General features: G+C 43.4%; 1 pseudogene; it reads right to left on the bottom strand.

Moving 5' to 3' along the window:
• Positions 1-18,564: 18,564 nt before the first annotated feature.
• Positions 18,565-57,786, bottom strand: LOC146822978 (high mobility group protein B2 pseudogene; annotated as a pseudogene).
• Positions 57,787-72,089: the final 14,303 nt, after the last annotated feature.

Genomic DNA, 72,089 nt, shown 5'->3' with positions numbered 1-72,089 from the left:
CCTTTGAGCAACTCTGGGTTCAAGTGGTGCAGGTCCAGTCCAGGCAAGGCGGGCAGCAGGCATATCAGCACAGCAGAAAATCAATTCTTCCAGAGCAGCAGTCCAGCAGAACGGCAGTCCTTCAGCAGCACCGCAGTGCATCTTACTGGCAGAGTATCCATAGGTCCAGAAGTGTACTGAGTTGGTAGGGTCAGAAATCCAATTTTTATGCCCAGTGGTGCCTCTGAAGTGGGGGAGACTACAAAGAGGGGCTTTGAAGTTCACAGAGATCCTCCCTTCCTGCCCAGGCTCCAGACTCACTACAGGGAGTTAAGTAGTCGTTTGTGTGTGAGCAGGCCACAGCCCATTCATGTGTAATTGCCAGCTTCTTCCTCACATCCTGCCCAGGATGACCATCAGAATGTGAATGGCCGATCAGTTATACCTAAGCTTCCTTTGTGTGTGACTGTCTAGAGCAATGCCCAAGGGCCAGCTGCCACCCACCCCAAAAGTGTATTGGAGACAGGCAGCAGGCGCACAGAGCTTAAGAGCAGAAAAATGCCATCTTTCAAAAGGTGGCAATTTTAAAGTTGCAATTATAAATTCAACGTTACCATTAAAGAGAGCTTATTATTACATGTCCATATGAACAAAACTTGACCGTTCTGCTCCTTCTAAACAGAAATGACCCTTTTCAAATATAATAAGGTATTCCAACTGTTCACCTACGAGAGGTGTAGGCCTCAGAGTAGTGAAAACGAATTTGGGAATTTTTCACTACTAGGACATGTAAAACTAAAAAGTGTGGACCCGATTCACAAAGGTAAACTTACACTTTAGTGTAAGTTTACAAGGTTTCGGTACTCACAAAGATAAACTTGGACCAAAAGTCTAACTGTACCCCTTTTTGGTATTCACAAAGGTAAACTTAGACCAAAAGTCTAACTTACCATTGTGAATACCGAAAAGTAATAACGTTAAACCTTTGGTCTCAATTTGATGTAAATCTTTTTCCATAGTTTTTTTGATGATCAGCCAATGATTGCTTAAATTGTGTCGATGTTTGCTAATTTTCAGGATAAGTACACAATTTGGTACCCGGGAATTGAATTGTTGATACTGTTGTTGTAGTTTCAGGAAAGTTTTGCAGCGTGTGCGCTTTATGCATGGAAATGTCATTAAACTATCTGCATCATCACTGAAAAGCTACATACATATTATATGAAATGCTAAAAATGCACGCTGCAGTGCCATCATTGAATTCAATGTCATCGGCTCGGATGCACTCCTGTCAAGAAAGAGTCATTGGCCTGACTCTCATTTGCAGTGTTGGAGCTGGGGCAAGTTTTTATCGAACTCTCCTTCCTATACATGGATATGTGTGTATCACAGTACTGGGCAGGCTGGGACTTAATATGCCAAAGGAGTTGGCAGGGCTGTTTGGTTCTCTCATTACTCCTGAGGTTACGCTGTGGGTTGGCTGGTCCAGTCTCATACTCCCCTGAATGAGAAACAACTCAGAGGCCACTACTGCCCAGTGGGGAATGTTAGCTCTTCCCAGCTACCACGACATGCCACACTGATCCCTCCCTGACACCCACCAGTGGCACAGCAAGGCCTGTACTCTGATTTCACACAACTGGCATATAAATAAAGCATGACTGGGATTGGACGGGCCTATTGGGCTATCCGACATGTTAGTATGTGGCCAGTTTTTATGGTATGGCTTAACAGGGCAGCTGTTATCGGACAAGTATATAAGCATCACTGGAAAGGGGCTTAGGCTCCGCCCACATGTTGGAAGCCAGGAGTACATGTTTAGGGGTTGGAGGAATAGTTAATTCCACCGGCAGAATTGGAGGAATTTAGTAATTCTACATTACTCTGGTAACACGGAATTACTAATACATTCCGCTGCTCCGCTCTACCCGCAGAAACAATCAGCACAAGCGCTTTTCCACACAGTGTATCCATATCGCAATACTGCTGTGTCATGACGCTGCCAAACCTGCACTTCCAGACATGCCCGTTGCTGCCATGAACTGCTGGTAGTTCCAGCGAGAAATTGTCTCTGGGTTTGAGAAAATCATGCATAGTGCACAGCACTACTGTATATCGCCTCAATGTACAGAAGCAAAGTCTACAGACCTGCAGTACTCAACACCATGTGGCACATCACCACAAAGTGTAGTACCACAAATTGCAGAGCAGTATTATAAAACACATAGCTGCACTGAATAATACAGCCATTTAGCACCACAAACATCACCAACTCTTGACATAAAGCCATCTTGTATAGCGCCTCGATGTACAGCAGCAAAACGTGCAGCGCCATGCTATTTAATGGTAAACGCCACATCATCAAATACAAAGTGAAGCGCCACATCGCATAGCGTCTCTGTGTACGGAGAACAAATTGTGGCTCAGCAGTGTTCAGCACCTTAATGCGCATCAACAATCGTTGCAGAGCGATAAAGTGCAGCTGTGTATTGTACAGCACTACTGTACATCACTGCACTGCACAGTGACAAGCTATATCATTGCCACACTGCACAGTCACCTCCTGTGCAACACCACAAAACACCACATTTAGCAGAAGCACAGCACGGTGTGCAACAAAACACTTCAGTGCTGTACAATGGAGCACTGAGCACCAATCAATCAATCAATCAATCAATCATTGCACTTATAAAGCGCGCTACTTACCCGTGAGGGTTTCAAGGCGCTAAGGGGGGGGGGCGCCACTGCTCGAAGAGCCCGGTCTTGAGGAGTCTTCTGAAGGTGAGCAGGTCTTGGGTCTGTCGTAGGTGGGTAGGGAGGGTGTTCCAAGTCTTGGCGGCGAGGAAGGAGAAGGATCTGCCGCCGGAGTTCGTTGGTTGGATGCGGGGGACGGCAGCGAGGGCGAGGCTGGCGGAGCGGAGCTGGCGGGTGGGGGGATGTAGAAGCTGAGTCTGCTGTTGAGGTAGGCTGGTCCGGTGTTGTGGAGTGCTTTGTGAGCGTGGGTGAGCATCTTGAAGGTGATCCTCTTGTCGACGGGGAGACAGTGAAGGTCTCTCAGGTGGGGGATGATATGGCTGCGGCGGGGGACGTTGAGGATCAGTCGGGCAGAGGTGTTTTGGATGCGTTGCAGTCATCGCAGGTGTTTGGCCGGGATTCCTGCGTAGAGTGCGTTGCCGTAGTCCAACCTGCTGCTGACAAGGACCTGTGTCACCGTTCTTCTTATCTCGTGGGGATCCACTTGTAGATCCTGCGGAGCATGCTGAGGGTGTTGTAGCAGGAGGAGGAGACGGCGTTGACCTGTTTCGACATGAAGAGGGAGGAGTCGAGGATGATTCCTAGGTTGCGTGCGTGGTCGGTGGGTGTTGGTGCTGTTCCCAGCGTGGTCAGCCACCAGGAGTCGTCCCAGGCTGAGGGGGTGGATCCGAGGATGAGGACCTCCGTCTTGTCCGAGTTCAGCTTAAGTCGGCTGCCTCTCATCCATTCGGCGACGGCCTTCATTCCCTCGTGGAGGTTGGTTTCGGCGGCGTGCGGGTCCTTGGTGATGGAGAGGATGAGCTGGGTGTCGTCGGCGTAGGAGATGATGTTGAGGTTGTGCTGGCGGGCGATGTGAGTGAGGGGGGCCATGTAGACGTTGAACAGCGTGGGGCTGAGGGATGAGCCCTGGGGTACGCCGCAGATGATGTCGGTCGCTTCGGAGCGGAAGGGGGGGAGGTGGACGCTCTGGGTTCTGCCGGAGAGGAAGAATGTGGTCCAGTCCAGGGCCTTCTTTTGGATTCCGGCTTCTTGGAGGCGTGTCTTTAGTGTATGGTGGCAGACCGTGTCGAAGGCGGCTGACAGGTCCAGGAGGATGAGGGCTGATGTTTCGCCGTTGTCTAGTTGGATCCTGGTGTCGTCTGTGGCGGTGATGAGGGCTGTCTCGGTGCTGTGGTTTTTTCGGAATCCGGACTGGGATGGAATCCGCACCACGCAATCCCTTCCAAAAGAAGCGCATTGTGTAGCACCTCAGTGCACGCCCATCACCGCACAAGTGGGGCATGAATACTGCAGCACTGCACAGCAGGGACCAGCTGGCGCGCACGGCCACTGACACAGGCCTTCCGGCAGCAACCATCGGCAAGCACAAACGTGGAAACATAGCTCAAAAGGCTGGATTTCTGTAATCTTTATGTAACTGCATGAAAAAACATGACAAGAAAAAAATTAGAGCGGACAACGGGGTAATAGAGGATAAGAAGGAAAGGACAGGCCAGAGTAAGCCCAAAGTGTTGCATCATGAAAATGTGCCAAAAAACATCAGATTTCCAGTGAGTTGGGTAACATTATCACTTGTAACAGTGCCTCGGAGCCTCGGGCTATACAATAAAGCACTACATAGATTAAATTATACGCTTGACCGCTAATGAATGGACTGAGGAGAGACTGGGAGGTGCGTCCTGTCCTCGGACAAACATAAATCAAATTATGAGGTGCCAAAAAGCAACTCTTCCATTCTAGAAGATCCACACAAATTACAAGCAATGACACTTAAATTCGTCATTGAATCGTCATAGAATGATTTAGAGCGATTGTTAGCAACTGGGCCTCTAGTTGGTAGAGGTATGCACTCTGTCCAAGTAGGGACCACAATCAGGTAAGTTAGATACACACTAAAAGATAACCTGTGCTCACCCTCTGGTAGCTTGGCATACAGCAGTCAGGCTTATCTAAAGAGGCAATGTGTTAAGTAATTGTGAATCACACACACACAGTAACAATGAATAGACCACAAAAAGACTAAACACAGGTTTCGAAAAATAGAGAATAATTATGAGAGTAAAACAAGACCAAAACTAAAAAAATCCAATAAGTAGAATTGAAGTTATGGATTTTTAAAGAATAAACCAAAAATGGTGCTTAGAAGTCAATAGCGCTAAAAGGTTACTCGAGGTCGCGCTAGACCAGGGGTAGATCCAAAGTTCAGCCCGACAACGATGGAGGGTAGGCTGGCTACAAGGCTCAAAAAGGTCCCGCGGACAAACTTCCTTAGCTGGAGCAAAATGTCGTTGTTGAGAGTATGATGCGCCAGTTCCCATTCACGACGAGTCAGTTTGATGCATCGAAGTCAAGCCTCGCAGTCAGGAGCTCTAATCGGCGCTGCATCATCGTTGAGCCTCGTAGTTGGGTCCCGCATCATCATTGAGCTGCATAGGTATGTCTTTGGATCGGCACTGCATCGGCGTCAAAGGGTACTGCATCAGTTCCAATCAGAGCAGTGGTGACGATGCGTCGATTTTGTAGCAAAACACCTGCAGAACCACTTTGGAGGCCCAGGACTGGAGTGGACACCTCAGGCAAGGGTAGGACTCACAGATGGCAGAGTGTAGCAGTACTAGCTGAGTTGTAAAAAGTCTTTTATGACCCTGAGATTTCGGAAAACAGGAGGCAAGCCGCCAAGCCCTTGGAGTCACTCTGGATTCAAGTGATATGGGTCCAGTTCTTGTCCTCAGCAGGGTTGAGATCATCAGGCAGCAGGGCAGCACAGCAGTGAAGCAGTTCCTTAGAACAATAAGTCAAGCAGAGTTATATTCCTTGTAGCACAGCAGTCCTTACTCCTGACAGAATTCTTCATAGGTTCAGTTGTGTACTGTCTTGGTAGGGTCAGAGCCCCAGTACTTACACCCAAATGTGCCTTTGAAGTGGTGGTGACTTCAAAGCAGTTCCTTGAAGTGCACAGGACCCTTATTGTCCCAGCTTGGTCTGCCAGGCTATCTATGGGGGATAATCAGTCCTTTGTGTGCGAACAGGACACAGCTTATTCAGATGTACGTGTCCGCTCCCTCTCCTCCTCAGAATGCAGATGAGTCCTCTTCACACCCACCCTTTCTGTGTTTGTGACTGTCTAGTGGGAATGCACAAAGTGTATTTGTCACCCTCCCCAGTCTTGTATTGGAGACAGACTGCAGGCGAACAGAGCTAAGTTAAGAGCACAGAAATGTCCACTTTATAAAAGTGCCATTTCTAAAATAGTAATGTTAAATCCAACTTTACCACTAGAGGATTTATCATTACCATTCCACAGATATGAAAAATGTTTTAACTACTCCTTTCTAATCAGAAATTACAGTTTAAAAGTGTTTTAGGGCATTCCCAATGCTAGCCTATGAAAGGAGTAGGCCTCACAGTAGTGAAAAACAAAGTTAGCATTTTGACAATACCAGGACATGTAGAACTTAAAAGTACATGTCCTGTCTTTTACTTATACAGCACCTTGGCCCTAAGGCTATCTTGGGCCTACTTTAGGGGTGACTTATGCGTAATAAAAGGGGAGTTTAAGGCTTGGTAAGTGATTTTAAATGCCAAGTTGAAGTTGCAGAAAACTGTGCACACAGGCCTTGCAATGGCAGGCCTGAGACAGGTTTGAAAGGCTACTTGTGTGGGTGGCACAATCAGTGCTTCAGGCCCACTAATAGCATATAGATTACATCCCTGCATTTATGGTATAGCAATTTACAATGGACTTATAAATAAACTAAATATGCCAATCAAGTATATACCAATGTCACCATGTTTAAGGGAGACGCACATACACCTAAGCACTGGTTAGCAGTGGTACAGTTCTCCGAGTCCTGAGGCCAACAAAAAGATGCAGCAAAAAGTTAGGGGAAGAGTAACCTCAGGATAACAGGTGTATCAGCGATGTTATGTCCATTGGCCCTAATACACCACCCTACACAGCTGGATGCACCAGTGCTGCTTGCCACCTCAGCAGGGAGACAGCTTTCCCTCCTTCCAAACACGGCACACAGTCTTCTTCTGTGTGATCTGCAGCAAGGGCTCCAGGCTCATATGTCAGGTATGAAACCCACAGTTCAGTCCTTGTTGCGAGGGTTTCTTTTCACGACGCTGTGCACACTGTTTTTAGCTTTTAGACAGTAGAACTGCATCTGTTCGTTTATTGAGAAGTGGAGTTCGAATCTCATCCCTACCACGCTCTGTGTCCCTTACAATACACATCAATTCCAACGCTACTCCCAATTAGCAACCTACAAACCAACAATGAGTAGTGGGTCAAATTGTTGTATAAATCTATGCAAATGATGTACCCCGGCAAACCACGTGAGCGCTTATGTGATGTGTACAGTTCATGCCGAAACAAGTGGCCAGATTGATTACAATTTGTGACCACACAGACAGCTGTTTTGTGTTCATGACAAAGTAAGAAGTGACAAAGTGGGTGCTTAACAAACAGAGTTATTGTGACAGGCTTTTAGGGAAGGTTTAATCAATGCCTTTCTTTACTGAACTGCCTGTGACACGAAAACATGTTGTGTAACAATGCAGATGAGTAATCACTAGCTGGATGAGTCTTTTCAGAAATTCAAGGTCCGCCACTCTGTGTGATCCTGTGCACACCCTTTCAGCATCCTGTCGATAATATGCCCAAACTGGATTAAAAGAGAAGCCGATTGTATCAGCTAGTTTACACCACAGAGTAGTTTGATCGGTTTAGGTTTAGTAAAGCTACTAAATTCACCACTGCTCTCTTGTGCAAGTGTGCAAGGTTTTGGCAAGCTCTGCAAACTTAGCCATGTTTCAAAAGTCCACACAAACCATGCTTGATTAGTCCACAAAAAAAGGAATGCATTTCCACTTCCCAGAAAAGCACTTATGGTATAGCATGTTGTTTTTTGGAAAGTACATAGTGTTGAGGGCATCCAAGTGCTACTTTCTGGTTTTTCTTGGCAGAGGTGAGGGGCAGGGTGCAGCAACCTATGAGAAGTGGCTCGAGCACCCGGGGTTAACCTCTCACTGTGCAAGAGCTCAATGTGAGATGTGCAGAGAGCTGGGCCTCACTAACCCTCACACTGAATTGTCACGATACTGTGTGAAAACAAAACAGCACCCAAAGAGCCAGTGGTCCAGTAATGACTGAACCCGACTATTAAACAAAGAAGTGGCATGGCCATCCTTGGGGCAAGAGACTCGTGTACCCAAACAGGCATCCTGCCATCACACCTGCTACCGGCCTGTCAGACAGCAACGGGCCACTACACTGCGAACAAGAAAGCAATGCTGAGTCACTGGCCACATCCAGAGGTGTAAAAAAGCCCCTGCAGGCCCCATGTTGCAGGGGGCACATGCACCTGGGAACCCCGTCCGGCACTGTGCACGGGTGGTGACTGAGAGCTCCTCACTGAGTCCGGAGGGTGGGGGGCCCTCCAATTACTTTGCAGAGGGACCCCCTCCAGTTTTGTTACGCCATTGGCCACATCTAACACCTTGATGCTACAGGCCTGGCCAGAACAGAATCCGCAATATGCATTACATTTAAAGTGTGTTTCATCTTTCATGCTCGCCGAATCATAATTTTTAGAGATGGTTGGAACTCTGCGGAATCTTGTGGAGTTTTTATTAGGTGTGGGCGGAATTTGCGAAATTCACTTTCGCAAACTATCTCGAAAATGTTAAAAATCTCCGCAAACATGCAGAAATATCGCGAGGACGCAGAAGTTTTTTTCCTGCCCGTTCGCGGTATTTTCTGCGTGATCGCGGCTCGCCAACTTACCCATGCTGTTGCTCATGGGCGCGAGATCTCAATCATCTCATACTCTCGTGGTGCATGATCGCGAGAAGAAAGATGTGATCGCGCGACGAATGACGTGATTGCGTGACAAATGACGTTAATGCGGGCGCGAACTGTCGCGAGACAGCGCAAATGGCTACCAACAATCCAACATCTCGTGGAGAACGCAACCGGATCGGGAAAACTTGTCGGCGGACGCGAGGATTCAGGTAAGGCGATCGCGCGCGCGCGATCATGGATTTTTTTACAGTGCAAGCAAGAAAAAAATTTCCGGTAGGATGTGGATTGCGGAAATTTTGACATTTTCGCGCTGTCCGCGGAACGCAAAAATGTCAAATTATCGCAATTTCCGCGAGCGGAACGGAATTTTAGCCCAGGCCTAGTTTTTATGTAACTCCACGGAATTCCATGGAATAAAACTCTGCGAGTTCCACCCACACCTATCCATGTTTTTGTTGGGCAGAAGTTGTGTGCTTCCACAAAATAAGTGCTTGTCCTCCATGCAGATGTGATCATTTTGTTTATTTATCCAGCTTCCTTAGCTTGAACTTCCAGGAGCACACACACATGACACTGGAATGCTAATGAAGTATATTAGATAACTAGATAATGTATGTTCTTTTTCTCCGGTAGCAGCACAGATAGGAGGAGGGCAGTCATTAAACTACATGGAATTTTATGTCTGGCTTGGCAGTGCAACTGTCACCTGACCTTTCAAATGTACGCCAATATTAATCTAATGTTCTTTGCTTCTGCACAAATACATATTAATTCCTGTGCTATTTACAACATTGCTTTCAAGTCAGACCTATTGGCATTGTCAAAGCTTGTTTGGCTGTTTGTGGGCCTGTTTTATAGACTGCTGGGCTGGTTTTTACTGCTCATTTCCCTGATATTACCACAAATGTTGCCTGCAGTAAACACAAATGTAGTAGTCTCCCAGACCATGGAAAACACCTATACAACTGTCTTTACAAGTTCAAAACTGCTCTGAACTCCAAATGTGGACCACTTTTAGCTATCTGATTTGTTTATTGGAGTGGAGGGACGCTTTTAATTTGGTGCTCGGGCATCTTTATGTCTCAATACGACCCTGATCATGGTCAGCATGGAGGTAGAGGAAGTTCGGGAGTTGAGGGACAGGACAAACTTAGAATCCTGCAACTTCCTTTGCAGTTTTCGATGATGGATTTGCAGGTCAATATGTTTTTAATATGTGCAGCCATTCATTAAATTAGTAGGGATTCTGAATTCTCCCATTAAGAATAATTTGACTCTGTTGGCACGAAGGTTTGTTAAATTGTCAAGTAATAGGAAATTAGCAGATATGCCTACAGTTTGGCAGGTGGCCTTCCAAGGATGGTAAACCAGAAAATGCCAATGTGTGTGGGTGTGGGTGTGCTACAGCCAACACGAAAACATACTGTGTTATACGTGGGCGGCTGAATTTGTACTCAGCCCAGTAAAACCAGTTACAAAATAACATATTTTGTATCCTAGGTATGTTGGTCTGTGTTTAGAGCATGCACAAATCGTTCTGTTAGACCAAACACTTTTCTTAAAAACTCAGTCATATTTCATTACAGTTGAATGTAGTGCTTTCTAAATAACATTGATGGACACATCTCAATAAACAATGGATTTTTTTATGACTATATTCTTCTTTTTTCTTCTTTACTCTTATGTTCTTTTTAATTTAAATGTTCTTTCTCCTCAATTCGAGAACTATCCGTTGATCACTCATTAGTGTACAGTGCTTTTTATCACCTCGTACCTTGTACTCCACACTTTTTATATACTGTTTGTGACAATACCACCTACTTATCATATTGTTGAAGTTGTTACATATCTATCCAGCTGATGTATCCCATCAATGTTTTTCTCTGTACACTGTTTGCCGTTTCTTTGTGTTTTTCTTTTGGAAATGACTAATAAAATCCTTTGAAATTAAAAAATGTTGAGATGTACATTTCCTAACAAGTTACTCCCAATAGTAAGAGGATTGCGCCCTAAGTAGTTAGCTGCATGGGAGGTGGCGGGCCGATGGAGCGGAGAGGGCCAAAGCAAGGGACTGAAAGAGGGCAAACGCCGCTGAGCCCTGGGGATCTGGTCACTAGTAAAGCAGTCAAGCAGCTGTCAGGGACAGCACTAGGTCTCAAGCCGTTGGCGATTGGCCTGTCAACAGCAGCCTCCTAAACAAGCACTGGCTAAGCCAATTGGTTTGACTGTCATGTGCCAATGCTTTAATCGCAGGCAATTAGGTTTAAATGTGTTACATGCGCAAATGCTATTTGTCACGTTAAAGCCTGCCTTATTGGCTTTGCCAACACTGGGAAAAAGTACCAAAAAAGCTTTGCTTCCTGTTTGGAATCCATATAGGAGGTAAAGAATTGAAAGGAACAAACACTGTGATGACTGAGTGTGCTTCTCAGATCGTCAACAGCCCTCGCATCTTCCAATGGGAGTATTTCCCGGAAGGTGGAATGTTAGTACACCAAACAGCCAATTGCAGGAGGTGAGAGAGTCATACTCCTCCAGGTGTAATGTAAATGTCATTATTTCGCTCTATGTGCTATCTAGGACATATTGGGTCGCTACTTCAACTAATAGAGAGCTGTATCATATCACCTTTTCCATGGTTCCTTTGACCTTTTTGGAGAAATCAGATAAAGAAGGTGAAGTGCACCCAGTTTGCCAGCAGCTGAGTCAATGGTGCAAATAGACCCTGGAAAGGCGCGTGTGACCAGCTCTGCTGCAGTGCGCTGCACCTGCGGCGTGAATGTGAGAGATTAGCGATGCTTATCTCCATGAGGGACCTGTACCTCTGATAAAGGGGCTGGCTGATAATGGCTGAAGAACTAGTAAGAAAAGAATGGACAATGCACATCCAGATATGGAAGTACTGTTAACACAAATAAGTTCTTGAGCCCTTTCAGGCCTGGCTCTGCGGCATGGATAGAGTCATTCAACGAGATTGTTTACATTGGAGCGATGAAAGCATAAACACAACTGCGACAAGTTGTTGTTCCGCCATGTGGCAAACAAACCTTATCGGGCCACTCACCTGATGAAGATATTTAACCAAGGTGTGTTTACACCATCTGGGCATTTTTTGATTGTATGAATGACAAAGGAGCAAAATGTACAAACCAAAGGAGTCAAAACAATGCATTGTGGATTAGTTGCATTTGGGTTGGTCCCTCTCCCACTTCTGCTCACAGAGAAAAATGCCTTCTACTTTTATAAACTGTGTATAACATCAAACTCACTTTGATCCATTCTTCTACACATAGTGACCGGGCGTGGCTCTGACAAAACAAGTCCATGCAATGATAATATTTATGCTAGGTTGTGGCTCACCAGAGCAAACCACACAAAAGGGCTTGCCTGTTAATGGACTTACTTTTCAGTACCTGCATTTCAGGATGTCTTTGAGTCATTCTCTCATAGGTTGCTTCGAATTCTTGCTTACAATAATCATCTTTCTTGCACAGCAGGTTAATATCACTGCCTTTGATCTTCTTTTGTGATGTTATTTTTAGGAGAAGAGAAGTCCTATGATTAAAGAAAGTGCATTGACTGAAGACTTAACAAAGCATGGAACTCAACATCTGATGTTTCCTATGTACACAGGGGGTTTCTAGGAAAAGGCTTTCCTTCAATCTGGGATTATCTGGATCAATATTTAGAAAGTTTTGCATTGGTGCCGGATAGTGTTTAACTACTTTTCGGTAACTTTGCATTAGTTAAGTGTAAATTTGCATTTTTATTTCCACCAACCGATCAGATAAAATAAATAGTTAGCACCAAATGACCCATGAGAAGTGACATTTTCAGCAAATGCCCAGCACGAAAACAGCATTTTTCACTGGTCTGTCGCTGCAGTCATTGCATAATTTCCAGGCACTGGTGCAAAGGTTCCTGGCATTACTGCAAAATTTAACTGGCACGCTGCAGTTTACATATTTGGCAACAACGTATTCCTTTGTAGAAATGATATCGTGTAGGTTCTTGTTCAGAATTGAATGTACATAAATTTCCTTTTACAGAACAACATACTTGTAAATTCTCGAAGTGAATCAAGATTTATTTTTGAGACAGCTTTTATATGTAATTATATTCATCTAAAATAACATTAGACATTCTAAAAAAGTAGATTGTAATCAATCAAACTAGGTTTACTGTAGGGGTGGGCGGAATTTGCGAAATTAACTTTCGCAAATTATCGCGAAAATGTTTAAAATTATCGCAAACAAGCGGAAATATCGCGAAGATGTGGAAGTTTTTTTCCCGCATGTTCGCGAGATTTTCTGCATGTTCGCTTGCGGGCGTGGCCATCTTGTTTTGAGTTGTCTCGCGGTGCATGATCGCGAGGAGAAAGACGTGATCGCGCGACGCATGACGTCACTGCGGGCGCGAACTATCGCGAGACAGCGCAAATGGCTAAAAACAATACAACATCTCATGGAGAACGCGACCGGATCAAGAAAACTTGTTGGCGAACGCAGGGATTCAGGTAAGGCGATCGCGCGCGCTCGAGAATGTATTATTTTACAGCGCGAGCAAGAAACAAATTATCGCCAAGCTGCGGAAACCGGAAATGTTGACATTTTCGCGCTCTCTGCGGAACGCGAAAATGTCAAATTATCGTAATTTCCGCGAACTGAACGAAATTTTCGCCCAGGCCTAGTTTACTGGCATGGAAATCGATTCACCAAAATGTCGTCGTAAGGGAATTTAGATCACATGCCCTTTCAGCCCAAAGACATCAGAGGAAGTAGCATCATATAACCTTTGACCTGGTCTTGTGTCAGGAAGTTATGTCATTTGACTGTTAAATTGCATGCTCATGTGCTTAAAACATTAGTTTCTTCCCATGCCGTCATTTTACAGCCTGAAACGAGCAGTCTGTATCCTGCAATGTCCAGGAGTACCCCAGAGCCAGTCTTGTATCAGTTGAAAATTAGGCATGGACAAATAAAGCATCAAAGCCACATCACAAAATAAATCTCGTTTAGGTTCATAACTAAGGGCCTCATTACGATGGTAGTCGGACGAGCATCTGAGCGCCATCACAGCAGTCTAGAGACCGGCCAACAAGTAGTCGGAAGCACCACCTGCCATATTATGATGTGACCGTTGTGTAGGCGGAAAGGAAACATGCCTTTTACTATTGCGGGTTGTTCTGCGGTCCGGATAAGGGCTGCAGCACAAGCCGTAGTAGTAAAAGGCATGTTTATAAACATCCATGCACCCTGTGCCAGGCACCATGTAGTGCCTGGCACACGGTGCATGGATGTTTGGGGGGCCACCACATGGGCCTCCTGGCCACATAGTGGAGGCCCATAGGATACATCATAATCCTTGGGGAGGTGCCTGTGCAGGCATCACCTTCATTGTAGGGATTGCTGTTTGACCGCCGCCACAATGGGCTCTTTGAGCCTGTCGGAGGGGGAGGCTTTTCCCCCCGCCCGCTGAGCTCCAACCGCCGGTATCTTAATCCGGCGGTCGAACCATTTCTCTGGATGTTGGGCGGACCGCCACCAACGGCCTGTCGGTGGGAGTCTGCCCAACATCTTAATGACGCCCTAAATGTTGCCCATTATTGAAGAAAAAAGTAAGCTTAGTCCAACCCAGGAAGTAACATTATTTAGCCTGGATTAGAACCCTGACTTACTTGTTCTACTATCTAAAAGTATACCATCACTTGAAAACACCCATTCCACAAACATTAAAAATCGTCAACTTCCATTTCCAGAACCTGGCCTGACCTAGAAACAGTGCCCAGGGACTTCCGCCCTCTGGTCACCATAAACGTCATAAAATGAATACTTAAGGCCTGCAATTTACTGAATACTGTGCACAGCCCCCTTCCTGCTGTGCTTGCCCACCTGACTGGACCACCTGCCAAGTCCAGGTGTGTAAAGCATGGCCAAACCATAACCAAATCACGTGATTGACTTAAAGTTTGTCTGAAATAGTCACAATATTACAGATAAGTAAAGTGGGCAGAGGCCAATAGATAAAGCAATTTTGGCCCAATTAGGTTGAATGAGGAAGCAATGGCAGGAAGTGTATATCTCAGGGCCTGATTTATAGTTTGGCGGAGAGGTTCGTCTCACGTGCAATGGACACCCCAACAGCTGTATTACAAGTGCCATTGGACATAATGCATAAACTTAGCCAGTTCAATTACCAACACCATGGTTTTCCAATTTTGTGCTTGTGTACAAAACCCATGCAACCAAATAAAGATGGAAAATCATTTGACATACGCATGCTCAAAGGAGCCATAAAGCAGGAGAACCACCCTGAACCTATCCAAGAACATATCATGATTTTGATTTTGGAAATAGTGTTTCTTGAAGGCTGATCTCAAGTGGAGCTATTGAAGGTACACTCCAAGCTGATACCAGTTTTTACATATTTTCTACACATTGTGTTAAATTACTGTGAATGGTAATGTTTAGAGCTGTGCTTGGCTGGGTGGTGTTTCAAAACACCATAACGAGATCCATTTGGATCCACAGGACATGATACACCTGGGTGATGACATTTTAGTGTATAAGTTTGCTATCCAGGGGCACAATACTAGTGTGAGGACTATTTTCTAAAAACTGAGACAACAGTTTGATCTTCAACATGTAAAAAATAAATAATATGAGAACTATCTCTGAAAATGTTTTGATTTTATTTTGAAGATTGGGAGTCATCATTGCAAACCTATCAAAAATTGATTACATTAAAGGTACAGATATCTGTCACTTAACTACACTGTTGTATTATGATAGCAAGGTTCTGTGGCCACCTCAGCCCCAATCTTTCCATATTGATTTAACCACTTCAAGAATTTCTGAAGATATTATCTGATTAGTTATGAGGGCACAGGAACAAAGCACAGTGTAAAATGAGCTGAAGTCTGCCAATATTTTCACATAGTTCTATCTCACTTAGGACACTACTCTGATTGTGGATGCTGATGCAGTGGGCATCAGAGCTCACAGTGTATGGAAATACACTTCCGTATATGCCAGTCAGGCTTTCACACCCACCAAGAACTGATATTCACAAACGTTGTGAAATGCGATGCCACTGGTGGAGGGTGCGGGCATTTCCATCTCTACTTGAATGGTTATCTATTTACTTTTATCTTGAAATGCGACCCTCTTCCGGTTCCAGTTTTTAATCTCATTCCCCACTCTTTTTGCAAAATGGATATTCCAACTGAAGACTTGGATTTCCAAGTAACCTATCAAACTGCCCTTGAAAATATGGCTGATGTTGTCAGAAACACTGGCTGAAATTAGAGAAGCTAATCTTGGAGAGCTACACCCACTAGTTTGTTGCTGACCAAATACATTCAAGGATGTGACAGTGGCAGAGCTGTTTGAGATCTCCAACACTGATAACTATAACTGCTACAAGTGTAGTGTGCTGTGGAGCAATAGACTTTAGGCCTCTAAGGCAGCTGCTACTCTTTGCACTTGCCAGTGCTGCAGAGTGGTCCAGATGAGATGAAGAGTTTGTATCAATCAGTGCCAAAATTGTCATCTCTCACTCGCTGACTTGTACTATAGTGAAGCTGGTACAGGAAGTAGAATACTAATTATAAGTAGTGGTGTAATGCAGGGCTCTGCAGCTCCTGCGGTGCAGGGGAGGGGGTCCAACCCTTCAGGGGCCCCCAGCTCAACTGGCCTGTGGGGGGGGGTGCAGTGCGAGTGAGAAGCACCGCTCCTGCCGCACCCTTGCTGCTTTTGTTACAGGGGGCCGATATTGCATCATTGCCGCAAAACCGGCTCCCACAGGTCCAAAACCGGCCTCCACTCTTCCAGCCCACAGAGAAAAAGTCTGGTGCCTGCTATGGCCAGTCCGGCCCTGGCCCCTGGCCCTTCAGGGGGGTCCCATTTAGTCCATGGCCAATGAGCATTGGTGAGATATGGGGAACTCTGTGGCCCTCATCACATTTTGCAGGGAGGCGCTATCATTTAGCGTTATGCCACTGCTAACAAATAGAGTTGCCAAAGGTATGTCTTTGCAGAATGATGTGGTTCCCCAGAACAGATAATATGCTTGGGCAATGGAGGCATCATGCGTTGAGTGCCAGGCGGCTGGCTCAGTAGAAAGACAGAACCCTTTTTGCTTGCCTGATTATGTGTTCAAACCATTGGTGCTGGAAGTAGGTGTGCGGGGGGTGCTGCAGTACCCCCATAACAACTATGCTGGAGTTCCAAAGGTGAATGTGCAATAAACATGAATGTAAATATTGTTGTTATCTTGTCAGGTTTCCTCTGCGTTCAAAGACAGAAGTCTAATGTCACACGTCTAACAAACTGATGCTTATTCTTTTAACATGGACATTATTTTTTACTTTTATTTCTCTGACTGAACTACATTAGTCTTGCTGGTGTGGATGTAAAGGCTGCAGTATGTCGTTTTTAAAATCACAACATTTAAATACCTATACGTGAACTGTACAAATATTTCAAAATATATCAGCAGTTAGAAAAGCGCAAATTAAGTGCTTTTTCGCAATCCTGAAGTGTAATGAAAACAAACATTTTAATAGGATCAAAACAAATCAAGACACTTTACTTGATAATGTGGAAATGACAAATACTCACTATGACCCGATTTCCACACATTATCGTTTGTGTGATATTTAGTTTTACCAATAAAACTCTATGCCTTCGCAAATTTAGGGCCCGATTTATATGTTGGTGGGAAGGGAACTCCATTGTGGCGGCAACAGTTTCCTCCCTACCAACACAGTGGCCCGCTCACCCAAACAATATGAGGGTAGACCTTCAATTTGGCACAGCATCTCTGCCATGGCCAAACTTCTCCCACGGCCCTGGGGAGTAAGGGCCGTTGGAGAAATAGCTACATGTTTGTCCGCCCAGTTTAAATGGGCGGACGTGTAGCCATATTTTGCAGTCCATCAGACCTGGCAAACCCTGGTGGCGAAATGTAAATAATGCTCCCCTTTCCATGCGAGATGACTCCCATGGCGAAGGAAGCATTATTTATTTTTTTAATTTTGAAAAAAAAAAATCCATTATGGTATTTTCTTTTTTAAAACAAAAAAATAAAACTGTTTGGTGCAGAGTTGCATCACGTTAACACAACCCTGCACCAAATATCGATATGTATTGACATGAACAGCTGTTATGGCGATTCCAACCAATGGTTTATAAATGAATGCTAGCTTGGTGGTCATTTATAAATTTAGTGGTCGGGACTGCCACCAGAAAGATGGCGGTACTTACTCAGCCACCCTGTTGAGACAATGACCCGAATGCAAAATATTAATCAAGCCCTTATTGGCCATTTCAATTGAGAATGTGCTGTCTGTAAATGTCAGTGAGCTACCATCCCATGCTTTAGTAATATATTTGCAACAGTGTGATCCAAAATATGTCACCAGCTACATACTACACTCTCACTACTGTCTTGGAGAATTGGCGTGGCTTATTTGTTACATTTGTTCTTAGCTTGGATTTTTCACAACAACCATGAATTTAGTTATTTAACATTGATGGCGGCACCTCAGCTCTAAAAATTGTTCAAGCACCAGTGGTTCAAACTGTGACACAAAGTATGTGCGAGCTTCTGTTAGCTTTCCAATGATCAGGACAGTGCTGAAATGCACATTCCTGCATGTCATTCCCCCAAATCTGGTGTTTCATCTTCTTGGAGCTACCTGTTCCCCCAATGTTGCTAACTCTGTGAGGGATATTGCGACAGGTCCTGGGCCATTTAGTGTCTGATTGTAATGAGCAATAAGAGTCAACCATGTAGTGATTGGTAATTGATCATTTTCAAGAAGATCCTTCTCAGACAATATCGCCTCGGAGTCTTCAGTTCTTTTACAGCTCTCCTTCTGGAGCCATTAATTGCCAGGGGGTCTGCCCCCTCCAGGACCGGCTCATGGTATCTCCCAAGATGCCCACCCTTAGGAGATAGCAGTTTCTGTCACTTGGCGGGAGTTGTGACAGCTCCTGCCAAGCGAGAGCAAACATTATTTACTCCTGCTTGCTGGGAGAAGAGTCTTCATCTGTTTCCCTGCCCGCTGTCATGTGTCCAGATGAAAGATTGCTTTGGCACTCAGGGAGCTGAATATTTAGCAGCTCTCTGCATGCAGGAGCAATGCCGGCTCCTGCAAGAGACAGGGAGCCAGCTGGGAAGCAGGTGCATTAAGACTCCCCCGCGGTCCCCAACAAAGCACACTGGGTGCCCTGGGTGGGGCCAGGGCACCCAGATAGATGTGACCGGGTACTGGGGGATTGGGTCCCTGGGGCCGAAATCGACCCTCCTCCCCCATTACAGAAAAGGGAAAACAGAGGGCAGAAAAATGAGTAGAAAAGGCAAAACAGAGGGCAGAAAAACAAGCAGAAAATGCTAAATGGGGGGCAGAAAAGGCAAAATAGAGGACAGAAAAACAAGCAAAACAGGCAAAACAGAGCAGAAGAGGGCAAAACAGAGGGCAGAAAAGCAAGCAGTGAAGGCAAAACAAAGGGCATAAAACAAGCAGAAAAGGCAAAACAGAGCATTGGAGGGCAGAACAACGAGCAGAGGAAGCAAAACGTAGGGCAGAAAAAAGAGTTGGAAAGGGAAAACAGAGCAAGAAATTAGCAGAGGAGACACAAACAGATGGCAGCAGGAAAACAGGCAAAAGAGGGTAGCCGTTGCGGGCAAGCTGGACAGCAGAACTGCACAGAAGGAGCTGGCATGACAGCCGGCTTAATTTTTACAGAAGTTAAACCTCAATTAAAGCCCCCAATCGAGGCTCCACTTCTGTAAAGGACAAATGATCCTGACCTCCTGGGCTTGACACAGCAAAGCAGGTGTGTTATTTTGGCAATTCTTTATTGAAAGACGATCTGAAATGCTTTGTGGGAGTGAATGCATCTTTGATCTATTGGAGCATAATGTGTAGTGACTGTGATGAGTGGGTTCTTTCTTGTCCTGACCTGATGGGAGTAAAGTTCATGGTTCTCTCTTTAAATGACTACGAGTATGCAAATGTGCAAAATCACCTGAAGCTCTGCCCATTTTGCCATGCCTTGTCCACCTTAGTAGTATGCAATGGTATTCCTACCTTTTCCCAGGATGATGGGCAGCTTACCAAAAAGCTCCCCAGTGCTCTTCCCGCTGATTTTGGTGACTCGTTCTTGATGCTGAGGAATATGAGGACATCTCCACCAAACAAAGTAGCACTTACTTCATATAGTTAAGAAGAAGGACCCTTGTTTAGTGGAGATTTCCCTCTTTGTACTCTTGTCATGTTCTCTATAGGAAGATTCATGCTATCACAAATTTCTGGATAAAGACGCACAAGGAACAATCACTTTGCCAAAATGCACACATGTTCACTGGTGACATTTCCTCATGCTCCATTACACAGCTGTAGTGTAGAATACGCACTGGACATTTACCCAAGCAGGTAACACTTTGTAATTAACCAGTAGAAAGTACTTCACTTGGGTAGATATTTTGTGCAAAAAGGTGGACTCTTTTTATATAAAGGGGCAGGTGCGGTTCCGTTGCGGTCCACTTACTGACACAGGTACTGTCACACCCACGCAGACACTTGGATACCCCCTTACACACTCAGGCACTCACACACCCACTGACAAACACACTTAGACACTGCTATACCTACTCACACCCCCACTCACAGACCTCTCAGACACTCTCACACACACTCATACGCCCATTCAGGCACTCATGCACCCACTTACAAGACCATTCAGTCACTCTCACAACTACTCACAGACCCATTAAGACACTCATGCACCCACCCACAGACCCACTCAGACACATACACCCATTCACAGACCCACTCAGACACTCATGTAACCAAATGTACTCTCTCACACCCACTCACAGACCTACTCAGAGACTCACGCACTCATTCATTGACCCACTCAGACACTCATGCACTCACTCACAGAATGACTCACACACTCATGGAGGCACTTGCAAACCCATTTAGGCACTCTCACACCCACTTACAGACTAACTGAGACACTTATGCACATACTCAGACACCCACTGAGACACTCACGCACTCACGAACAGACCCACTGAGACACTCACACACACATTGAGACACTCACACACCCACTGAGACACTCATGCACTCACTCACACACTCACTCTCAAAGCTTACAGGTTACTGTTAGGAAATAAAATTTTAAAAAAACCTAAGAAAGTCACTAAAAAACCAAAGGTTACATGGATCTTATAGTTAGGAAATAACATTAAAAAGCGTTGAAATGCACACAAAAAAAAGGTTGCAAGGACATTATAGTTAGCAAATAACATTTTTAAAAAACCTTAGAAATTCACTGTAAAAATATAGGTTACAGGGACATTATAGTTAGGAAACAGAATTTTTTAAAAACAGAAATTCACTGAAAAAAAGTATAGTTCGGCTCAGATTTCAATCATACAAAACCAGTGAAATTCAGCAGTTATAGTTATCTGAGCTAACTATAACTTACATCCCCGCAATACACTGGTTATGACCTCAAATATTACATCACTCAAGACATAGTCAGTGACATCACTCAGGAAATCACTGATGACATCTCAAATGATATCACTGATGACATTATCAAGTGAGTGTAAGTGTTTTTAGGAGTTTATGGGTGTTAAACATATATACTACTTCTAACATATATTATGTGGGTGGCTGTGTGACTATGTATCCTTGTGTGTATGGGTGTGTGAGTAGCTGTGTGGGTGAGTGAGATGCTATGTGAGTGGATGTATTGGTGAGTTAGTGGGTATATCAGTGGCTGTATGGGTGAGTGAGTGGCGTTGTAAGTGGCTTGATGGGTAGGTCCTTCATTTAATACTCCCAGTGTTATTAATCTCTTGTCGTTGTTACAGAGAGTTATATCAGACAGACTGTAGGCTTTGAATCTGTTCGGCTATAGGGATATATAATGTTGACACTAAGATATTTCTTACCTAACTTTTATTAATGTTTATATATTCGCTGTTAGTGGCTAATGAGAATACTGCATACTAGGGGGTGATCCTCCATTGCTGTTTTCTTTCTAGATCAGTATTCTATATAGAATAAGATCTTTTAGGTAATACATTTTGAAAATAACAAAAAGCAGGAGTTTTTTAAATATCCCCTAAATGACAACCAAAATATTACTAAATAAGACAATAGTCACAAAGAAAAGCTCACTAATACATTAGACAAAGGCTTCCAAACATAAACTTCTGCATGGGTGTTCTACGATGGTTTTATTTGCGATTTCCACATTTCTTTACTAACCTGAAGCCACATGGTGATGCGCAACATCTACGTTAAAAGATGGGATTGAGTTGGGAGGCGGAATTCAAAGACACATAGTATACAAATAGAAACAAATATGCATGCTTTAATTTCCAAGTTGCCACTGGAAGATGGAGAGGAGTTTGCCTAACGGCTAGGGCGGTCGACCTCGAATCTGGGTAAATGTGTTCGAGTCTCGGCAATGATGCTGAACATCCTGTGATTCGCGGCAAATCACTTAATCTCCCCGTGCCTAACAAAAAAATGAATGTGTCCTCATGTAATGCAACTGGTGCTATGTAAAACGCTCTGATTCCCGATTTGCACTATATAAAACTCTTTAAAATAAAAATATATTTTAAAAAAGAAGATAGTGCTTCATTAACTGACCATAAGTCTGTTGCTAATGTCAATTCTTGATCCTATAATTGGTGCACAAATGGATTATACTTTACCAGACATTGAAATCTTTCAAGAATCATATCCAGGTAAAATAGTCACAGTAAAGGCAATAATGTATCTCTTTAATAGTACTCCAAGTAATTATTCCTCCTCTAAGAGTATTCTATCAATATACAAAGAGACTATGGCCAGTTATTGATGCTTTTCAAGATTAAATACAATATTGGGTGCTTTACTTTCTCTATTAGAAAAAACATATTCCCACTTGGACCGCATTCTGGCAATGCTGTCCAACATACTATTAACACTGTCTCTACAAAATATAATACTTCTTCCAGAATAGATTATTTTTTAGTTTCACATGGGCTGAAACAGATTACCCATGAATATATCCTGAGTGCCTTTTCGGAACATGCACTGGTTAAAATGCAAGTTTGCAGGAATTGGCTTTAAAAGAATGCCTAGGCAATGGTATTTTAATAAAATTAATTTGATGAACGCGGAATGGTGCGCAGGGGTCTCCAAAGAGATTAAAAACTTCTTTGAGATCAATACTGACATCGCTCATATAGAGATTGTCTGGGAAGCTTTTAAGGCTACGCTTAGAGGATACATTACAACTAAAAAGATCCAGCAACAGAGAGGGAAAATTCGAAAAAGGCAGGACTTTGGAAGCTAGACTGGAGCAAGTGAGCAGAAAACGTTTACAAATTAGAAATGCAGCTGCAAAACAAGCGTTTGAACAAGCTAACTTGGATATGCAGGAATACTATTATACACAGGGCAATATTGCCAATACTCCTTATCTTCATAGGGTGTACGAAGAAAGTGAATACACGGGAAGACTTTTGGCGTGGCAGACCAAAGATAGACAGGTGAAAAATAGGATCTCATCCTTGATAGATATTGAATCGAAAGTGTAGATAACTAATCTATTGAGATTGGAAAGACGTTTTTAAAACATTATGAGAAAATATGTCAATCAGATCAGCATAGTGTGGCCAATCATCTTAGCGTGTTTTTAGATAAACTTCATATTCCATTCCGAACTAATGAGCAAAGTCAATTGCTGCTATCACAATTCTCCCTTGAGGAAATGGAGAGAGTTGTAAATTCAGTGCCAATGGCAAATCGGCAGGTGAAGATGGCCTATCAGCCGAATTATATGAAAAATATGGTCCAATATTAAATCCACAATTATTAAAGCTTGCCAATCAAATCTTAGCGGGTGGAGAAATTCCACCATCTTTTTGCACTGCGGTGGTAATTAGTTTCATAAAGAAAGATAAGAATCCAGAAAATATTAATCCTTATAGGCCTATAAATCTATTAAATGTAGATTATAAAATCTCACGAACCTTTTAGCAAATAGGTTAAATAGGATCATAGGCACAATTATTCATAGTGATCAATGTGGATTTGTGATGGGTAGACCGCTTTTCACAAATACAATTTTTTTAATAGAAGCTATGAACTATATGACCAAAAATCAAATTCCTGCTCAGGTTATGTTCTTGGATGCTGGAAGGCTTGTCATCTGGTGTCCTGGGAAAACCTATTTTTAATTCTCGAAAGATTCGGGTTCCCAAAACATTTTATACAAATAATATCTTCCTTGTACAAGGATGCTGAGGCGCAAATAATTATTAATTCCAGAAATGTAGGTTGTTGCAGAGTGAATAGAGGTAGATGCCCTCTCTCTCCAATACTTTTCACCTTGTTTATAGAACCTTTGGCAATAGCCATTAGGGAAAAAGCTATGTTATCAGCCCCACTGCAAGATATAACAAATATAAAATTATTTGCAATGACATTGTGCTTTTTCTTAAACCAGGGGAAGATATCCAGAGGCATATTTTTGCAGTATTCAGGGAATTCTAAGCACTTGGTGGGTATAAATTAAATAGCGCCAAGACAGAAATTGTACTCTGTAATTGCTCACAAGATACCTTAATACCTGAATTTCAGCTTTTAATCAATACAAGATCAAAGCGATATTTAGGTATATTTGTCTCTGAAAATGTGAGTGATTTATATGCTCTAAACTATGCTCCATTACTACAAAAGATCAAGCGGTTATTCGCAAAATGGAACCAACTGCCTATCTCAATAATTGGACATGTAGAATTAATCCGCATGTCAATTTTACCACTTCGTAACTTTTTATTTTCAGCAATCCCCTTTGCACTGAAAATGCAATTTTTTAAAGAGATAGATGCACTATTTCCATCTTTTGGTGAAAATCTGTTTTATTAAAGAAGAGAAGAAGACTCAGCGTGTACACAGCATGTCGCCTACAACCCTTCGGCGGGCCAGCCGCGTGAATAAACAATTGATCAGTGGGCAAGATTGAGGCATTATGAGACTATGCATGAAAATTAGGTTACACAGCAAGTCGCCTACAACCCAAGCAGGGCCAGCCGTGTAGCGTGGCAATTATATGTGGTAGTTGCAAGTTGTAAAGCTCCTTCAAATGGGGAAAGCTGCATAAACCAAACAAATTCAAACATAGAACAGTAAACAAAAGAGAAGAAAAGAGAGGAATTATGAGGGGAAAAGTCTCCCAATACTCCTAAAAGGAAGAAAATGAAGGCATAAGAGAAACAAAAGAAAAAGAGCAAGTAAGAGAATGAGAAGAGAGAATAGTGGGAGGGTAGAGGACGAGAAATGATTATTACAAAGAGTGTGGCTGGGAGGACTAAGAGGGTGGGAGGGGGGTTGGAGACTATGTAAGGGAAGTTTAATCCGATTGGACAAACAGCAGGCGGCAAAATACAAAGTGTTGATGTTGGAGTCAGGAGAATGCATCAGAGGTAGGAGGATATAACGCGTCCTCAAAACGGTGTAAAGCCCGGAGTGTCGGGGGCTGAAGACGGGAATGTTCCAGCTTACAGAAATGATCAATTAGTGGTTGCCAGAGTTTGGGGAAGTTGGTGTCTCGGGACTATAATCGCGAAGTAAGTAGTTCCATCACCATGGTATGCGAGAGGTGAGTGAACCAGATAGTGACTGGGGGAGTCTCTGCTTTTTTCCAGTATAGGGCTATGAGTTGTTTAGCCGCGTCCAGCATATGGAGGCAAATATGCCAGTCTCTACGTGTCAATGCGTGCACATTATCAGGCTTGATACCCAGTAGAGCAGTGGCTAGAGTTTCAGGCAGAGGAAAGCCAAGAACCAATTTGATGTGGCTGAGGATCTCTTTCCAGTATGTGGCCGGAAGTGGGCAAGTCCACCAAATGTGAAGGAAGTCTCTGGGGGAGTTCGAGCATTGACAACAAAGAGGAGAGGATGTAGGGAACATCTTATGTAGCCTGTGAGGGGTGTAGTACCATTGGGTCATAACCTTGTATGTGTTTTCCCGCTGGGAGATGCATTGGTAGACCTTTGGAATGTCGTGCCAAAGGCGATCCCACTGCACGGGTGTGATGTCGGTGGACAGTTCAGACTGCCATCGAGACTGATAGGGATGCAGGGCGACCTGCAGGGGGTGCTGAAGGATATGATACATACGAGATATGAGGCCCTTGGAGTTATCGAAAGAGCGGACCAGCCGCTCAAAAAGAGTGAAGGCATGTGTGGCTGCCTGAGTCAGAGATGCAGTGCGTAACCAGTGTCTAAATTGCAAGTATTGTAGTTCGGCCCTTTCGGGGAGTTGAAACTCCTGTTTGCATTGTTCAAAAGATTTAAAGGTGTCTCCTGCATAAAGGTCCCTGATTGTTCGACACCCGCCATCTAGGCACTCGGAGAATACGGGAGGGTGTAAGGCAGGTGGAAAGAGAGAGTTGCCAGCAATAGGAGTGTGGGGGGAAGGAAAAGTAGTGAGGCCTTTGGAGACGGCTACCTTGTCCCAGATGTCGAGGACAGTCTTGGTGGGGAGAGCTATGTATGCGCTTCGGGAGCCATGGGAGGTCCCATATAGAGCGCCCAGTCACCGCCCTGTCCATGTGGAACCACACCTTCTCCCTTTCCCATGCCATCCATTCCGAAATGAAGCGTAAGTGCGATCCCCAATAGTATTCTACCAGATTGGGGCAGGCCAGACCTTCCCTATCCCGGGGTAGCATGAGGATTTTATTAGAAAAACACGGTCGACGACCTCCCCAGATGAACCTAGTGAATTCACGCTGCAAACTGTGAATCTGATGTTGCGGGATAGGGGTGGGGAGTGATTGAAATAAATACAAGATTTTAGGTAGGATGGACATTTTAAGCGCGTGTAAGCAACCCAGCCAAGAGAGGGTAAGGGGCTTCCAGGTTCTCAAGTCCTCTAGCACAGTCCGTCTGCATTCCTGCCAGTTGGCTTGTGACCAGGTGGCAAGGGTGGGAGTTAGAGTAAGCCCAAGGTATCTAATGGAGTGAAGGGGCCATCTGTAAGGGACAAGAGCCTGGAAGTTGGGTAGCTCTTCTACCGGAATGGTGAGGTTCAGGGCCCAAGATTTTTCATGATTGATCATAAGGCCAGATGCTTGCTCGAATAAGCGCAAAAGATGGTAGAGGGTGGGCAAGGACGTGTGGAGGAGATCATCTGCGAACAGGGCAACCTTATGTTGTTGGCCTCCAAGGGGAATGCCATGACTCTTGGGCGCCTGGCGATATTTTCATCTTTTATATGGGCCAATAAGATCCCGAGATTAGCACTAGTCACTTTATCAGCCAAGGAAGGTGGTTTGGCCCTCCCCAATTTAAGAGAATATTATCATGCAAATTGTGCACATAATAAACACAGATTTCTTATTAATTTCGATTCATCATGTACAGAACTTTTATGTTAAAATTCATGAATGAATAACAAATCTTGGACCTAATGAGGCTAGTGAAAAAAAAGTGCAATACAAGATTTCAAGAACTGCTTGGAATAGAATTAACAAATTTAATACATCCCTATTGAGAGGGGCCAATTTTTGAAAAATGCAGTTCTATACTAATTGGTTATTATGTTATTATATAGAATCCCATCCTTCTTACATAGTATATACCCGCAGATACAAGATCAATGCTTCCGATGTTCAGTAGAATGTGGAATGAGATTGAGAAACACTGTAGACATAATCTAGGAGCTGGGGTTGCTATTGACAAGTATCTTGCAACCTTTGGATATTCCCCAAATATAATAACTGTCACCTTACAGGCAGAAGGGCTCTTTATATCGGCCTTAGTTGCTAGATATCTAATTCTCCAGAATTGGCGTAGTGAGAATCCACCCACATTTCTGCATTGGCAGTCCAAACTGCGCAGAGTCCAAGAATTGGAAAAAAGATATGCCATAAGGTCAGGCTCATATGCCAAGTTTAAATCTCTTCAGAAATTCATATGAATTACATCGGGAAATAGGTAATCTTTGGAAACATATAGGTCATTTGGGTAAATGTGCAATATTCGTTGTCTTTTGGTAATAATCTTTTGATATATATAAAATAGTTACCCCTCTATTACTCTTTATCCTTTATGTCATCGAATGGTGGCCTCTGAAATCTATACACAGTCCGGGCACATGTGAAAATATCTGATTTTGATTTCAATAAGATCTTTGGTAATTGTCTCTTGATATACTTATAATATTTTTCTTTCTGTTAATTAGTATCCATTATGTTCTTTTGTGTAAAACTGAAACCTGACATGAATAATAAATATATTAGATAATTTGTATAAATATTGTTTCTGAATGTACTCTCCTAAATAAAAAGAAAGAAAAAAACACTGTCTAATGGTAGATTAGTAAACTCAAAAACTCTTGAAAGGGTAAAGAGTATTTACTCTGTTAACTGTAAAGAAGTGTTTAAGAAAACTCAGAATATACAAATTGCGGATAAGGATTTATAGTATGCTTACCATTAGAGAAAGGATTAAAGACACCTGTATTGAAAGAACATAAGAAATCAATAGACTCTAATAATTTAGATGATATCTTTTCCTTAAAAGCATTATTTGTGGCATCAGGTGTAAGGTTACAAGTGGAAAAAACAATGAATTCACCCCTCGACCCCATTTAAAAACACAAAGGAAAAAATGTGTTAAATAGTTCAAAAAGACGTATCATCTGTTAAAAATGTAATAGTTACTAATATTATTGTTAAGAAAAGATCTAAGAAATTGCCCAAGATGAATCTTGCAACCCATAATCGAAAGATTTGACAACTGGAAAAGTTGCATAAAAATGTAGCAAGAAGAGTAGCAAAAAACGTGGATATTTGAAAAAGCAACCTAGATGTATACAATCTCAAACTAAAATTGCTTTTGTAGAGAAGGAATTTTTTTCTTTTCTTATGAAACCTCTCAATGATGTAATCATAATACGTTAGTGCTGGTATTTGGATCTCATCGAGATTCCTTGGCTGTAGAATACCACACAAAGAATACACTTGAAATAAAATCATTAGATAAACCTGAAATTAATAAACATCCAATTATCGATGAATCCTTCCAATCGGCAGTCTCCTGACTCCAATGATACTTTGATACTTTATTTCGGCTATATCCTTTAAACTTGTAATGTGTTTTAGAATAATTTGTGCATTGGTGCTTGATTTTGTACATAAACCAACTCCAATCAGTGGATATTAAATTAGTTGGGATTCTTAAAGACTTAGATCATTCCTCATCCCAAGTTGAATTGAATTGTAATGCAGTAGCCTCTTTAATTTTAAATGCAAATTACGTTTTTCATTGTAAATGACTAGATGTCTGTCCAATAAAACATTCATCACAAGTTAACGGGCAAACTGTGGCTATGGATTATTCCACTTTAAACAAAAATGCTATATCAGCTATGTACAATATATGCACCACTTGGGCACCAACAACTTTTGAGCTTATAAAGACACTTACTATTACATGAGTCCCTCACAAACCTACACTTTCTATCCCTAGGGTATATAACATTTATTACCTTTGTTCTATGTATACTATGATTTGGATATACTGTTAGCCTCGGAAGAAGATTAAGCCAATAATGATTGATTTGACTTGTGAAAAGTATTAACGCATAGTTGATGACCTGGAAGGCGAGCCTTCCAGTATTAAACCTCTCCTTCACAGAAAGCACACACCTTGTACTACAGTGTAAGGGTATGTGCATTGGCGCAAGGTAGCCAAAAGAGTGCCCGTTCAGGGGTGGGGGAAACAGCCCCATATCTTAGTTGACCTAGCGCTGCTCTCTCTTTGACCCCACACTGCCCAGCACTATGGGTGCTGTGCTGGGTTGCACCAAAAGTTAGTAAATCAGACCATTTTTGCCTACAACACGAAGAGATGTTAAAGATTTACCACAAAGACCTTTCTTTTCAAGTGTATTTCCTTGACCGTGAGGTTTGGGGATTGTGCCTGCAGAAGTAACACAATGATGATGCTGAGAATGAAAGGAATGGACCTAAGATGCTTGGAAAAGGTTTGGCAGAGTGCGACCCTTCTTATGGCTGGGGTTCTTTAGCGTGTAAACGAACCTCATGGCTGATGTTTATTACACGGGGCCTCGTTCATAGCAAATTACCTCAACCACGGAAATAAAAATAATACAAAAATACATTACATAAATGAACTTTACTAGAATATGCACTATTAATGAAATGTATGTGCGTTAAAACATCAAATTATAGTTCTGTTCATCTTTAAGACACTTTAAAAACAAATAATTTAGACATAATCCTAAAACGTCGGCATAATGATTACGAAAAGTTCAAGTGGCCTATATCAACAAGGACAACTCTATGGTCTTGACTCTTATTTGAACTGGGCTTCAGAACAAAACAAGAACTCGAAACATTGACAATGAGCAAACTGGTGTGTGCGAAGGAGTTTGCATAACAATAAGGTGGAATGTTGTGGCGGGGACAACAGCTTAAAGATATTTCCAGCATTATCAGTTCTGTGATCATAGCCGTGGCTAGACTCTCTTTACTCTGTGATGATCCTGGAACTCAAACAGCAGTGCACCCTGTTCCACATCTTTAGCTGTGCTTGTTTTTATTTCACAATATTTTCTGCGGTTACTATTAGAATGTGTGCGATTTCAATGATGTCTGAGGGGCTTAGTGGTTACAGAAGTTCACAACACATAGTAGTGTAAAAGTGCTCCAATCTCGAATAAATTAGTATAGTTCTGATTGCTGCGAGTGTGAAATAATGTATTCTTTGATGGATAAATTGAGCTAATGGTTTTATGTTTCTTTTGTGTGGAAAATCGTAGATATTACATGTTGGCCTTTATTTTATATTTCCCTTGTTACTTTTGTAGCTGTGGATGATGTCACTAAAATAGTAGCAGGTCACCCCACCCGGGCGATAGACACCCTTTGCACTAAGAGTGTCAGTGGGATGTGGTTGCTGGCAGTTCACACTCCACCTCTCCACACCCTTCTGTTCTGGGTGGGCTGAAACTTCTTTCAGCTGGCAGTACGGTTTTGCCTGTTCCAACATGATTGTTGTAGACCTAAGAACCTTTCTGCTACTTTTTCTGGTGATACTGGTGTCTCGAGTAAGGATATTCATCCATTATAGATAAACATCTCACATGGGCTAGAAAATGTTTTTTTTAATTATAAATTCGAATGCACAGTATGCTGCAAATGACACTTACTTCTGGGACAGATATGCCAGTATAGTGGATTTTCACTGCAATAAAGCGTAGGATTAGGTGGGGGGACATGAATGCTGAAGGAAGGGGAGCGGAGTGGTCAGTTACCCCTCATAAAGTCAGAACTTTGCAGGTACTCACTAGAAAGTTGTGTGGACTTCTCAATCTGGAAACACAGGTAAATGTGCTGTCTTCCAAATTGTTGAAGCACGTGAGGTTCCGCGATGCCTATTCAGTACCCTGTATTTTATGAGCGTATGTGGAAAGTTATTCCGCCTTGAAAAACATCTCGTAAGTGAAGAGCATAAAAGGCAGAAAAATACTTATGCTAATATAGCTATCCACCATGCAGCAGCAGTGGGGCCTCCCAATGTATGAAAGGCGGTGACCATATGGCGGACGGACTGCAGACTTTGATGACCTGCAGGTTGAAGAGCCACCAGTGATCAGTTAGTGGTTCTCCGCCTCTAAAATGAGGTGGGGAAATCACAAGCTAGGTGGGTTGGAAGAGCCACCGATTTAGTGTTCCCAGCCCTTGAGTCTTTAGACAGCAGAGTCTTCTATGGGGTAGAGGGTGCAGTACACAGCACTGGCTCTTAAAAGAGCGGAACTATCCCTAAATTTCCAAATATCATAAACGCTACCGCTTTTTGACAGCAGCAATATTCATTGTGTTGCACAGCTTGTGCAGTCACCTTGTGGAGAACTTTGCCCCTTCATCCTGCAGCACCTCTGTACTTCACTATCCTGTTTACAGTCCTTCATGCAGCCTTTCCCTCCTGCAGTCTCTTGAATCTTCTTCTTTCTTGCAGTATCCTGCCTCCTACTTTCCAACAATCCTATTCCTTCTAAAGCACTGCTCTGTCCTGCAGCATCCCTATCCTAGCCTGGCTACAGCCACAAACTCTTGCAGTAAATTCCTTAGGCAGTATTTTATTATTCCTTCATCATCCCCATCCCTCCTTCTCTAATTCTCTCTGTTTGTTACTCTTGCTTTCCTTTTTCATACCCATCTACTTTGTGGTAACTAGTCTTTTTTCTAAATTAGAACTGTTCCTCCTGCATCAGTGTCAACAGTATTATCCTACCTTCTGCTGCCACCATCTCATTCCACAGCCCCATTTCTTCCTGCATTAGCCTCCAATCTGAAGCACCCTTCCTATGTACTGAAAATGTCGGCAGAAGGCAGGGCTCCAGTTTCATTCATATCTTATCTGCATGTTTTTTCAATCCAGGTGAGGTATGCAGTGACACTCAGCCAGCAGCAGAAGTAGTTCAGGTCAGCAAACTCTAGCTACCAAGGTCTGGGCTCCAAACTCAGAATATAAAGAGTCTCTGGTGCAATCAGTCTGAGGGCCTGATTTAGTTTTTGGCAATAAGGATACTCTGTGGTGGTGGAGTATCCTTGTCACCAAGAATGTGGCCACCCGCTGAATTTAGAGGTGGACGGACCTTTGGCCGAACTACGCCAGAGACTAGGCAGACCTGTAATTACGTCCACCTGATTTAGATGGGCAAACTAGAGGTACATTTTCACTGCCTGTCACTGGCAAGAAAACCCTGGCAGTAAGGGAAAGTGAAAACTGCTAAATGCTCCCTTTGCCTTAGAAGAGTATTCCAATGGTAAGGGGGTCATTTTCTTTTGTATTTTTATTAGAAAATCCTGCTTGGGACTTTCCTTCTGAAAATACAGATAAAAACAGTTTGGTGTATGGCTTCGTCATGTTGACAGAGCCATGCAGCAAAAATCACAAAGCATTGACAGGAGCTGCTGTGATGGTGGTTCATGCCAATGCTTTAAGAAATGACTTCCTGTTTGTCAGCTAGTTCTCAATTTTGTGGGCAGCTACTCCATAAGTGTGATGGAGTAATTCACTCCGTCTCCCTGATGGAGAAACAGGCCGCCCACCAGCATCAAAATCAGGTCCTAAATCTGGAATGCTAGGCACATGAGACACTGCAGGCTACAGGATAGTCAGAGGTTGTCAGCAGCAAGATGAATTTGAATGTGCCACTCGAGGGCTTATTTGCGCCATGCAGCAGGAGGCATGGTGATTGTGTGAAAACGACCATCGTATCACCTAATATGGATTCCAAAATGTTCTTGTTGATGTCACAGCCATATTATGTGAGGGTATTCTCTTAAAAAATACAAATTAATAAATGAGCGTTGGGCTCCTGGAAAGGCACAGTACCCATGCTCGTACTGCCTATTGCAAATCGTGATGGGCAGGTCTATCTTTCAGCATAACCAAAGGATTGCATGCTGCACAAAGAAAGGGGATAGCAATTCGGGGACAGTTTCAAATTGGGGAGAGGGCTGAGTTTAATGAGGGAATGGCAGAGTGAAATGAGGAAGATGCTGAATGAATTAGCCAAAGGACAGTGTAAAAAATCCCAGACCAAAGTTAAGAAATGTGGAGAGTGATGGAAAGGGAAACCAATTTGGTAGAGAAATAGTACAAGTCACAAAACAAAGGAGGACATAGGGGCTTCCAGAACTTACAAAAACAAAACTGAGGTATTGGCTCTGATAACAGCTCTAGCTAAAGAAACAGAGACTCCAAGAGACGTTCTACACAAACTCCTCTAAATCGAGATGGTGCACCAGAAAATGTGTCATATCTTGTGAAGTGATGTGATTCAGAACAAACCCAGCTTCATCCTTGAATTAGATCTCTCCATGTGCAAACACACTAAGCAAATAAGTGATCAGGAAGGAAGCAAGTACATTTTAATGGATGTTGAAACCAGACTTTTGGAGTGCTCTGCATGCTTGATCCTCAAATATCTAACTCCATGACCAACAAGATCTGGTGGTCATGAAAAGCAATACAAGAATTAAGAATTGGGAGAGTGGAGTGGAGTGGAGTAGAGAGGAATATTACGACTTTAAAGGTCTGCTGCAAGGAAATTCCAATACCCAGGGAAGTGGGGGAAATTCCCCTAGATGAGGTAATGTAGAGTAAGAAAGGTGGTCTCTTACTACTGTCCCAGACCTCTGATATTAAGTTAAGGAAACCATCATCCCAAAGTATCATTTTTGGATCATTATATCTCGACTAGTGTGTAGATCTAGATACGACTCTGAAGGAAAAAAACAAGGGAAACAAAAAAGACAGTAAGAAACTGTAAGCAACTAAACCCATTCACATGAAAGCATGGGGAAATATGGAAGACAACAATAAAATGTCATCTCAGCAGAGGCTGAAAGGTGGTGAATGCATAAGCAATAGGTCTAGCACCATGGAGACAGTTAAACCTTTCAAACCACCCATAATGTGACAAAGAATTACCTTTAAGTTAAAAAGGACATATGTGTAAGGAGGTAAAAATACACAATCTAGACGTAAAGAAGGCATGCAGTAAATCAATTATCCACATATACGTCTGATATGTAAGTTCCAAAAAGAATTGCCAACATATCCTATAACCTTTGCCTATTTCACCCCCCAAGTCCCAAGGAATATCATGAGAAGATTAAAAAAAACACTAGATGTTCTCAAAATATGAACACAAATAGTGGGAAATGATCTTGAGAACTTTTCCGGCTAGTTATGGATGAAATACAAGTGAGCTCTCTGGCCTTGAAACAGTTCTTGATTGGAAATAGTCAAATTCTCATAACAAGCATAAGAAAACACAACTTTAATTACAGACATAAACCCTAACATCAGGCATAGATTCCAGTAGCAGTGGCAGTACCTAGTACAAACATGAACAAGCACAAAACAACATAGGAAGAGCCTCCAATGGTGAAGAACATCACCAAAGTATAAAATCAAAGGAAATCTAGACAGTAAAGAGATTTAAAAGAAAGAAAGGGACAATTGCACGAAAACTGGAATCTGTAATTTATTCTAAACAATCTTTGATTTGGGGAAAAGTGGACAACTTGAGAGGAAATGGAAAGGGAAAATAAAAACAAAACACATCCAATAATTATTGGCAGGCATGTCCTTTGTGAGAAAAGTGGGTTATTAGCTGGGGTGGTTGTGAGACCTCACCAAGTAATAATATCACTAATCTGCATCAGATAGTTTTCTTTAAATTAAACCTTAGCTCTCTCCTGGCTAGCTGTGGCACAAAGAAAAACAAGTGTAAAGCATTTATCAGTACCAAAGCAGTCAATGAGCAAGAAATACGACCCAAAAAATACCCCACTCCAATTTGTAAAAATAGTATATATTTTTGTCTTTAAATAGACATTTTTTTCTTTAAGTTGGTCGTACGCTGGCGATGGGGTGGTACCATTCAAGATTTTCCCTTCACACTTAGAAGCTTTTCTGGTTCTTTTACTCATTGATGGTCAGGTTGGCGAGGTCCTCTGCAACGTGGGGTTTGGCGTTGAGTTTGATGCCAAAAGATCAGAGAAATGCATCGGATGGGTGCACAGTCTTGCTTCTTGATAGCATTCAAGTCTACCTACTAACTGGCAAGTCTATGAGCCTAGGACTCCGTGACCAAAAAATATTATCTTTTAGCTTTGGCATACAAGTTGCAGTTCTGTGGCAAGGAAAAGTATGCTCAAGCACTAGCCAAGGGTCCAGGTCCTGGGAAGCACCTCCTGGGGTTTCAGACTCAAACTCACAGCTACACTAGGGGAGTCCAGGGCATGTTTACTGGCGACTGGTCAGCTGGGCCCTTTCCAGGCAAGGGTTGCTTTAAATTTCGTGTCCCTGAATCTTAACAGGAGGCTGGCCAACTAGCCCTTGGAGTCCACTCACTGGTCCTTGGCAGCACTTAGTGTGAGGGCTAGTGAAGCCCAATGTTAGCCAATCAGATAAACCGGCCTTACTACAAAATTTCAGTTGCAAGTTTTCACTGTCAGGACATGTAAAGTATAAACTCAACATGTCCTCCTTTTAAATATGCATCACCCTGCCTTATGGCCTGCCTTGGGGATGACTTATAAATATTAAAAAGAAATGTTTGGAGTTGGCAAAAGTGTTGTTTTGCCATGCCAAGTTGGCAGTTTAACGCTGCCCTACTAGGCTGCAATGCCAGACCAAGAGCCATGTTTTCACATTTAGACTGCAGTGGCGGTGCAACAAGTACTGCAGTCCACTGGTGACATTTACCATATCAGCCCTGGGTACACTCTGTACCATGTACTGGGGCCTATAGGTAAGTTAAATATGTCAATGCGGTATTAGCCAATTGCACATATTGTTTGAGGGGCCAACCACATGCACTGGAGCCTGGTCAGCAGGGCCCAGTGCACTGCAGAGTCAAAAAACCAGCAGCATCAGTCCAAATATTTGGGGGTGTGAGCATGCAATAAAGACCCCTTTCCTTACACCCCACAGATGTGATTAGGAAACTCTAAAAGAATTTGGCATAATAAATGTTGACTGTGCGAAGTGAAAGGGTATATCATCTACAGAGACCAGTGGAAAAACAGTAGCAAGTTTGCAAAGAAACCAAACATGGAGCAAGTACAGAGAAACCATACAATGATAAACCAGCAACAAACCCACAGAACATCACACTGCCTTGTGTTATTGATTAACGTAGAGAAGTGAAGAGAGACATGGAACCAAACATCAGTCAATATACCACCATTTAATCCAACAACCACAAGAGAACTTTGTTTCTTTATCTCCCATGTTGCCTTTCCAAAATGAATAAATCACACTTGGCCGAATAGCAAGATCTATAGCTATTTGATTTAATTGATATTTTTTATCCATTATATTGACACATTGAAATAATTGCAAGAAACCCTTTGATCTTGTACAATCAAGACATAGTATAACGTGGTACCTAAAACCGTTTCAGTGCATTAAGATTGCTCATTTCACACTAACAACGGCTCATAGAAGAACAGGTGTTAAAGAAATGCTGCTAGCTATACATGTGACATGATAGTGCATAGGGATTGATTTATTTAGGATTAAAAAATGTTCATTAAATCAGCAATTGTGTCATACATATATTAATTAATAAACTACAATGGTAGCATTGAAATGCAACAGTAATTTGATCAAAATAAAGATTGAAGCTAATTGCATACTTTAGTGAAACATTATATGCTCTGCTCCTTTCTCCAACAGCTTTAATAAATTTGACAAAATGCTGTTCAAACTAGCAGAGGCAACATTCATTATACGTAAAGACATGAGGCTCGCCTGGTATACAACTTGCAATTCAATTCCTACAACCAGTAAAATAGGTCTAGTATATTGCACAATTATTTGTATGAAAAGTATGAAACATTAATAAGTGCATAGTCCTATGGCAAAATTTGACACCACTTTAACAAAAAAGTGTTTCTTTCCAGGTTACAACGTGGATAGCAAGAATGATTCTCAATCCGAGAAGGTTAAAAGTTGGCTGTGTCGAGCATAAAGTAACTCTTTGAGCCCAGACAATATTTTAGGAGTAAGTAAGCTTTCACAGAGGGCCTTGTGAGTTCAGTAGACTCACAAGGCCCTCTGTGAAAGCTTACTTACTCCTAAAAATGTCAGCATACCTTAAATTCATTAAAGCTGGACACACTCGGCATTAATATTTTTTCAGAATTTAACTATGAGTGTTAAGAATGTCAAGATGACCAAGGTTAGAAAAGGTTGATTGAATCTTCTTAGCACTCGTCTTCACGATAACATCCTTGTATTATAGTTTGAAAAAGAGCGCTCTCTTATATTCGGAACCAGATTTAGCAGATCAGATACATATGGGAGAGATGGCTCCCGATGGATCACATACCCACTGGTTGAGAAAAGCCCACAAGCGTGCTAATAAAAACGTTATCGTTCACCTTTCACGGAGACAGGTGCGGAACCCAACAAGGAGTATCCAACTTGCTGCTTTCAACCACCTGTGTCCACCTTCTACTTTCCTGTTGCCTCCTTCCTTTTCAAAGTCCTTCTTGGTTTAGTTCACGATTCTCATGAGCATTAACCTGTGCATTCTGTGATGCAATGCACCTACTCATAGTATTAAATACGTTGACTCAAAATCAAAATTATGAACAATAAAAATGCAATACCCAGACAATTATTTATATCCTTACGTTTTAGCTTTTAATAAACATTGTCAATTACGTTTTTTTAGCAAAATTGTAACCTCATTAGTCATAATTAATAGAAGGTTGCTCCAGGCGGAACGTGCATAAGGAAAGTGCTCAAGTGTAAAGAATAGTGAAAAAGCTTCAAAGTAGTGACATAGGAAAAATATATTTAATTAATTCTAAACAGTTGGATAGGTTGAAATTCACCTAATTATCCGGACTGACCATATCTACAATAAAATACAGATGATTTGCGTTTTTTTTAAATTGCACAAAAGTACATTCTTGCGTAGCACGTTTGGAAAAGTAATGTATGGTCCAGTCTAAATTGTGGGGATGTCGACGTTTCGACCCATCATGGGACCAGTACAGCCCGAACTGCCAAGCCAGGTCTTCCCTGGACCGGAAACAAGCATCCTGGGACCGGTTTTAGGCTAACAGCCCTCATCAGCCAGGCTAGCTTTCCTGGCCTCAAGGTCAAATATAATCAGGTAAAATTTCATATATACATGGATGACACACAAATACACATTCTCCTAGGGAACAGAAAGGAGAATCTCACTAGCACTGCGAAGTGCCTAAATCATGTCTAGCTTCACCTGAAGGAAATGTACCTCTGTTTCAAAGGTTGTAAGACTGAATGCTTAATCATAGAAGGGCTGCTACAGAGTTGGCTCCTTTCAGATGACTCTGCCCCTGAGCCCCATCTCACCCATATTCAGGAGGTCAGATATCTGGGGATCGTTTATGATTCAGAACTAAACTTCATACAGCGAATAATGGAGCCAACTTCCAGCTATGCCTCCTCCAGAAATTCCCTCAGTTCTTGTAAACTGGCACTGAGTAGCACTGGCATGTGCTCTGGCTATTGCGTTATTGGTTACATTTAATGTAGCTTACTTTGGGTCTCCTTAAGACACTCTTTAGCAGTCTGCGAGTGCACAATCAAACAGGATGTTACTTGCATGTACAGAAACCTGACTATAATAAAGCAGTCATAAAAGCTCATCATTGGCTTCTAGTTAAATTCAAAATACTATGGGGCAGATTTACAAGCCCCTCGCGCCACTTTTGCGTCACTTTTAACATGGGAAAAGTGACGCAAAAGTGGCGCAGTGGGCTTGTAAATCTGCCCCTATGTATTTTGCACATAAAGTAACAGCGCAAAGATCCCAACTAGCGTCAGGAGTTGGCATGCCAGCATGCCCTGTCACACCAGTTTCCATGAGTTTCAGGGCCTGAATATATGGAACAACCTTAGCCCCCAATCTGAACAAAATTCAATTGTCTGCAGCTCGTGAAACGCAGTAAATTGAACTTTTCTAACCAGCCCTACGTCTGCAGAGAAGCTGCGGAAAAATGACATCTTGCTTCATTCTCCTCTCCTCATCCAGTTGCACTATGTCAGCACGCAAATCTGTATCTCCTTGACTTACCCTATGCACAACAATGGCTCAGGGCAGGAGTGGGGTAGTCCCTATACGGACTTTGGTGCTCCGCGATTGGACCCTTCTCTATAAAGCTTGGCAATGTACGAGAACTGTGAAATTCTCTATAACAATGACAGACGGGTCAAAGTTTCAAGATTTGTATAAGGAATTATTATGCAAAATACATAAAACAGCATCGATCAGGATGACAGCTAAGTACAGATCATGAGTAAAAGAACTCTTTAAATTTCAAAACAAAATCCAGCATAGATTTGCCTTCTAAGAGTGGGAAAATCGGTGTTCTTTTTGGTGTGGGAAGTGCAGGTTCTTTTATAGAACTTTAGACAAAGGATTCCACACATTACTAAATGAATAACAGTTTTCAGGGTATTCACCAATGAGGAATAGGCCATAAGAAGCATTTTACTGTAGAATACATTCAAATATTCTCTAACAAGTATAATACATTCAAATATTCTCTAACAATACTATTACATTGAATTCAGAGGCTCCCAGAGTCTATTCAGGTGATAAGGATTATAACATTGTATACAGAGTGCTCAAGGACAGCTAGGTCTTCATGGGTTGGGTACATCTCATTCCCACAGGCTGAGAAAGCTCACAATTCTTTATTAGAGCAAAGGTAATAAAAACAACAACGGTCACATGGTGCAGTGCGACGTTCTTTAAAAATGGAAGACACTACATTTTTCGCTATGTTAGCGCAAGCTTGATTTCAGACACATTAGAAGCTTAGAAAAGATAAAACAATGTTCACAACTGTAACTCACAGATTCTCAGATCTTCCCCATGTTAATATTTTTTCTCTTGCAAGTCTGACCTTTGCAGTGGCCCAGGTGCCACCTATTGCTTTATAAAAGTCTGCCAAGAAGTTATGATAAAACAACAATTAGTGCATCCCAAAATACCCAAAATAAATGAATACACATTTAAATAAATAAATACAATTCTAAATTAAATACTTGGATAAATTGCTTCTATTTATTTAAAACCATAACAATTAGGAAAGCAAATAAAAATGAAGACGAATGAGTCATTCTTCTCACGATTAATCAGTTCAAGGCATAGATCTGTTGATACAATACGCCACAGAGGTACTTAGAGACCCATTACGATGTCAGGCGGGTCGCCACCGACAGCTGTTGGTGGCAGTCCGTACGACACTCAAACTCAGTGGTCCGACCTCCACATTGCGATGCGGTCGGTCAGACCACTGTGGCCTGGGGAAAAGACCAATGACTCCGACAGGATCGGAGATCCGGTCGGGGCGTTGTCCGGACAGATAATCCCCAATCGGCGACAGTGCCTGCTTAGGTGAATGAATTTGAAATTAAAGGCAATTTCTTTTACATCTTTAGCTTGATTTGTGGGAGCAACTCATGTTCAGCAAACAGACTGTAGTACGGACGTTTGATGACCTCAATTTTAAGTATTAGTATGCTCTGACAAAAGAGAGAATGCATTAATTTCTCATATTCCAATCTTTCTCCTTATCTACTTCCGCCCCAATCCTAATGTGTGTACTCAACCTGTTTGACTTAGAGAGTGTTCTCTGGTCACTCTCCTTCCCATACAACCAATCAACTTACCTACTTTAAAACCCCTTACCATCAATGTTCACTCACAGACATTTCTGTATCCCCATTGATACAATAATATTGAAAAAGAATACTATTAACGTCTATAAACTGATCTCAGACTCTACAATTGATCTGTCCTTTACCACAGAAACATATATCAGTGAGGGCTCTGTTCTTACACTGCATAAAGGCATATCCACATTTCACAAAATCCTAATGAGAAATTATACTATGAATAAGGCTGGGAAACTAGTATTTGCTGTTTACAAAAACTCTCTATCTTTTAAAGCAATGGTAGGGAGCAGGTCCAGGCCAGCTCCCCTCGCAGTCTCTTTTGGTCTCCCTGTTGGCGCTTGTTGGGCCGCCTGTATGCTGCTCGCCTCCCTGCTCACCACTGCCCACCGCTGCTCACTGCTCCCGGCGTGGTTGTTATTGCACTGTATTTTATCTATGCTCAGTTTAGCATTGTTCTCTTCTATTTAGTCTGTCAATCGAGATCCCACTAATTGTCATGCTGCATGTTAACTGCTGTGCCTGGTTGGCTGTTCATTTCCTGTTTAGCTAGCCATCAGCTGTTGTACTTATTTTCTTTATTTACTTAGTTTCCCACTGTAATCGCTCCAGCTGCCATGCTGCTCACGTCCTGCCATTTTTGCTTCTTTCGCCTCCAGCTGCCCAGTGCCCCTCCCTCCCTTAGGACCTAGTTAATAGAGGGAGCAGCACTACCCCATTGAGCAGGCCCTGGGTCAGCTTCCCTCACAGAGTCTTCTTGTCTCCTTTTTGCCATGTGTTGAGTCACCTGTGTGCTACTCGCCTCCTCATTCACTAATGCCTGCCACTCCCACCTTGCATGGTTGTTATTGTGCGGTATTTTATCTATTCCCTATTTAGCAGTTTTCTCTTCTGTTTAGCCTCTCAGCTGAGGACCACTAATTGTAATGCTCCATACTAACTGCTGTTCCTAGTTCACCATTCTGTTCCTGTTTAGCTAGTCATCAGCTGTTAAACTTATTCTCATTATTTACTTAGTTACCCACTGTAATCGAGCCAGCAGCAGCACCAACTCTCTTCCCGACGATTTTCCTTCTCCCACCTTCCAGCACCTCTCCCCCACCCCTAGGACCTACTCCACACCTGGACCACTGCCAATGCCAGGAACCCTGGCCCTCCAGCCACCTACTGACTACTGACGCCGCAACAACCATTGCTGCAGCACCTCTCTACGTTTAACAGAAGGATCCTTTGCTTGCCAGAGATGCCACTTCACATGCAATGCAGGACCTCCTGTCTGCATAGAACCCCTCGCCACACCCACCCCACTGATCTCGAACACCCCAGAGCTACTCCAATGCATACCGCTCAACACCTAGTCCCTCTGCAAAAATGCCACCGAAATCTGAAACACCATCACCACATTCACCCCGGATGTGATCATCATCTCCGAGATCTGGCCCAACCCATACTCAACCCCGACATTGCCACCGCATAACGCGGTGGCTACAAGATTTTACACCAGGACCACACCAACAAATACGGACAAAACATCGCCATCATCCACAGGTATACTCTCCACTGCACTACCACCGGAGATGATCTCAGACTGATCATGCAACATTTCAACTTCCAACTCCAAACCAATGGAAGGTCAACCATTAGAGGCACCCTCGGCTACAGAGCCCCAGGACAACACCCTGGCTTCTGTGACAACATCTTCAAATTCATTGCTCCTCTAACTATCATCTCCAAGCACTACATATTCCTCTGTGACCTCAACTTCTACCTTAAAGACCCCAAAGACACCAACTCTACCAACCTCTTGGAAAGCATGAGCGACTTCGGCCTCACCCAAATGATCACCAACCCCACACAGCACAGGACACTCGTTGGATACTTTCTTCACAGTCAGCAACAGAGTCAAGTACACTCATGCCATCGAGTTCCCCTGGACCGACCACACCATTGTCCACTTCACCATTGCAGGCTCCCCAGTCACCCCCACCCGTCCGAGCTCCGCCCACTGCAACTGGAACATATTGACAGAGATACAATGGACTAACGCCCTCAGCATCACCCAGCTCGATGCAGCTACCAACCTGGAACAGGCCGTCCAGAATTTCTGTGCCTGGATCACAAACTGTACCAACAGAGTCACCCCCATGAAACCAGCCAGAACCAGCAAATCCAGCAAACAAGCCAGGTGGTATACATCAGAACTCAAGACCATCAAAGGCAACTGCAAGTGACTAGAAACATGAAGGTGCACCACAGAGACCCCACAGACTGACCTGCATGCAAATCAGACCTCAACAAATACCACCAATGCCTCAGGGACACAAAAAGAGACACCCTGACAGCATCAAAGCTAAAGCCAACCACAGCAAGGAACTCTTCAGCCTCATCAGAGAGTTCTCAAGCCCATCAGCCACTGAGAACATAATGCGCCCTTCCCAGCAACTCAGCAAAACGCATTGGCAAACTACTTCTCGACAGTATATCCACCATCTACAGCAACTTCGAACCCCAGCCCACTGACCTCGACTACCTCCTCACACCTAAGTACACTACCCACAGCCACACGCTCACTGCCTGGAATCTTTTCAGCACACAGAACACCACAGCCATCATGACCTCAGTCCACTCCAGAGCACCCACGGACCCCTGTCCTCACCTCTTCCGAACCTCGCACACAAAGAAATCAGTGGTGAACTCACCTGCATCCTCAAAGCTTCCATCACCACGGCCACCTTCCCTGCCATATGGAAACACATGGAGGCCGGACCCCTCCTGATAAAAGTGTCTTCTGAGCCTAGCAAACTGAAAATCCCATTATTTCATCTTGCCAAAGTCCTCGAGAAGGCCATCAACCACCAGCTCACCGAACACCTAGACAGAAACACCCTGCCTGACTCCTTCAAATCTAGCTTCCACGTCAACCACAACACCGAGACAGCCCTGGTCACTCCCCCCAATGACATCAGAACCCTCCTCGACTGGGGTGAAACAGTGGCCTTGATACTCCTCGACCTCTCAGCAGCGTTCTACACCGTATCCCACCACACCCTCACCAGAGGACTCCACCACATCGGTGTCCACGGAGATTCCCTTAAATCGATCTCATCCTTCCACACAGGACGTGGCCAGAAAATCCACCTGCCACTCTTCTCCTCAGAGCCCAAGAACATCATCTGAGGTGTCCCTCAAAGTTTATTCCTCAGCTCCACTCTCTTCAATATCTACATGATATCCCTGGCTGACATCGTCAGAACCCATGAACTCAGCATCATATGCTACGTACACGACACCCAACTCATCCTCTCACACACAGATTACCCCACTAGAACAAACTTCCACAACGCCATGATGAGTGTCTCCGACAAGATGAGGACTAACTGCCTGAAGCTCAACACGGCAATGACGGAGGTGCTGAATTTCAGAAAGAACACCTCCCCGTGTGACAACACCTGGTGGCTCTCCAAGTCCGACCCACACATACACCAACTGATCATGCTCACAACATTGGCATCACCCTGGACAGCAAACTCGCCATGAAGTGCTAGGTCAGTGCAGCCACCTCCACCTGATTCCACACCCTCCGCATGCTACGAAAAATGTTCAGATGGATCCCTGTCACCACCAGAAAAACCGTCATCCTAGCCCTCGTCACAAGCCAGCTGGACTACGGAAACACCCTCCACACCGGTATCACCATCCAACTCCTCAAGAGACTCCAGATCATACAGAATGTAGTAGCCAGACTCATCCTCAACCTCCCAAAAAAGGCCACCCACCTAAGGATCTACAGTGGCTTCCTGTTCAGAAGAGATGCCAGTTCAAGATACTGACACATGCCTACAAGGCCCTTCACGACCAGAGACCAGCATACATTAATCACCGCCTAAACTTCCACCAAACCACCAGAAACCTGCACTCCTCATCCATCACCCTCACACACACTCCCTGCATTCACCAAAGCTACAGTGGATGTCGTTTCTTCTTCTACCTTGCCACAGAGCCCTGGAACAATCTACCTCTCCATCTGCGAACAACGTCCTCTCTCACGGACTTCAGAAAAGTACTCAAGACCTGGCTATTCAAGTGCGACCTGCAAGACTGCAGTGCCTGGACACCCTCAGGGGTGATTAGCCACACTAAAGACATACAGTGTGAGTGATAGAAAATTCAGCTCTAGAATAAGAAAATCTGCTTGTCCAGTGCTTTCGTAACTGTAATCATTTACGTTTATTTACAGACCTCCACCGTGCAATGCTCCATTTGCTGACCACTTTGTAGACTTTGGAGCATATTTATCATACTTTCACACAGCATAATGCAGCAAGCCACTTTGCTGCGCTGTGTGAAAGGGAAAGGGCAGGAATGCACCGTATTCAACATCACAAGGTGCATTCATGTCCTTTCCTTGCACACTTTTGGCTGCCTAGCACCAACACAAGCACCCTTGTACCATGGTGCAAGGGTGCTTGCATTGTAAGCAGAATAGTTTTTTTGAAAGAAGGAACACCTTCTTGCACAAAAACAATCCTGAGCTGCATTTTTCTCTTTCTATGCAATATAGAAAGAGGAAATAATAAGGAGAAATAAAGATGTTTCTCCTCTTTATGCTTCCCCTGATTCGGTATAGCATTATGATGCATTCCCAGGTCAACCACCAATGGTAAATCTGAGAATGTCCCTCTGTGCACACAGCTTTTAATGATCAATTTCATGTGATTATATCAAAATAATCCAAAAGTAATCCAAAATTGCAATCAATGTCTTTTTTATTGTATTATGGAATTTTTTTTGCTCATTGATTGCATGAGGTCATTGCTTTATTTACATGAATCCATAATTGATTCTCCAAATTGTTTATAACACACATTAATGTTGACCCCAATGCATTTCGGGCAGTAAATGCCGCCCTTCATCAGGGGTAAAGTTCCTGATTTATGTTGAGCTTTTCCGCATTCGCCTGAATCGCGTTTCACCTTCAAACAATTTGGAGAGTCAATTATGCATCACATGAAATTGATCATTAAAAGCAGTGTGCACAGAGGGACACCGCCCAGTGGGGAGTTACAACTTTAGTTATTTCATAATATGCCCAAGTTTAGAGGACTATACCTCGGCACACGCCCATGAAAAGAACATCCAGCTACACTTTGGTGTAATTAAACACGAAAAAGGAGAGCGTGATTAAAAAACCCGTATAAATCTGAGAATGTGCCAAAACCCATGTGTGGATGTGTGGGAATATCCATGCCCCACCCATGAAAAATCTTTCTAGGGCAGAGTAATGCAAGGCAGCAATTTGCGCTGCCTTGCATGACTCCAGATTTACCAAGCCATGCAGGGCAATGCAAGGTGGACTTGCGTGGCTTGATAAATCTGACTTCAGTGTTTCATTCTCCCTGTGTCCCCTTGCAAGGACAACACAACACTGTGATAAATATGGGGCTTTGTGCCTGAGATCACATTGAAACATCCCAACCTCTCAATACATGTGGATATTAATAGCTGGTGTGACAGATTTGGAGTGCCCATGATCAAATCACTGTAATACGACATAGAATAGCTGAATGCGGCATAAACTGGAGACACAGTTTTTGCTTATCCAAATCTCAACACACTTGCCAGGAAATATCTGGTCACCTTAGCTGATCATGCTATATTTAATTTAAACCCTTCTATATATTCTCTTCCAGTGATGTTTACAGCCACAAACCATAAGAGTGCAGGGACATGGAAAAATAACTAGTCGCTCCCACTTTCTAAGCACAATTTACCTCTTCCTTTCCTGACAGACTAACACTTTCAGTTCAACTGTTCCATTATTGTCTGACACCCATTTTTGACAATATCACCTGCCAGAGACCTTCTCAACTGCCTATGAATGCCGGAAAGCTAGCTGGATGGCACCACAACCAAAATCTCTCAAGCTAAAAATAGACTCTTGGAGGGATATGGAAAAACCCATACAACTCCAGTGACAAACTGATACTGCGATAGCACTCCAAATTCTGCAAAGCCTAATTTCAGAATCCAGAAAGTTCACCCTCGAAAATTGCTCACTTACAAAAACTATGTGACTCCGTCATAGACAACTTTGTCTCTGAAGCTCTCATCAACCACTTCTTAAATGTGTCCAGTTCTGGAATGAACTCAAAACTGTCTAAATCAAACCAATTAAATAAAACGGGTACCAACCCAATGGTCCATTCTAACTTACATCCGTTTTGGGGCAAACTGATGAAAATAGCTGTCCGCATTAAATTTTCAGAACTCATAGAAGAAAAAAATCTTCTCTCTGACATCAAAACAGGAGTCCACTCTGGTCAAAGGAGGAAATTTGCAATTTTGTGACATGGGACTAGATCAAAAATACAGTGAACTCAAATGGATTACTGTCAATTAAGTTTGTTATTTGGCGTTTCCATCGCAATTGATATGGTCAATCATCCTTCTCCGCGCATGAGACTTGATTCTATTGGCACATAAGATACTTTTCTTTAATGGATTGCCCCCTTCCTCACAAATGGATCCTTCATATTATACCTTCCTCTTTTTTGCAGTGCCCCTTTTCCTTTATCGACCGGAATTTCTCAAGGATCCACTATATCTTCCATCCTCTTTAATATCAACATTAACCCACTGCCATCGATCAGTTCCTTGTGCAATCTCAACAGTTAAAATTAGTCCAATGACACAAAAACTATACCGTCTGAACTTGATTCCTACTCCTTCAGCCGCTGGTTGATTCAACACATAAAAAACGAAGGGGCAAATTTACGAGTCCATTGCACCGTCGTGCCTCACTTTTAATATGGGAAAAAGCGACGTGCCAGTGGCGCAATGTGCTTGTAAATAAGCCCCTAAAATACTAGCTTGTTACGTGAACATGGAGTTAGGAATAGTAAATATGTACTTCTCTATAGGCACTTACCTTTTGATATTTCATCCCTCGACATTCCGTCCCCAATATTCTCGTACCACGATATTGTGGATGTCGATATTCTGTAGAACAACAGTCTAGGTTTCCATAAGAGTACAAATCTCTTTAACCTAGTAGTCTATTGTCTAAATTGTTCTAACTGTATACACCCTAGAACATCTCTCCTGCACTTCAGCATTGGAGTGACTACATAACACAGCAGCATGATCAATTCTTAACCTATATATTATTTCTCACATTTCACCTCGACGTCTGTCTCAACACTGGCTGCTTCTGGCTATAAACATCACTTTGAAAACAATATGCAAAGTTAATCAGCCATTCGCTATCAGGAACTATGTGCAATTAGCATAATCTCCCTACCTATCCCCAAACCAGAGCTTTTTGATTTAGGCTGGCTCTACTCTTGGCAGTACTTTCCTTTTGTATATTTTCGAACTGGTGGAACTTCTCAGTTCGAATGGGAAATATTTGGGACACTTTAACTGCAAGAATAAGACTAATGCACAAGCATCTTAAATTCATGACATCATTAAAAACTTGGCTCTTCAGTCATTCACAATTATTTAAGTTAGGTCCAAAATGAAATGGTAGATGCACATCTGTGTCTATGTTAATGTTATTCCTCAATATCTTGTACACATTCACACAGTGACGGTACTCTACCATGTGTAGAGCACATCTCCAAATCTCACATACTTCACTCAACACCTCTCATATAGGTCTCATTCAAAATCCTGTCAATTCTTTCCCATAAAGATGCCTATATTCACCAGACTAGAATTCTTAACTGGTTGTTACCAAGTCATATTGTACCTTGCGTTCTATAAATTATTTTATTACATCTGATATAACATAAGCATGGTTTGTACCCCTGATGGGGCTAGTACAAGCTCCCAGATACACATACATATAATTTCTGGCCAGTGTGTGGCCCCCTGTGTCATTGTAAAAACTTTTCCTTGTATTTGCATATTGGTCCAGCCTGTGGTTATTTGCTGGTGACCTCAAAATCATGCCACATATCCTTCCAACACAACAAATAGCACACAAAATGATGAATTTAGCAAGGTTTTGGTTTTGGAATAATATGAAAGTATATGAAAAAGTTTGTGTCAGTCGATCAGCAGTCTGAAGAACATAGGCCAATATGGACTAACGCATTTGTTACCAAAGATGAATGGAAAACCTTTCATCATATAGGCTGTGTCTAGGGTTTAATTGAATGGAGTTTAGGTCCTGGTAAACCATATAATTCTCTGAAGAGCAGTGTTATTGCTATGGCGCCTAGAGTTCCCTTCGGGATGATTTGTGTGCCTAATGAATAAATAAATAAATGAATAAAAATATTGTAATTTCCCCTGTAACTTTAATTCCTACTAATGTAATACCCACTGGAAGATAAGCGGTTGAGTAGTAAGGGAAAATCCTCTCATCTCTGGAGGAAGTGTTGCACATTCGAGAACATTTACTGAGGGGATTTTCTTCACCAAGTGGTAGTGTGGATGAAGGAAATTACTATGATGGATTCTCCTTCAGATTTAGAACTTTCACCAAAAAGATGACGTAATTTTGTCAGCATGCCTTCATGTCTTGGAGGTAGCCGATGTAACTATGAAAAAGCAAGGCATCCTGCAGTGTGTCAATCTAATAACCAAAGAACAACATTTTCAACCATGACCCAGCCCTCTGAGAGTGAAAACAAGGCTAGGGAGTAAGCCACAGACAAAGTAAGGGGTAAGTACTGTATGGGGAGTTAGGTAGGCTTTGAGTATGTATGGGTTACAAGGCCCAGGTCTCCACATGCCTGGGATAAGTCAGCGAGAGAGGCATTAGGGATTCCCAGCGTAGGGATTCCCAGGTCCCCCTCCCATCTTTCCCACATTAGTCAGAGATCTGTTTTTGCTTGCCCTAGTAGGGCCTGTATAAGACCGAGGTTGAATGGTACAGCTCAGAAATCTCACAGATGCACTCCAGGCCCAAATGTATCACTGGTTCGGACAAACTTGCACACCACCACCTCCTAAATCGTCACCATCATCGCTTAGTGTAAAAAAAAGTGTTGCGCTAGGATACCATATTGGTCCTGCAGAGTGGCAAAGTGTGCCACAGTGTTGTTTATCTACAGATCATCCACCCGAGTGAGATCAAGAGCTAACCAGTCCCTCAGTTACCTTCGATCACCCCAATGGGATAGGGTGAACAGTGTGAGCAGTGAGAACACCCTGGCGTAGGACGCTCAGGTTTTGGTGTGATGTAGTGCTAGTTCCCATGCATATCTAAGGGTTGGTGGCAGGATTCATTTCACCCATAGCCAAGGTAGCCTGTAGGCGCAAGTGTGTGCCAATGTTTCCCCTGGAGAACAGTCTGGGTCCTCTCCCCATGATCTACCCAGCAATTTTCCCACCAGCACGCCGCCCACTGCAGCTGCACCGCCATGTAGTAGATTTCAAAGTCTGGGACCCCTGATTCTAGTGCTATTCTTTTCATGCCTGTGCACTATATTAACTGCAGGATTAGGGTGTCAATATCCCGGAACATCTCCTTCAGGATCCTGATGGGAAGGGCAGTGAAGTAATATAGCAGTCTAGGGAGAATAATCATCTTTGTCAGGGCTATCCTCAGAGGTGGCCCTGTTGAGCCCTGAACACATAATCATGGAGTAGTTGTGTGCTACACTGTTCGCCCAGTTTATATAATTGTTTACAGTAATTTACAAATGCTTGGATAATCACCGCCTGCAAGTAAACCGCTTCATCATAACCAGTTCTAATGCTCAAAATGTGTGACCCCCCCTCTTCTCAGAGTTAGAGAGCCAAGCAAGTAAGCAGCAGGAGTTATCCCACTTATCGTGAGCACTGGCAATGTAGGCTCGATAATCATACCAGTCATTCAACCAGGAATAGAAATTACTCTCTTCGCTCACACAGTCTTTTTTGGGCAGTTGGGTCCCCACTCAGCACCTTTTCCAGACATTGAAGGAGGTCTTCTTGTAATCGGATGTCCATGTGTGGCTGTGCTCAGGCCCCACTCACCTTTTCTAAGCAGTGCCCCCATAACACTACTTTAAAGGAATCCCATTCTAACAGTCTGGGGGAAGCAGTACCCTCATTCTCTCTAAAATAGTGATCAATAGTGTCTCTCAGTGCATCACGGTAGACCGAGTCTTCCAGCCTTTCGTGAAGGGATCGATGGTCTAGCCTTGTCCCAAGCAAATGTTACCATAAGCGGATTGTGGTGAAAATGTGTTCTGGCCAGGTACTTCACCAATAGGACCTTGCTTTGCGAAGGAGCAGTGCACAGGATTTTGTCTACACATATAGCGAGTATACCCCAGAGTGATATGTGTGTATTCCCTCTGTATAGGAGAATGAGGCTGCCATGTATCCCCTAAACCCCAGTGTGTTATCCAGTCATTAAACCCCTTGGCAGTTTGGTGTGTAGCGACATTGGGCAGGGGAAGATGTGATCTGTCCTGGAGTGTGTTGGCTAGACAATTAAAGTCTCTTCCCACCAGCAGGGGATAATTAGTAATGCTTGAGAGGAGTAGGGCCAGTGTATTAAGAACAGTACATTAATCCACATTCAGTGCGTATATGTAAGGAAAGGCAACATCCGTGCAATCCAGTTGCTCCGCGAGTAAGATATATCAGCCCTCATGATCTATCACCTCTATGTGAGGGAGAAAGTGGGCCCCTAGTCATATCCAAATGAGAACCCCCTTACATGTGCTGAATATGTTGTGTAATATACCCTGCTTCTCCATCGTTTAAGAAGTGACTGATCCTCCGCCTTAGTTTTGTACATCTCCTGCAGGAAGACCACCTGTACCGTGCAACGCTTAAGAAATGCCTTTATGTTGCATCTTGTACTGGGGAAATTAAGTCCCCACACATTCCATGTTATGACTTTTATAGACAACATCAGGTACAATTCAATTGTCTTCATAAAGTGTCTTCCCCAACGTGCACCCCCTCAGGATTCATCTTGTGCGCTCTACCCTCTGTTGTATAGGGCAACAGAAAGACAGAATTAACCATAACATCCACAACAAACCCCTCTTCCAGGACTGAGAAGCCGAGGCCTTCTTTCCCAACAAGTAATATATGTCCTTGTTGTGCCACAAAGGACGAGACCAATCACTGTACAATGCAGATGGGGACCAGTCCCTCCATGACAAGGGAGTCAGGAACAAATCCAAATGGAGACAAGCCCTGCAGTCCTGATAGTCCCGGGAATCTGGAGTGTAGGCCTGTGTAATCCCACCCTCTCCCCGTAACCCCCTCTGTATCTGACACCTCAGTTACGGGGTGCGCTCTAGGTTCCAACCCTAAAGGTTGTCAGCCAGGCGTGGAGTCTGAGCTGGGCTCTGCTGCTGTAGATAATTCGAGGACCCTGGCCCGGTGTCACTTCCTTCAGAATACAAGCCATGTTCTGGTACCAGCAGATCAAAGTGATTTTTGTGATAATGGTGATAAATCAGCTACCACCTGCTGAATGGCCCTAGCTACCTTTTCCTCTGAGGGGCGATTTTGGGCTTGTTGCTTCTGCCGCTTTCTTGACCTCTTGTGCTTTCAGGTGTCATTGGGTGTTTTGCCCTCCTGCTGTTTTCAAAACCTTCAGAGTGGAGTAAGCTCCAGGCTTCGTTAGGGGTACTAAAGAAATGGGTGGAGTCTCCTTCAACCTCCTGTAGTTTCACTGAATACAGGGGGGCATATGACAGGCCCTAGTATGTAGTTGGCATTTCACGGCCAAGTAGGATGAACGTTGTTTTTGGACCATTGCTGTGCAGCGCAGGAAAACAATGACAGTTGAGCCCTCCACCTTCCAGGGCCCTGTGGTGCGAAATAACTGCAGGATCAAGTATCTGTCTCTAACATTCAGAATGCATGCATTATTTGGACATGTGGGTGCGCATGTGTGCAGCGGATGTCTTAGGATGCGATGCGCATGTTCTGTAGAAAAGAACCAGGGTTTTTTCCCAGCCAGCACCATCTCCATCAACCAGGTTGCCAGGAATAATTCTACACTCAGGCCCTCAGCACATTCCAGGATTCCTAACAGTTGAATGTTATTACTCCTGGAGCACCCTTCAGCTTCCTCGGCCTGTTACTGTAAATATTGAATGCATTGCAGAAGCTGATGCATGATCTTGTATCTTGTGTACTTTAGGACGATGGCCACAAGGGTCGACTCACCGTCTTCAACCCTCTTGGACAACTTCTTATAGTCCACCTAGAGCAGTGACACCTCTACAGCGACAGTGTTCACCTTGGATCTCAGCGTGCTTTTCGTCTCCTGTATGGCCAGGGGAAACCTTTCAAATTGGCTGGAATGTTTTCCCAAAGTTAGCTCCAGTTGGCCTAGTGTGTCCCTGTACGGTGTGTGGACCAGGGAAGCATCCCCCCTACCATGGGAGATGGTGGGCCGCAGTTTGGCTGGCTTAGGTTTCCCTATCATGTGCCAGGTGTGTGCTCACAGGTCTGTCATCGAGGCCAAGCGCTAGTGTCCACTTCGATGAACCTCCACACGGCCAGTGCAGATGTCCTGGTCAGTGTTCATGTGGAGTGGACTCAGAGCACTGCATTGAAACACATAAGGTACCACCTCAGTGGGAAACAAGTAAGGCCACCTGCCTACCCCTCAAAAGCCCTGGGTGTCCTCCGAATCTGTATCGTGGGCACCATCAAAGTGCTGCCCCAGCACCTTGCAGGGTGGCCCCTGGTGTGAAGGTAGGCTACGGTCTCAATTCGCACAGTGAGTCAAAAGCATATGTCCACTATGCACCAGGCCTCAGCCATTGGGTCCAGCCTCTGGGTGCAGCTTCAACGGAGTGCCTGGGGAGCTGGGACTGCTTGTTGTCTGCACTCAATGTGCACAGCTGATTAGCGGTGGTCCAGATTCACAGCTCAGCTCGAGCCCGGAGCTCTCTGTTGCATGCACTCAGATAGCGTGGTGGTGCCAAGTCGAATGTGGGCATGGCTCTGACACTGGCTGCAAGGCTCCATCCAGCACCTGGGATCGGCCCGCACCCTCCCTCGCCTGACGGTCTTCTAGGCATCGCAGCGCTTCTCATGCTGCATTCAGCCAGATAGGGGTCACAGGCCTGTGCCCGGCCTCCTCAAGGCCTCAGCACCGGTGCGGATCTCGGCCCCGGGGCTCTGAGTGAATCTACAGGAGTCCCTACTGTTGCGGTGGTATCGGGAATATTGCAAGATTTTGCCGGGCCTGTATTTGGAGCACCAAGCAGAATGTCCTCTCAGGCTGCCATCTTAGCCATGCCCGTGCCCCTCTGCAACTCAAATCATTTGCATGAAATGTATTATATCATACATGCCAACATTTTAGAAGAGAAAAGTGGTAGATTGCTTAAAAAACAATTGGGAGAATGTATTTCCCCCATTGACTTCTATTGGGGCCTGGATCAGGATATTGTCATGTATGGGCTTTCCAAGTCTGCTGCTGCACAATCGGATATTAGAAACGCAAATGTACATTATTTTTTCTTACCTGTCAGAAGCAAAGAGAAAGTGCTATGTTTGGCAAAGAGAGAGTGATGCAAGTGTTGTGCACTGGCCGGCAGGAGCAGGTTACTGGTAGTACATACTCTGAGTTGCACAATACCAGGCCCTGTCAGCTGAAGCCCACAGAGAAATCGGGTTTTTGCATGCAGGAATCGGGAGGCGGGAGACTAGCCTTGAAATCAGTCATCTCCCATCTGAATTGGGAGGGTTGGCATGTATATGTTTAAAAAATACTGACTAACCACTCTTAGAACATACTGCCTACCAGTATGGACAATATAAGCATACACCTTGTAGTCGTCATTGGTTTATGTAACATTTCTTATGCACTGATTTACATACGTATGATTCATAGTCTCATTATAATGCCTGTGTTATGTAAACTGCTGTGACACCCTATGGTGTGAGTAGCGCAATAAAACAAATGAAATACGTGTGAGAGAGGGGCTATGGAGATATGAGGGGCACTGTTGGAGAGTGGCAGTGAGGTTGTCCGTGGAGAAGGAGGGGGCACCTACAAAGATTGTTGCACCGAATCCTGCCTTCCTGGTAGTGTCATGCTTCGGTCCCATACCATAAAAATACTGGAATATTTCATGAGGGCCCTTTCAGAACCGATGCTTTGTTGAAAATTTATTTGAAAAATGTCGTGTAAAATGCAATATTTGACACAATTTCTTCAAAATATTTTTTCAGTGAGAACTCCCGCCAACTTCTCGTTACACTCTCCAGCTGTGCGTTCTGTTTGCTTGCTCACTGAAATTCATGTAAAGGTTCTTACATCCCACCACTTTCAAAGATCCCAGCCACAACTGTTTGTTGCTGTCATAAATAGAGGTGCTGTGTTTTCATTAAATTATGCAAAGGAATTCTGGAAGTTCTGGAATTGGGAAATTAAGAAAAGAGACAACAGGCAGAGACATGAAAGATAAATGCAAACTAACACCTTACCCAGAAATGTTTTAAGTAGTTGCTGGAATTGTAGGATTTATATTTTCTGTGTTCCGTGTATTTGCCTTCTGCCATTTCACGACTGAAATTCAGAAGGATTTTAGACATTAATGTTTCACTTAATGGCAATATTGTTTGGTTAAAAGCTTTCTTTCATTTAAACGTCTTCACAGATTACGCATTATGTTTGCTGCAAATAAAGCTTAGAGATTGCTGCTTTTGGTCCAGATCAGTAAATACTGAGCAATATTAATTACATTAGTAGAAATCTGATGAATACAATGTTCTGATCTCTCACTTGTAGTAACTTAGAATAAACACGATGGGCAGAAATGCTTGAATCAATGTGAACCACTTGTAATTACTCAGGGCATATTCCATTCCACAGTGGCGGCTCCTCCGCGATGACGGAAGAGTGTCGCCCCACTGTTTTAAGAGTAGTGCAGCAGAAAAATAAAATGATAATAACGTGGTTTTTATCATTTTATTTTTCACTACGAGCTGGGTTAGGGAGGAGTGGGGCTGTGGTTATGGGGAGCAGTAGTTTGCCCACTCCAAGTGCACATGACTGCTTGGCCCACCCTCTTGGGCCGGCCAAACAGTCCTGCGCACTTTGCATCTTTCCCACCAGGCAAATCCTCACAGTCTCCGTCTGAGCGCCAAACCACAGCGCTCAGACCAATCAGAATGCTGCACTGCAGTGTTGTGATTGGCTGTGGGGAGGGAGCCTGTGTGCTTCCTGCTTCATTCCGCTACAGAAGCAGAGGAGAAGGTGGCTGAAGGAACCGAAGGGGAGAGACGGCCGGCCGGCCTGCAGGAAAATGTAAGTGGATTGTTTTCATTTTTTGTTTTACTTCCCGCTCCCCCTTCCCCCGGCACGCCACCCCCATCCCCTGCCAGCCGCCACTGCCATTCCGTCATGTTTACATTGTCTATGTGATTACAGAGAGCGTCCAAGCATAAGCAAGTATGTCTCGTCCTAGCTCCAAAAGGATAGTGAATCCTGAATTCATGTGCTTAATTTGAGCCAGTGGTTTCCGGTGCTTAGCACCGGCACTTAATTTTCAACACCAGCACTTATGACAGTCAGCCATATGGTGGCTAGTTTACAGATGAACACAAAATAAGTTGTTAATTAATTCAATATACATAAAAATACTAATACCTGCCGCCAAAGCCTTTCTTATAGCTTTGGGGGCCCGGAATAGTCTGAATTTTCACATTTGCAGAAGTGCGATGATTAGTAGTTGTGTTGGAACTGTCATTGGTAGCGCTGGCTGGGGCAATGGGTGGTGCACGCTGCACTGAACTTCTGATGTGGGCCCTGGCACTTACGTTTTTACGAATATCATCCGGTCTGAAGGGGTATATCAACAATCAATAGCTTTCCTTTGACCATCTTGCACTTAAGCCAAAGGATATCTGTATCCCTTGGGGATAAAGATATCCCCAATTGCAGGATACAAACCAATCAGCCACTTATCTATTTATGAAGGGCGGGTTAAAATTTTAAAAAATAGGTCATACATCAAACAGTTCATTTGAAGCCAACTTAGATTCGGATTCTAGGTATTGTGAATACATTTATCAATCTCTTTATCCACTATGCCCCCCAGCTGCTAGGACTGTTCCCAAGGCAATGAGTGAAAACTCTACACATGCAGCAACGCCACACAATGGTTTCAAGTTTGCTACAAAATATGTACTTCAATCCGAACATGAATCAAACTGCTTACTTAAGCAGAGCAAATTCCAGGACAGGGCTTTTCAGACTAGCTAGAGTATGCAATGGCATGGCCATCATCTAAAGTAACAAGCATTTACAATGCAACGGTCTCGGCATTGTTAAAGTTAGAGCTATTGGCATTGCTCATGACATTATTTTTGTTTATGCTTTTGTTTTTAAAACATTTAAAGAAACGATATTGTCATGAGCAATGCCAATAGCTCTAACTTTAACAATGCCGAGACCGTTGCATTGTAAATGCTTGTTAAGCGACTCCCCTTGGCCCAGGACCCCGCTCTGATAGGCCGCAACCTCGGCCTCGTATTTCTCCTTCAGAACGGCGGCTCTGAGCTCGAACGGCCGCCGCGCCTCGGGACTTTGCTCGGACCACTTCTGGCCCAGCCTCTTGGCCTGCTCAGGGACGGACAACCAGGGACAGTCTAGCCTGAGCTGTGGCCGGTACGAGGAGGCCAATAGGAAGAAGGCGGTAAGCGGCTTCTTGGGGGCGCGGGGGTCCTTGCGGGGCCGGACACGGGCGGGCACCGCACCCCCTCGTTCTCGCTCCCAGCGCTCCCAGCGCTCCTTGTCGCCCTGGGCCAGGTGCTCGAACATCGCCCTCTCCCGGGCTGTGGTGCTACGCCACCGCTCGCTGCAGGCCCGGGAGAGCACGGACACGCTCACCCGCACCTCCGGGTGTCTCCTGCGAATCTCCGCCCTGCAGGCCTGTACGAAGAATGAGAAGGGGGACATGCGCGCCCGGGGCTTCTCCGATTTACCCATGGCGACTGCAGGGAAGGAGGGACGCGGTCAGACAGAGCCCCCAGCTTAAGCGAAAAAGTCGGTGCGCTTAGAACTCCGGCGAAGAAGGTACTGCGTGTCGGGATCGGGTCGGAACACAATACCTGGTAATCAAATGTCTGCCGCCATACTGCCTGCTCTCGAGGAGGCCTGGGTGTAATATTTTCAAGCTGGCTTCCTCAGCCACAGCAAGCTGTTTTCTAAGGACAGGTTCCACTTTTCAAATCAGACGCCGGGACACCACCGCCTTTCTCCGAGGCGAAGCAGAAATGCTTCGGAGAAACGCAGTGGCGGTTTCGAATTCGGGGGCGTGTTTTCCTTTACTCTCCTCTTGCCATTGGCTGGAGGAGATAATTAGACTTCTTGGAAAAAACACGCCCCTAATCCGAAAAGGACGGGGCCTGTTCGGAGTGACTGACCTCTTCTCCAATGGCTGGCCAGCATTCAAGAGGCCAGCCAATGGAGAACAGGGGAGAAGAGGGGCGGGTTCAAGCCCCTCTTCTCCAAGTCATTATATCTCGGATCGCGACTGCGCAAGCGCAACCTTCGAGCCGAGACCTAAAAACTGATTGTTAGTGCAACAAACGCAAAATCATCGGATAGGTTGAGCACGGTTATCTGCAGAGAAGATACTTACCTGAAAAAAGTGGTGGAAGTTAAAAAGACAACAAAGTAATGTGGAGCATCGTAAGGCCACTAAACTGGCACTGACGGAAGACATGAAACACTCCCTAGTACTTCAGAAACTGATTTCAATAATCTGCACTGCATTCCCCCAAACCCAACAGAAATACGGCAAACAAGAGAGCGCAAAAGCAGTCCCAAAACTGAGAATGGCAGAAACACCCAGAAAAGATCACATAGGCAAAACACAGAAGTTTAATTCAGGCATGCTGGCAGTAGGCAATGAATATGATTGCTAGGTTGGGATGCTGTAAAATGGGATGTATCCTAGTCCATCAGTCCCGGATTACCAAATGGGTAAAGTAGGCACCGGCCTATGGGCCCCACTCTTTTTAAGAGCCCCACCCCAACGGATTAAAAAAATATTGATTTGATCATGAAAGAAAATTACACTCAAGCTTTCTTAAATTATTTCTGAAAGATAGAAAAAAATGAATCAATTCAAAGAAACGAAAACTTTACATTAAAGACTCTATAGAGAAAATGCTGTATTAATGTAATGTTCCCATTAACAATTTAAAGTACATAAACCCAAACAATCTGCATTAGATTCACATAAGAGTTTGTCTCTTAAAAGCTCATCTTCTGCCAACTGTCAGTTTGTAAACAAATCTGGTGCAAACTGCGTACATGTAATGTACAGTAGTGATGGTCATCTCGATCTTCAATGACACAAGAACGACTGAACTCAGTTATCATTATGACCACTGAATACGACGTTTTGCAAAAGATTTCACCACAAACAAATTGAGGAAAGTAAATATATTTTAAGTTTTGTTGGTTTATTAAAATTTTAAAAAAAAACATTTTTGTTTAATAACATTAATAATTGTTTTTGTTTTTTTTTGTAATGAAATTGGTTTACTAAAATTGTTGGTTGGTAAAATAAAAAACGAATCAGGAGATAATTTGCAAAGGGGCCCCGAAAGTTCGACTGTTTACAGGGTTTAATCCGGCACTGTAGCCCTTCGAAACAAGGCCTGGAATAGGCATTAAATAAATAGAGTACTGCAGAGCATGGAAGGTAACCTCAAAGTGAAACCAGCCTAGAAAAAAATACTCTACAATACTATATTAGAGTGCAGCTGCACTCAAAATAAAAATATTTGGGCCAAAATGGTATGAAAAAGCAAAGGGACCAGATAGAAAATGAATCAGCGATGATGCCAAAGTAATGCCATGCCCATCTCCTCCTACTAACACACATAGCTATTTTCTGGAGACCTAGGAATTAAATACCCCAGTATTTCACTTGTGACACAATGGGTGTATGAGCTACAATACAATACTGGGGACCCAGCACCAGCTGTTTCCTGCATCAGAGCCGGGGCGGGAAACTACAGCCCCCAGGCTCGTAAGCTTCACTGCATGCAATTTTCGGGCCAGGAGGAGCATCTACCCAGACGCGAGGCCCCGCTGCGCGGGACAAGCACTGGCCATGCCCGGGAAAAAGGAGGGCCCATCTGCGCCCGTCCGCATCTGGCCATGGCTGGGCTGGGCCTACCCCCTTGGTCGGCTACTCTGGGTCACAACTGGGTGTGTGTGAAAGCTTTCACCAACAACTGCTAAACGGAGTGGCTGCTCAAGGACACAGGACCAAAAGTGAGTACCCTTTTTGTTTGGCCAGTTATCCTGGGTACCTGTGCAGAACTTGAGTAAACTTGAGAAGAATGTTTGTTATCTCCCTTGGTGCTCCCTTGGCCTTATTGGGTTATTGGACTTTTCGTCACCAGGCCCTGTTTGACTGTGGGAAAAAGGAAGGCTCAGCCAGCGACACCAATGGGATAGCCGTACCGCACCATTGACACATTCCTGCCAAAGGCTGTGGGAGCTATTAATAAGGAGATAGATTGGACGGAGAGACGGCTCTCAGTAAACGTAGGAAGTTTGGAATTTAGTCTTTCACCTTCTTTACCACCGATGCTCAAGGCTCCGGCCCTGGATGCCCCTTCCCTAGCTCCTTCTTCATTGTCCTCAAATCTGGCACTAATTGAGTCAACTACTCCAGAGCCTTCAACCCCAAGGCTTGAGCCTTCCCCTCCCCTGTCCAGTCCACCCACCGATCTGGTGGGTTTTCCTGTGCCTAAACGGAAACTGAAGGCCAAAAGGACCAAGTAAGCTCCCGTGACCACTCGCCAGGGACAGGCGAATGCGGCAACACGGCCAATGAATTGCTGAACCACCTGGCACCAGCTTCACATAAACTCACGCTGACTTTTACGGACCTTATATCTCCGCTTTTGAATAGATTGGAAAACCTGGAGCTAGCTTCCGAGGACTTGGCTAGTAAAATGGATATTTTTTTTACTTCAGTGGCTAAGCATCCACCTCATCAATTGGCAGTGTGTCCCTCATAAGCTGATGCCATGCCCCTTGCTAATCCCCTGAGTAGCAGTAGTACTCTGCACACTAATGCTTCCCCAAAGCCCAAGGGAGCTTTAGTTCAGCATACACTGCTAGGGCATAGCAGATCTTGCACTGTGGGAGATGGTGCACCCCATGCTGCTCGGTCCAACCAGGCCTTAGGCCTTGCAAATGTCCCTTATTCAGGGGTGCAACTACTCAAGGATTTCTAGCTCCCGGTGACTGACCTTCCCCCAGCATGCGCTCCCTATACCCTGGTTTTCTCAGGAGTGCCCGGCTCATCTGCTCATAAAGAGGAATCTACGGTCCAATTGATTAATAAAGCCTCCAATTGGTTAGCCCTGCACTCTGGGTATTTTTTCAGGGACCATAGTGATATCTTGATGGCGTGGAGGGGGTTGTGGATAGGTGCATCAAGGAAAGTTTTTGAGGGAGACTGTATAAATTTCTCAGAACAATACCCAGAGTTAGCACGGAAAATCCTCTTTGGAGCATCTAAATCATTTTCCCCAGCCTCATGCATTAATTTCCTGTGATTAAACACACAGCCCAGGTGAGGCTTTACACGCCTCTTTCTCCATTTGCCCTTCCTGGTAACATCAACTCCAATCCCGGTAGAGAATTTAGTCTTATCTCCTGGAATGTGGCAGGTCTGACTTTCAAGTTTATGGATGACAGATGGCTACTGTATGTTAGGTCATATAAAATCAGATGCTTACAGAAAACCTGTGAGACTAAGAATAATTTGTTTATGGACGGGTATAAGACTATCATTAACAGCCCTTGCTTCGCAGAACTAGTGAATCCGACCATATGCCACCATATCACGCCAGATCAGTGGGTGTCTCACTTTGAAAAAGTATACAACGTAGGTTGCCAGGGCGAGTGATGCGTAGAGACACCTCCCAGTCTGGCGGTCTCCCCAATTGGCTTTTCCCTGGAGGAGGTATATTCTAGCATCAAGTTGTTGGCATTAAATAAGGTCCCGGGCCCTGACAGTATACCTCCAGACCTCTTCTGTGATAACATCGAGGTGTGGGCCCCTATACTGACCCAAGTCTTAAATGCTGTGGCCTCGGAGGGGAAATTGTCCTCCGGGTCCACTGCGATTATAGTACGGATTTTTTTAAACGGAGATAGGGATAACCCGCAATCTTACCGCCCAATCTCCCTCATTGATGCCCTAGTCAAGATTTTGTTATAGAAAGGAACAATGGTATGGTGGAGGCCAATAAGGTCCTCGGGTAGCCGGGGCTACGGTTGTTTACATAAGCATCAATCAGTTGCACAGTGAGAAAGTCCACGGGGGACAGGTTTTAGCAATGTATGCAGGGACACAAGGTTGAAATGACATCACATTTATTAACAGCATAAATGGAATATCAAGTTTCTGCTACTCAAGTAATAGTTCTGGTGCTCACACACGAATAAAGTGAAGGTGCGTGAAGTGAGGGTGCTAGTGACAATTAAAATTACATCGCATTGACAACATTTAAACAAAACTCCAAATTAAATTAATACAGTGAAGGAGTTTTGGTTGTAAAGGGTCGAAAGCGTTTCGACCTCATGAATGTGAGATCATCATCAGGACGGAAATAGTGCGAGCAAGTAGAATTTGCCAGACTGAGGCGACAGCGACTGGCCAGATCTGAGGCAGAGAGGGGGGGGGGAACTAATCCCGAGCCTGGGGTCCGGAAGCTGAGCACCATAGAAAGCGGTGCGCCGGGGCTTGTATTAATTAAGAGACTTCGAGTTGGGTCTGACGACCACAGGGAGCAATGATGTGCGGGGCAAAAACCGGATTCCCGGGTGCGTCGATTGAAGCGAAGGGCAAGTAATATTTTAAAGTCAATTGGCCATGGACGGGGCCAAAGGCGCAGACCCCGGGCACGGAGAAGAAGGTCCGGATCCCGGTCGAATTATGCAAGAACCACTCCGGCAAGCGTGGGTGTACACATTAATATAAAGGAGCCACGTGAGTCGGGTCTCCAGGGAAGACTGGGCGAAGCTCCGATGTCTTCAGTCAGGGAGTGAAGCCGTAGGAAAGGTTTTGGGCCAGGTAGTTTTATCCAGATTATCTTCGTGGGCCACAGATAATCAGATTTTATCGGAGGTCCAATACGGTTTCCGGGAAGGTTTGTCAACTACGGACCAATGTCTTAACCTTTATCTCCTGATTTCTAAATACACAGTGGCTCAATCAGGCGCTCTGTATTTAGTTTTTATGGACCTTACGTCCGCTTTTGATCGCGTAAACCGGAGTGGATCCCTGCATTGTCCAGTACTCATATCACTCCATGTCCACACAACGGTTGCAGTGAGATTCGGGGAGTGCGCCAAGGCTGTTTCTTAGCTCCTTTTTCATTCTCGATTTATATTAATGGGCCTGAGGCTGCCATTTTGGCACTCCAGTCAGACTCCCCTAGAGTAGGTAGGAGACCTATGCCAGAACTACTTTATGCTGACAACCAGGTGCTTATGGCCCGTATGGGCCGGGGGCTGCAGGTTTTAATTGATGGTTTTGTGACATTTATTGAAAGGCTGGAACTGTCTGTTAACTTTACCAAGTCCTATGTTTTAGTGGCGTGTTCCCGGAGGCTCCGGATGAAACGTTTTAAAGCTGGTAACCCTACCCTTGTTAAGGTCCCGGCTTTTCCCGACCTGGGTGTGTTATTTGATGACCAATTACAGTGGAAAGCCCTCTTAGAAGGGAAACTGAGCGACCTGAATAAATCCTTGGGAGCTATTACTAGCTTTGCAAGTTGATTGGGTTCATTGGCCCCAGAGGCTATTTTAAAATTGTGTAAGTCTAAAGGCATTTCTAGAGTTCTATACGGTAGTGAAATTTGGGGGTATGTGCTCCCACACAGATTACAGGTGGCGGAAAATATGTTTTTGCGCCGTATCTTGCAAGTCCCCTATGTACGCCAGCTACGTCTGTGCAGGAAGAAATAGGGGTTGATTATTTGGCGGATCAAGTGGCAATCAAACCTTAAGTGTGCTGGATAAAGATATGGACAAGTAAGCATAAGGGTGTAAATCGCATGATCCTATCTGATTGTCTGGCATTGGAACATGGTAATAAAATTCCTTCGATACGATACGTAAAGGAGTCTTTCCAGGCTATCGGAAGGCCAGACATTTTCTTTGCACACAGCACTTTAAGTTTCGGGGACGTTAAAAATCATAAAAGACTTACATTATACATTTTTTACTGTGAATCGTGAAAACACGGAGCTTAGTAAGCCCTGGGGGCCCGATTCACAGAATTAACTTAAGACAAAATCCTAAACTTTCTACTTTTGGTATTCACAGAATGCACTTAATACTTTTAGTATTCACGGAATGGATTTACGACTACTAACTTTACGTCTGCACTCGGGCCGGAAATTCCGGCTCAGAGGCGGAGATTCCAGCCCGGAGGTGGGACTTCCGGCCCGGAGGTGGGGATTCCAGCCGATGGAGGAGATTTAGCCATGGCCTAAATCTCCACCTCCGGGCCGGAATCCCCACCTCCGGGCCGGAAGTCTCTCCTCCGGGCCGGAAGTCCCACCTCGGGGCTGGAATCTCCGGCCCGAGTGCGGAAGTAAAGTTAGTAGTCGTAAATCCATTCTGTGAATACCAAAAGTAGTAAGTGCATTCTGTGAATACCAAAAGTAGTAAGTTTAGGATTTTGTCTTAAGCTTGTTCTGTGAATCGGACCCTCAGTGAGGGCCTCTGTAAGTTGAAGGCGGTTCCGGGTATCGAACCATGCCTTTCGGTCCTTACTAGTGCTCATGATAGATTCTTAATCACACGTTTCAGATTCAATCAGCTTCATCATTTTTTAGCATTTCCGGCTGGATCCTTTTTATTGTCAGACCAAAGTGGTCCCTGTGACTGCGATCTTCGATCTCCTCAGGACACGTTACATTTTGTACTATTGTGTACATTTTTCTCATTGCCAAGAAAACGCTTCCTCCGGCCCTTGTTAAAAAGTCTGAAGTTTAGGCAGGCTAAAGTGGCACTTTTGCACTTATAGTTGTTACTTAACCCCTTTACAATGTGTGCATGATAAGTTTTTTAAGGGTCGCTTACAGATATAGGCTTTCTAGAGTTGACTGAACCTCTGTGGCCTGTATTGGTGAAGCTCTTTTAGCGCGAGGGTGTGTACAGTTTTGTCCATCAGAGTTTTATGAACTCAAACTGTTTTTATGATTGTATGATGTCTTAGCTGCATGAAATGCTTTTTTATATATTATGTGGTGTATGTTCCTTTCTATTGTATGAATCTATGACTGTATCTTTTTATGGATGCTTTGCACCCGAATAAAGAAAGATAACTAACTAACTACAATACAAATTGGATAACTTTTCAACTTTTCGTCGAAGTCGTCATGTGTCAACCCCAAGATCCAAGGTGTGTCGAAAAAGTGTAGTCTGAAACAATGTCAAAGCTGATGACATTCATCTGAGCAATTGTTTACTTTGGTACTCTGGGTAGTGGCTTCAGAAAAATACCTGGGGTGACAAGTTGTTTCACCATCGCCCAGGAATCACAGAATTTATGAAGTTCGCAAAATTGGCAAATAGCCATGTTTAAAAATTGCCAGGGCTTGGAACATTGCTCTGACTCTGAGGCAATCCCTGACTAGAAGCTACCCTGGCAAGGGCCCAGAATCACTTTGTGATTCATGTACTCAAGAAGCTGGCTGCTTACGCAAACCTTAGTCAACTTGGCAGGAACTGAATGTTGAGTGTCTTACAGTAGCTGGAAGGAACCCCATATATTTGTGGTGGATTACATTGAGAATAAAACACAATGACACGTTTAACATATAGTGGTCATCAGTGCTGGGGCCCAAGTTTTTTCTCAGATGCCCATGATTGGTGCTGTTGAATGCCACATATGCCGAATACTAAGGCTGGCTAGTGTTGATTCCATCTCATGCCTCTTTCATATACCACCTATCTTTGACTCTTTAGCTCACTCTTGCAAGTTCTTTTTACCCCTGCTTTGCCATTTGGTCACTGATTTCCAGTTTTTCTCTTCCCTCTCATTCCCCTTTTCTATCTTTCTCTCTCATTCGGGGGCAAAGTCTGATGACTAAAATGTAAGTCCTGGCACCCATAAACAAGGACCAAGAGGTCACACAAGCCACCACTAGTTTATATACAGCACTGGTGGTCATTAATAGCACGGGGATCTGTTGTTAATCAAAGAAAGTAAAAGAATGACTGTGGTGGTACTTAAGTTCATGTGCTGGGCAGGACAAGCACCAGAATGGATTCTAAATCATTATGGGAATTCACAGAAGCATTTTTGAGTATATTAAGTATTACTCCTTTGGTACTCCTGTAGCACTCATAAATGCCTTTGTAAATTGGCCCCAAAATAGCTAAAAACGGAATACTCACATAATAGTTATATACAATTCACGCTAGTAGAAAGGATAGTGTCCTCTTTGCATTTCTACTAATGGGGAGTTGGACTGTTAGGGCCAATTCACAAAGCATTTATGATTACCTGAAGTACTATACCTTAAGTACTGTTTCACATAGTCATAAATGCCTTTGTGATTAGTTATGCTTTCCTGTGTTAAACTAGATACTCCAAATATGCACATATCAAACCAGATAATCTGTTGACAAGGTGGTCTACCTGCCTGGAGGAATATGGATACCCACCTTGATTCAAGAGAATTGTTTTCAGGATCAATGCAAATAACCTGTTCCAATGACTGATGCTTCTAAACTGGAAACAGTGGTTGACTAATATATATGAAGGATACAACTATCGCGAGTTTGATTGACAGAGCCTCGGTTTCTGCAAGTGAGACTTGGACTAAGATCAATAAGCAAAGGCCTTGATGGGCAACACCTGGGAATTGTTTGAACATCAGACAATGAACTTTGAAACTGGTCATGCCTCTCATACGGAATCAGAGTAATTTGTAAAGGAGAGGGTGCTGAAGGCAATTTCTTTATTTGAAGCCGGCGAAGAGGATCCTGGTAGTACTTTTGTATCTAAAACAGTCCCATACACATATTTTGTGGTTAATATTATAGAAATAAAAAAGTAAATATTGAAATGTTGTGATTAATGTTTAACCCAAACCTTAACTGTAACTCCAACCTTAACACTAACCCAAAACCTCTAAATCATTCCTCATCACTTAGACTAAGCTTAACCCCAAGAATAGCCCCAACACTTAAACCCTCCCTTGGCCTAACACTCTAACCGATACCTCACCCTTTAATCCTAACTGCAAACATAACCCCATACCTTAAACCATCCCTTACTCTAACCCTAACCTTAAACCCATGCCCCATCCTATACCATGAAACTCAACTTAACCATAGCCCCAACACTTTGACCATCCTAGCTCATCCCTTACTATAAGCAAACCGCTAACCCAACCCTACACAATCTCCTGCTTGCACCACAACCCTAGTCCCCTTTATGGTACCCTTACCTAATTCGAAATCTCACTGCAACCCCTTCCCTTACTCTAAACCTAACTTGTACATTACCCTAGGAACCTTGGCATTCATGTATTTATTGTATCCCTAGAGTACAAGCACAAGCACAATGTAACACATCTCAAATAAAATAAATAAGTATTTAGACATTGGTTTAATTGTCATAAAACAAACATAGTTTAATTTATTGCCTTACTGGCACAGTCAGCTGGGAGAAAAGGGAAGAAAGAGGACAATCACGTACTCAAGCACATACACATTGACACAAACACCCACACATGCACAGAAATGTTTATTCTTCCTCCCAATCTGCACTTTCATTTTGAGAATGGCTAGAGGAGCTTTTATGTTTTATTTTGTGTCACTTAAAGATTTGTAATGTATGTTTTATTGTGGTTTTTATGGTTTTGATTTTTTGCTAAGTATCATTGTTTTGTGTGTGTGTGTAGAGAGAGAGATGAGAGAGAGAGAGAGGACTAACTATTCAGACCTAAATTGGAATGTCGATATAAGAGTTTTTCCCTTACCTTCTCAGCACTAAAGAATGTGGGATCCATGGCGACTTCTCGCCCCTGCAGGTCCATGCCTTGGTGTGCTTTTTCTCAGATGTGGTGGCATCCTTGGTCACCATATTTGTGTCCCTGTTGCGGGTTGGCTTAGTCATGCCACGCAAGGCATTCTGGGGCGATTCCTCTCCTACACGTGGGCGTCTCTGAAACACCACATGCAGAGGAGTTTATACAATCATAACAAGATGACGGAGTCCTTCAAATGTCAAATGTTTGTCATGTAAATATAATTATAATCCCTGAAATGGAATTACAATCTACTGCTACTTAGAATGTTAATCATTATTCTTTTATTGTTTTCCTTTTCCAATCCAAGATGGCCGAATCACTTCCTTGATTATGTCTTTTCTTATTCTTCACTATGTGAGGGAAGTTAAATTGAGTCCAGTTGCATCGCAGTTGTGCTTGATGATTGCGCGCTCACTGGATTTGTGGACGTCCTATTTCTCCAGTTTCTTTTCATTGACATCCTCTTGCTTTCGTCTTGCAGCTTAGCATAGACAGCTGGAAAGTTTTTCTGGTCTCCAGGTTTTTCCCTTTCTGCTGGTAATTATTTTCCAGAGTATTTCTAAACATTCAGTTTAATGCTGCTGTCTGGCTTTCTTTCAGGAGATAGCAGGCTGTTTCTACAAACTAAGAAGACTTTACACCCATCATCAAGAAAACCTGCTTTTGACAGGTGTAACGTCAACATAATCAAAAGATGGATCAAGTCCAAGAAAACAGCGGTAAATAACTTTACTGTTCAAGTCGAAAGCCTGATCACTGAAAATGCTTCTTTACTTTAATCTCTAGCTGTCTTACAACAATGGTCGCTTCATTCCCCTCATGCTGGCCTGGTAGAATTAAAATTTGATGTGAACCCTAAGAAGTTAAAGTTACTTTTGGACACTTGTCAGGTCCACTTCACCTATAAGCCCCATACTTATGACAGTAATAGATCTATGGATTGGTGAACTGTGAGTAATGTGACTAGAAATGCTATGGCATAGGTTATGACAGTTTCTGAGGCTATCCCCTTTTGGACAACTTTCTGGCCTTTCTAAAGCAATTTAAAAAATGTTTTGACTGTCAAGAACTGAAATTTTCCGCTTAAGAGGAAATATTCTAACAAACCATGATTCCTTGGACGTGCATACATATATCTCCAAAGTCAAATAGAGAGATTGATTGGCCTGAGTTCTCCCTTTTCATGTTACTTCATAAAGGCCTAAAGGATGAGTTGAAGAACAAACTCACTAGAGTGTCTAGACCATCATACTTAGAAGATTTAATCCTGTTAACCATTCACATATTTAGCCATCTTCATGAAAGACGAATGGTACGTCAAAAACAATTTCAGTGAAAACCCCCACAAAGGCTTGCATTCAAGACACTTACTAAGTCTATGATATTAAAGATGAACCCATGCAAGTGGGTTTTACCTAGGGACCTTTGACAGAGGAAGAAAGCGCTAGATGACTCAAGCTAGGCTTATGGTTATACTGTGGTCAAAAGGGACATCTTCTGAGCTATTCTCCTGTACGTCATTCACGTCTGCCTAAGGGTATGGAAAACTAAGAAGCCTGCTCCTAGTGTAGAGAATAGAGGCAAGTGAAGATCAGCCAGTGCTGCATTTTATGTTGAATTCCCTTGGGTTCATTTTACTGCCAGGGAAACTTCAAGTTCTTTCTCAGCATCACTCAGTTTCTGTCCTTGTTAACTGTAATGCTTCCATTGTTTTCATGGATATTGAACATGCTTCCAACCAAAAGATTCCAGTCAAAAGAAATAGATTACAATTGTGGTAGAGGCTGTTGATGGAACTTTAGTGGCTTCTGGCTTAGACACTGAGGAAATTCAGGTTTTGTCACTTTGGATCCCTGCCCATTATGAGTACATTATTTTTTATTTCATTTCCTCTCCTCAGTACTCTATTATTTTGGGTATTAAGCCGCAACCTGAGCACAACCGACATATAAACCTGTCCACCAAGACCCTGCTCCTGCGCCATGAGCTTTGTGTATCCCATTGTGGTTCTTATCATCTCTCTTCTACTAACAGTCCTGAAGTCCTTCCCAGTATTTCCAACCACCCAGTGGCACAGTTACATGAAATTCCACAAAACTATCATGAATATCCCAATGTTTCCAAGAGTCTACTACCAAGGATTTAGCCTCTCATCATCAAAATCCTTCCTGAGGTTATATTTCCCTGCATTCACACATTTTCCTTGTAACCTTGGAAGGACAAGCTTTGAGAGAATATCTCGATGCTAACCAGGGGAATGGCTTGAGTACTCCACCTTAATCTCTTGTCGGAGCTTCTTTATTTGTTGTGCTAAGGAGTGGCTTTTCAAAATTCCAGCCCTGTATCGATGATGGGTTTAAAACCATTATCCTTGGCCCCTCATTTCTGTTACTCTGGGGGCTATTTAAGGAGCAATTATTTTCAAAATCAGATCTGAGAGAAGCCTATCACCTGATCCATATCTGATCAGGTGAAGAGTGGAAGACAGCATTCAGAGGACCTTTTTGGCATTAAGATTATTCTGTGATGCCATTTGACCTCTGTAATGCCCGAGTTGTCTTCAAGCACTTTATGAATACGAATATTACAACCTTGATCCTCCAGATGATGGTCTTTCGCTTGATGATATCCTTATTTTATTGTAAAGATCCAGCTGACCATCCATTCATGTCAAACAAGTTCTACAGTGTTTGAGAAAAATAAATTACTGGCCAAACCCACAAAGTGTCTTTCTGGGAAAGATTCAGTTGATTATTTGGCCTATGTTCTTTCTTCTTAAGGCCCTTAAGGCACAGCTATGAACTCTCAAAAAGTTTGCCCCATGTTAGATTGGCATATTCCTTCATCAGTAAAAGAGGTACAAAGCTTTTATTCTTGACCAATTATTATAGAAAATGTATTTAGAACCTCTCCAAGCTTGTCTCTCCGATAACAGAACTACTAAAAAAGAATAAGACCTTTCAATGGAATCACAATGCCACTTTAGCATTTGAAATGTTAAAGAAAGAGTACTTTCAAGCTCCCGTTTTACAACAGCATGATGTTTCTATGGGGTATATTATCAAGAAACAGCATTAAAATTATCGCCGCTTTAGCTGCAGAAAACTGCCGCTAAAGCGGCGATAATGGGCTTGATAATATGCCCTTGAGAATTCCCATAGAAGCCTATGTTCTGGTGTCAACATGGGCTTCTATTGGAATTCTCTGCGGCATATCATCAAGCGCATTATCGCCACTTTAGCGGCAGTTTTCTTCCGCTAAAGCAGTGATAATTTTAACGCCATGCTTTATAATATGCCCCTATGTCTTTTATTTTTGAGACAATACATCAGACCAAGCTATGGAAATTGTTTTGATACAGTTCAATCGAGATGGATAAGAACATCCAAACACCTTTATTTCATGAAAATTCTTTCTAGATATTTTTTAATTCTGGAAAAGGAACATCCTATTTAATAAATTCGCTATTAAAGAGTGGAGAAATGTTTTACTCTGAGCCAATTTTCGAGTAACAATCTGCTCCAAACATAAAAATCTTCAAGTTGTCCAACAGGTGGAATGCTGGAATAGTAGGCAAGCCCACTGGCAAATTTATTTTCAACAATTAGATTTTTTATAGCATACATTTCCAGTTCAGTCAATGTTATAGCAGATTCCTTATCCAAACCTCACCCTGAGCAAAGGATTCCCTCAACCATGGAGAAGATAATTACTCCTCAAGGGTTCATTTCTTCAGTGTCTCTACCTTGAACCAATTGGGGAAAAAGCAATATGTTGTAGGCTCTGTGAAATAGAATTTTTTTAATTCAGTTTCATAAAGAATGCAAATGCTTTGTTCTTCATTCAAAACAATACCTTCAAAACATTTTCAAAACCTGATACTTCAACTATGCCATGGTTCCGTGATTTACGTACACACATGTAGAAGAGTCACATAGGGTGTAATCGGAGGAAATTTTGTTAGCCATCTCTTCATTGTGATTAAGGTTGTGAGGTCTGTGCTCAAAATACATCTAAAACACAAAGGACAGCAGGACTGTTAGACACCAGAATTTCCCTCTAACCTTTGAAAAATAATTTCTATTATTTTTTTAGTAGAATTACCTCCTTCTAAAAATTGCACCACTATAATGGTGACAGTTGATTTGCATACTAAAATGGCACACTTTTCAGCTCTTCCGAAATGACCAACTGAGT

This window comes from Triturus cristatus, chromosome 5_2, assembly GCF_964204655.1.
Source record: "Triturus cristatus chromosome 5_2, aTriCri1.1, whole genome shotgun sequence".
Classification (NCBI taxonomy): domain Eukaryota; kingdom Metazoa; phylum Chordata; class Amphibia; order Caudata; family Salamandridae; genus Triturus; species Triturus cristatus.
The sequence above is the reverse complement of the archived record's forward strand: the minus strand, read 5'-3'. Positions and strand labels throughout refer to the sequence as shown.